This window comes from Salvelinus namaycush, unplaced genomic scaffold (genome assembly GCF_016432855.1).
Source record: "Salvelinus namaycush isolate Seneca unplaced genomic scaffold, SaNama_1.0 Scaffold1556, whole genome shotgun sequence".
NCBI classification, from domain to species: domain Eukaryota; kingdom Metazoa; phylum Chordata; class Actinopteri; order Salmoniformes; family Salmonidae; genus Salvelinus; species Salvelinus namaycush.
The window spans coordinates 1-60,233 of record NW_024058293.1 but is presented as its reverse complement, the minus strand read 5'-3'; the positions used below and the strand labels follow the sequence as shown (position 1 = coordinate 60,233).

The window sequence follows — 60,233 nt, the reverse complement described above, 5'->3', positions numbered from 1 at the left end:
ACTGGTAGCTACCTTAACATACTTTACCTTCTAGACAATAGTACTGGTAGCTACCTTAACAATACTTTACATTCTAGACATACAGTACTGGTAGCTACCTTAACAATACTTTACCTTCTAGACGACAGTACTGGTAGCTACCTTAACAATACTTTACCTTCTAGACAGACAGTACTGGTAGCTACCTTAACAATACTTTACCTTCTAGACAGACAGTACTGGTAGCTACCTTAACAATACTTTACCTTAGACATACAGTACTGGTAGCTACCTTAACAATACTTTACCTTCTAGACATACAGTACTGGTAGCTACCTTAACAATACTTTACCTTCTAGACAGTACTGGTAGCTACCTTAACAATACTTTTACTTCTAGACAGACAGTACTGGTAGCTACCTTAACAATACTTTACTTCTAGACAGACAGTACTGGTAGCTACCTTAACAATACTCTACCTTCTAGACTGTACTGGTAGTTACCTTAACAATACTTTACCTTCTAGACAGACAGTACTGGTAGTTACCTTAACAATACTTTACATTCTAGACATACAGTACTGGTAGCTACCTTAACACTACTTTACCTTCTAGACAGACAGTACTGGTAGCTACCTTAACAATACTTAACCTTCTAGACAGTACTGGTTGCTACCTTAACAATACTTTACCTTCTAGACAGACAGTACTGGTAGCTACCTTAACAATACTTTACCTTCTAGACAGTACTGGTAGTTACCTTAACAAATACTTTACCTTCTAGACAGACAGTACTGGTAGCTACCTTAACAGTACTTTACCTTCTAGACAGACAGTACTGGTAGCTACCTTAACAGTACTTTACCTTCTAGAAAGTACTGGTAGCTACCTTAACAATACTTTACCTTCTAGACATACAGTACTGGTAGCTACCTTAACAGTACTTTACCTTCTAGAAAGTACTGGTAGCTACCTTAACAATACTTTACATTCTAGACATACAGTACTGGTAGCTACCTTAACAATACTTTACCTTCTAGACAGATAGTACTGGTAGCTACCTTAACAATACTTTACATTCTAGACATACAGTACTGGTAGCTACCTTAACAATACTTTACCTTCTAGACAGACAGTACTGGTAGCTACCTTAACAATACTTTACCTTCTAGACAGACAGTACTGGTAGCTACCTTAACAACACTTTACCTTCTAGACATACAGTACTGGTAGCTACCTTAACAATACTTTACCTTCTAGACATACAGTACTGGTAGCTACCTTAACAATACTTTACCTTCTAGACAGACAGTACTGGTAGCTACCTTAACACTACTTTACCTTCTAGACAGTACTGGTAGCTACCTTAACAATACTTTACCTTCTAGACAGACAGTACTGGTAGCTACCTTAACAATACTTTGCCTTCTAGACAGACAGTACTGGTAGCTACCTTAACACTACTTTACCTTCTAGACAGACAGTACTGGTAGCTACCTTAACAATACTTAACCTTCTAGACAGTACTGGTTGCTACCTTAACAATACTTTACCTTCTAGACAGACAGTACTGGTAGCTACCTTAACAATACTTTACTTTCTAGACAGTACTGGTAGCTACCTTAACAATACTTTACCTTCTAGACAGTACTGGTAGTTACCTTAACAAATACTTTACCTTCTAGACAGACAGTACTGGTAGCTACCTTAACAATACTTTACCTTCTAGACAGACCGTACTGGTAGCTACCTTAACAGTACTTTACCTTCTAGAAAGTACTGGTAGCTACCTTAACAATACTTTACCTTCTAGACATACAGTACTGGTAGCTACCTTAACAGTACTTTACCTTCTAGAAAGTACTGGTAGCTACCTTAACAATACTTTACATTCTAGACATACAGTACTGGTAGCTACCTTAACAATACTTTACCTTCTAGACAGACAGTACTGGTAGCTACCTTAACAATACTTTACATTCTAGACATACAGTACTGGTAGCTACCTTAACAATACTTTACCTTCTAGACAGACAGTACTGGTAGCTGCCTTAACAATACTTTACCTTCTAGACAGACAGTACTGGTAGCTACCTTAACAACACTTTACCTTCTAGACATACAGTACTGGTAGCTACCTTAACAATACTTTACCTTCTAGACATACAGTACTGGTAGCTACCTTAACAATACTTTACCTTCTAGACAGACAGTACTGGTAGCTACCTTAACACTACTTTACCTTCTAGACAGTACTGGTAGCTACCTTAACAATACTTTACCTTCTAGAAAGACAGTACTGGTAGCTACCTTAACAATACTTTACCTTCTAGACAGACAGTACTGGTAGCTACCTTAACAATACTCTACCTTCTAGACTGTACTGGTAGTTACCTTAACAATACTTTACCTTCTAGACAGACAGTACTGGTAGTTACCTTAACAATACTTTACATTCTAGACATACAGTACTGGTAGCTACCTTAACACTACTTTACATTCTAGACAGACAGTACTGGTAGCTACCTTAACAATACTTTACCTTCTAGACAGTACTGGTAGCTACCTTAACAATACTTTACCTTCTAGGCAGACAGTACTGGTAGCTACCTTAACAATACTTTACCTTCTAGACAGTACTGGTAGCTGCCTTAACAATACTTTACCTTCTAGACAGTGCTGGTAGCTACCTTAACAATACTTTACCTTCTAGACAGACAGTACTGGTAGCTACCTTAACAATACTTTTACCTTCTAGACATTACTGGTTGCTACCTTAACAATACTTTACCTTCTAGACAGACAGTACTGGTAGCTACCTTAACAATACGTTACCTTCTAGACAGTACTGGTAGCTACCTTAACAATACTTTACCTTCCAGACAGACAGTACTGGTAGCTACCTTAACAATACTTTACCTTCTAGACAGACAGTACTGGTAGCTACCTTAACAATACTTTACCTTCTAGACAGTACTGGTAGCTACCTTAACAATACTTAACCTTCTAGACAGTACTGGTAGTTACCTTAACAAATACTTTACCTTCTAGACAGACAGTACTGGTAGCTACCTTAACAATACTTTACCTTCTAGACAGTACTGGTAGCTACCTTAACAATACTTTACCTTCTAGGCAGACAGTACTGGTAGCTACCTTAACAATACTTTACCTTCTAGACAGTACTGGTAGCTGCCTTAACAATACTTGACCTTCTAGACAGTGCTGGTAGCTACCTTAACAATACTTTACCTTCTAGACAGAGAGTACTGGTAGCTACCTTAACAATACTTTTACCTTCTAGACATTACTGGTTGCTACCTTAACAATACTTTACCTTCTAGACAGACAGTACTGGTAGCTACCTTAACAATACGTTACCTTCTAGACAGTACTGGTAGCTACCTTAACAATACTTTACCTTCCAGACAGACAGTACTGGTAGCTACCTTAACAATACTTTACCTTCTAGACAGACAGTACTGGTAGCTACCTTAACAATACTTTACCTTCTAGACAGTACTGGTAGCTACCTTAACAATACTTTACCTTCTAGACAGACAGTACTGGTAGCTACCTTAACAATACTTTACCTTCTAGACAGACAGTACTGGTAGCTACCTTAACAATACTCTACCTTCTAGACTGTACTGGTAGTTACCTTAACAATACTTTACCTTCTAGACAGACAGTACTGGTAGTTACCTTAACAATACTTTACATTCTAGACATACAGTACTGGTAGCTACCTTAACACTACTTTACCTTCTAGACAGACAGTACTGGTAGCTACCTTAACAATACTTTACCTTCTAGACAGTACTGGTAGCTACCTTAACAATACTTTACCTTCTAGGCAGACAGTACTGGTAGCTACCTTAACAATACTTTACCTTCTAGACAGTACTGGTAGTTACCTTAACAATACTTGACCTTCTAGACAGTGCTGGTAGCTACCTTAACAATACTTTACCTTCTAGACAGACAGTACTGGTAGCTACCTTAACAATACTTTTACCTTCTAGACATTACTGGTTGCTACCTTAACAATACTTTACCTTCTAGACAGACAGTACTGGTAGCTACCTTAACAATACGTTACCTTCTAGACAGTACTGGTAGCTACCTTAACAATACTTTACCTTCCAGACAGACAGTACTGGTAGCTACCTTAACAATACTTTACCTTCTAGACAGACAGTACTGGTAGCTACCTTAACAATACTTTACCTTCTAGACAGTACTGGTAGCTACCTTAACAATACTTAACCTTCTAGACATACAGTACTGGTAGCTACCTTAACAATACTTTACCTTCTAGACAGACAGTACTGGTAGCTACCTTAACAATACTTTACCTTCTAGACAGTACTGGTAGCTACCTTAACAATACGTTACCTTCTAGACAGTACTGGTTGTTACCTTAACAATACTTTACCTTCTAGACAGACAGTTTTGGTAGCTACCTTAACAATACTTTACCTTCTAGACAGACCGTTTTGGTAGCTACCTTAACAATACTTTACCTTCTAGACAGTACTGGTAGTTACCTTAACAATACTTGACCTTCTAGACAGTACTGGTAGTTACCTTAACAATACTTGACCTTCTAGACAGTACTGGTAGTTACCTTAACAATACTTTACCTTCTAGACAGACAGTACTGGTAGCTACCTTAACAATACTTTACCTTCTAGACAGACAGTACTGGTAGCTACCTTAACAATACTTTACCTTCTAGACAGTACTGGTAGCTACCTTAACAATACGTTACCTTCTAGACAGTACTGGTTGTTACCTTAACAATACTTTACCTTCTAGACAGACAGTTCTGGTAACTACCTTAACAATACTTTACCTTCTAGACAGACCGTTTTGGTAGCTACCTTAACAATACTTTACCTTCTAGACAGTACTGGTAGTTACTTTAACAATACTTGACCTTCTAGACAGTACTGGTAGTTACCTTAACAATACTTGACCTTCTAGACAGTACTGGTAGTTACCTTAACAATACTTTACCTTCTAGACAGTACTGGTAGCTACCTTAACAATACTTTACCTTCTAGGCAGACAGTACTGGTAGCTACCTTAACAATACTTTACCTTCTAGACAGTACTGGTAGCTGCCTTAACAATACTTTACCTTCTAGACAGTGCTGGTAGCTACCTTAACAATACTTTACCTTCTAGACAGACAGTACTGGTAGCTACCTTAACAATACTTTTACCTTCTAGACATTACTGGTTGCTACCTTAACAATACTTTACCTTCTAGACAGACAGTACTGGTAGCTACCTTAACAATACGTTACCTTCTAGACAGTACTGGTAGCTACCTTAACAATACTTTACCTTCCAGACAGACAGTACTGGTAGCTACCTTAACAATACTTTACCTTCTAGACAGACAGTACTGGTAGCTACCTTAACAATACTTTACCTTCTAGACAGTACTGGTAGCTACCTTAACAATACTTAACCTTCTAGACAGTACTGGTAGTTACCTTAACAAATACTTTACCTTCTAGACAGACAGTACTGGTAGCTACCTTAACAATACTTTACCTTCTAGACAGTACTGGTAGCTACCTTAACAATACTTTACCTTCTAGGCAGACAGTACTGGTAGCTACCTTAACAATACTTTACCTTCTAGACAGTACTGGTAGCTACCTTAACAATACTTGACCTTCTAGACAGTGCTGGTAGCTACCTTAACAATACTTTACCTTCTAGACAGAGAGTACTGGTAGCTACCTTAACAATACTTTTACCTTCTAGACATTACTGGTTGCTACCTTAACAATACTTTACCTTCTAGACAGACAGTACTGGTAGCTACCTTAACAATACGTTACCTTCTAGACAGTACTGGTAGCTACCTTAACAATACTTTACCTTCCAGACAGACAGTACTGGTAGCTACCTTAACAATACTTTACCTTCTAGACAGACAGTACTGGTAGCTACCTTAACAATACTTTACCTTCTAGACAGTACTGGTAGCTACCTTAACAATACTTTACCTTCTAGACAGACAGTACTGGTAGCTACCTTAACAATACTTTACCTTCTAGACAGACAGTACTGGTAGCTACCTTAACAATACTCTACCTTCTAGACTGTACTGGTAGTTACCTTAACAATACTTTACCTTCTAGACAGACAGTACTGGTAGTTACCTTAACAATACTTTACATTCTAGACATACAGTACTGGTAGCTACCTTAACACTACTTTACCTTCTAGACAGACAGTACTGGTAGCTACCTTAACAATACTTTACCTTCTAGACAGTACTGGTAGCTACCTTAACAATACTTTACCTTCTAGGCAGACAGTACTGGTAGCTACCTTAACAATACTTTACCTTCTAGACAGTACTGGTAGTTACCTTAACAATACTTGACCTTCTAGACAGTGCTGGTAGCTACCTTAACAATACTTTACCTTCTAGACAGACAGTACTGGTAGCTACCTTAACAATACTTTTACCTTCTAGACAGTACTGGTTGCTACCTTAACAATACTTTACCTTCTAGACAGACAGTACTGGTAGCTACCTTAACAATACGTTACCTTCTAGACAGTACTGGTAGCTACCTTAACAATACTTTACCTTCCAGACAGACAGTACTGGTAGCTACCTTAACAATACTTTACCTTCTAGACAGTACTGGTAGCTACCTTAACAATACTTAACCTTCTAGACATACAGTACTGGTAGCTACCTTAACAATACTTTACCTTCTAGACAGACAGTACTGGTAGCTACCTTAACAATACTTTACCTTCTAGACAGACAGTACTGGTAGCTACCTTAACAATACTTTACCTTCTAGACAGTACTGGTAGCTACCTTAACAATACGTTACCTTCTAGACAGTACTGGTTGTTACCTTAACAATACTTTACCTTCTAGACAGACAGTTCTGGTAACTACCTTAACAATACTTTACCTTCTAGACAGACCGTTTTGGTAGCTACCTTAACAATACTTTACCTTCTAGACAGTACTGGTAGTTACCTTAACAATACTTGACCTTCTAGACAGTACTGGTAGTTACCTTAACAATACTTGACCTTCTAGACAGTACTGGTAGTTACCTTAACAATACTTTACCTTCTAGACAGACAGTACTGGTAGCTACCTTAACAATACTTTACCTTCTAGACAGACAGTACTGGTAGCTACCTTAACAATACTTTACCTTCTAGACAGTACTGGTAGCTACCTTAACAATACGTTACCTTCTAGACAGTACTGGTTGTTACCTTAACAATACTTTACCTTCTAGACAGACAGTTTTGTTAGCTACCTTAACAATACTTTACCTTCTAGACAGTACTGGTAGTTACCTTAACAATACTTTACCTTCTAGACAGTACTGGTAGTTACTTTAACAATACTTGACCTTCTAGACAGTACTGGTAGTTACCTTAACAATACTTGACCTTCTAGACAGTACTGGTAGTTACCTTAACAATACTTTACCTTCTAGACAGTACTGGTAGCTACCTTAACAATACTTTACCTTCTAGACAGACAGTACTGGTAGCTACCTTAACAATACTTTACCTTCTAGACATACAGTACTGGTAGCTACCTTAACAATACTTTACCTTCTAGACATACAGTACTGGTAGCTACCTTAACAATACTTTACCTTCTAGACAGACAGTACTGGTAGTTACCTTAACAATACTTTACCTTCTAGACAGAACTGGTAGCTACCTTAACAATACTTGACCTTCTAGACAGTACTGGTTGCTACCTTAACAATACCTTACCTTCTAGACAGACAGTACTGGTAGCTACCTTAACAATACTTTACCTTCTAGACAGTACTGGTAGCTACCTTAACAATACTTTACCTTCCAGACAGACAGTACTGGTAGCTACCTTAACAATACTTTACCTTCTAGACAGAACTGGTAGCTACCTTAACAATACTTTACCTTCTAGACAGTACTGGTTGCTACCTTAACAATACCTTACCTTCTAGACAGACAGTACTGGTAGCTACCTTAACAATACTTTACCTTCTAGACAGTACTGGTAGCTACCTTAACAATACTTTACCTTCCAGACAGACAGTACTGGTAGCTACCTTAACAATACTTTACCTTCTAGACAGACAGTACTGGTAGCTACTTTAACAATACTTTACCTTCTAGACAGTACTGGTAGCTACCTTAACAATACTTAACCTTCTAGACAGTACTGGTAGCTACCTTAACAATACTTTACCTTCCAGACAGACAGTACTGGTAGCTACCTTAACAATACTTTACCTTCTAGACATACAGTACTGGTAGCTACCTTAACAATACTTTACCTTTTAGACAGTACTGGTTGCTACCTTAACAATACTTTACCTTCTAGACAGACAGTACTGGTAGCTACCTTAACAATACTTTACCTTCTAGTCAAGCAGTACTGGTAGTTACCTTAACAGATGAAACTAATAACTAGGATAGATTTGTATATTTTTTTATATCAGCATCGAAAACTTAAAAACAAATTATTTTTGCCTGTTGTCACTACTTTGATACACTCCTCTTAACTTTCCTGTCAACTCTCAACTATCTCCGTCTGTTCTTATCAGTTTAATATCAGTTCAATAAAATGCAGAAAAGTTTTATCTCCCACTATCCTTTGTTAATTAACCTCTAGTGATGACATGTGTTCCTCAGAACGTCAAGAACACTCCCATTGAGCTGAACAATCCTGCCAAGCATTTCTGTAGAGGCCTGACTGAAGGTGAGTTACATTACTGCCGATTGTCTACCTTTAATGATCTGTACTACAACATGTTATGATGTGTTTTCTGTGATTGTCAGACTGGACAGCAGACAGTGTTGTGGTGGCTGCCCTCGGTCGTCCTTTAGACCTGTATCACAACATGTTATGATGTGTTTTCTGTGATTGTCAGACTGGACAGCAGACAGTGTTGTGGTGGCTGCCCTCGGTCGTCCTTTAGACCTGTATCACAACATGTTGTCATGTGTATCACAACATGTTATGATGTGTTTCCTGTGATTGTCAGACTGGACAGCAGACAGTGTTGTGGTGGCTGCCCTCGGTCGTCCTTTAGACCTGTATCACAACATGTTATGATGTGTTTTCTGTGATTGTCAGACTGGACAGCAGACAGTGTTGTGGTGGCTGCCCTCGGTCGTCCTTTAGACCTGTATCACAACATGTTATCATGTGTTTCCTGTGATTGTCAGACTGGACAGCAGACAGTGTTGTGGTGGCTGCCCTCGGTCGTCCTTTAGATCTTGGGATGCTGTATGACTGCCACAGTGACTCATTTTGTTCAGGTACCGTATGCTTTTCCAGTTTTAAAGACTTCAAAGTATTTTCGATGTAGTTATTGTTTTGCTCAGGTATGTGTGAAGAGTGCATAGTTTAAAGACAGCTGTTTTATCTAATGTTTAAAAGCATGGACTGCATCAGCGCTGGGCTAGCAAAGGTATCAATTTGTTGAGTGCTGGACTTTATAGTTTATCTTGTGAATAGTTCATATTGTGAAATATGTATTATGATATATTGGGAAGTTCTGCAGGGAATGTAATATCGTTTTATCTCCTTAGATGTCAGTCTTTGGGATAACAGTACAATAGCTTCCATGCGTCAGTCTCTACCTCGGCCTCTAACAGAGGTGAAGTGTATTGAAGGAGACTCCTTACAGGACAGATTCAGGGCTCTGGATGTGACCACTCCTCTCAGAGCCAGTGTCCTGTCTGGACTGGTGGAGGTTGGTTGTGCTGCGGGATACCTGAACCATCCTGTTCAGTCCACACTGCAGGACCGGGTCACTCTACAGTACAGAACCACTACCAGACTGGACATGCTCAGTCACAGCGTTCTTCAGGAGGAGACAGACAGAACACAGCGAAAGGCAACTCATGTGGTCATGGCTGTTCTCTATGGAGCTCAAGCGTTCTTTATCTTTGATTACAAACACATCAGCGGACAACACAGTGGTGCAGGAGAGGCAGATATGCACAGTGTTGTGAAGAAGATGATGCACACCTTCAGTGCAGATCAGATCTTTTCCAGCTTGAGTGACACTGAGAAACTGAACAGTTCGTTGTATCAGTGTACTCTCTACAGTGATGTAGACCATGTCAATGGCTCCATGACGTGTGACAGAGCTTTGCAAGTGTATGAAACTCTCCCGAAGCACCTTGGACAGCAAGGAGAGAAAGCAGTGCCTCTGTACGCTTGGCTCTATCCTCTGAAGAATCTGAACAATTCAGTTGAAATTCTATATTTCACAAAGGCAGAGGGTGTGCTGGACTATCTGAGGCAGGCCACCATGAGATGCCAGGAGATGACAGACTTCACCAATGGTTGTGTGATGAAATGGTTTCCTGATCTGAAGTATAAACTGTCTAGATTATCAGAGCTTCTGCAGAAGTACCAGTCAGAGTTTAAGAGAGAGCTGTCCATGGCAGTAAAGACCATGAGAGAGAGTGAAGGGGTGGATGAAAACAGACTGAGAGACATTCTCCAGAACCATGACCAGTCTCCGTTCTGTCCTCAGTCCATACAACTGTGGCTAAACAACAAGGCAGCAGAGGTGAAGGCTCTGAATGTCTGTAAAACAAGAAACATCCCCATAATGAAATCTCAGGAAGAGCTGGGCGGTGTCCTCAGATCCTCAAAGGACAGGCTGCTGTGTTTCACTCTGACCTCTCTGGAGGATGAAGATCCATTCCTCTCGACCATGGAGCAGCACAAACACTCTGTTCCAATGAACACCGTGAACCAGTCTGATCTCACTGGACAGCAGGAGACACACTCTGTTCCAATGAACACCGTGAACCAGTCTGATCTCACTGGACAGCAGGAGACACAGCAACCATTCAAACCTCCAGATTTAACTCAGAAAATACAGTCTGACCTTCGCTTGTTCACCAAATCCTATGAAGTCAGAAGAGATGGAGAGAACATCAAGTTCATAGCAGCAGTTATACCAGATATCAGTGTTCCTGGATCCTCCATTCGTCTGTATCAACAAGGCAGTCTCATCACCACCAACTTCCAGCTGGGATTAAAACCTGATCCAGTCCAGGTAGCAGAGATAAAACAGAGCTGTGTCCTCCTGAAGTTTCCACAGTCAACCATCAGAAGACCTGAAAGGTACAGAGTAGAGTACAGAGTAGAGTACAGAGTCATGACTACTGGTGTTAGCAAGGTTAGCAAACGGCCATGGAATGTAGTAGACACTCTGGCTCCTGCAGAAACCTGTCTGGTGCCAGGTTTGAAACCGTTCACACTGTACCAGATCAGGTACTCTGTTATAGAACACTCTGGTATGAGTGACTTCAGCAAGGTCATCGAGGTCAAGACCCTGAGATCCCCACCTGAACAGCTGTTTGTGAATCATCTAGACAAGGAAACCGTCAAAGTGACTTGGCTCCAGCCTGAGTGTGAAGACGGTGCCTCTGTACTCCACTACAAAGTAGACTATAAAGAGGCAGGACTGGAGGGCTGGTCTACCATGGTAACAGAGGGACCTGAATGTAAATGCATCATAACTCTGAACCTCAGTACCTGCTACAGAGTCAGAGTGTCAGCTGTCTATGGAGAAGGAGACACCAGTGAACCCAGCAGAGAGACAGATGTCCCAGTCAATGGTGAGCTACATCAAGTCAATCTAACTTGATATGCATGTGAATAACATTTTAATTCATAACTTTTGAACAAAGGTCTAGCTATGAAAAATATTTGGTCCAATTCTCACTACAAAGTTTGGAAACCTCTGCCACATAGTCCAAACCCATTGTTAGTTTTTGTTGTAGAAGACATTTTGCGGTAGCCTATAGGTTAAGAGCGTTGGACCAGTGAGCATTAGACCAGTAACCGAAAGGTTGCTGGTTCGAATCCCCGAGCTGATTAGGTGAAAAATATATCAATGTGCCCTTGAGCAAGGCATTTAGCCCTTATTGCTCCTGTAAGTCTGCTATGACTATATGTATCTTCATACTGCTTTATTATGTAAGCATTAACACAGGACAAACTGTGAAATACCTCAGCAGTGTGAAGTGTGATAATGCGCTTCTAAAATGGATCACACATTCCCTCTGAAAACTACTATTTTCCGCTAAAAAATAATTTAAATATATTAATATAACATCATTACTGTTGTTACATAGGGACATGTGTCACGATCGTCTTGAGGCGAAAGAGAGGACCAAGGCGCAGCGTGTGAAAAATACATCTTCTTTTTATTTAGAAGAAGCACAAACGAAACAACAAACGTGAAGCTATACAGACTACGTGCCCACATGCAACACAGACATAGACAATTACCCACAAATGCATAATGCCTATGGCTGCCTTAAATATGGCTCCCAATCAGAGACAAATGAATGACAGCTGTCTCTGATTGAGAACCATTCAGGCAACCATAGACTTACCTAGACACCTACACTAAAACACAAACCCATCTACTCTACCTAAACCCCCTATACCATACAACCACCCAAGACGAGACAAAAACACACAAACATTCCCCATGTCATACCCTGACCTAACCAAAATAATAAAGAACACAAAGAATACTAAGGCCAGGGTGTGACAACATGTCTATCATTAAATATAACATCATTACTGTTGTTACATAGGGACATGTCTATCATTAATATAACATTACTGTTGTTACATAGAGACATGTCTATCATTAATATAACATCATTACTGTTGTTACATAGGGACATGTCTATCATTAAATATAACATCATTACTGTTGTTACATAGGGACATGTCTATCATTAAATATAACATCATTACTGTTGTTACATAGGGACATGTCTATCATTAATATAACATCATTACTGTTGTTACATAGAGACATGTCTATCATTAATATAACATCATTACTGTTGTTACATAGAGACATGTCTATCATTAATATAACATTACTGTTGTTACATAGGGACATGTCTATCATTAATATAACATCATTACTGTTGTTACATAGAGACATGTCTATCATTAATATAACATCATTACTGTTGTTACATAGAGACATGTCTATCATTAATATAACGTCATTACTGTTGTTACATAGAGACATGTCTATCATTAATATAACATTACTGTTGTTACATAGGGACATGTCTATCATTAATATAACATTACTGTTGTTACATAGAGACATGTCTATCATTAATATAACGTCATTACTGTTGTTACATAGAGACATGTCTATCATTAATATAACATCATTACTGTTGTTACATAGAGACATGTCTATCATTAATATAACATCATTACTGTTGTTACATAGAGACATGTCTATCATTAATATAACATTACTGTTGTTACATAGGGACATGTCTATCATTAATATAACATTACTGTTGTTACATAGAGACATGTCTATCATTAATATAACATCATTACTGTTGTTACATAGAGACATGTCTATCATTAATATAACGTCATTACTGTTGTTACATAGAGACATGTCTATCATTAATATAACATCATTACTGTTGTTACATAGAGACATGTCTATCATTAATATAACATCACATCATTACTGTTGTTACATAGTGACATGTCTATCATTAATATAACATCATTACTGTTGTTACATAGGGACATGTCTATCATTAATATAACATTACTGTTGTTACATAGAGACATGTCTATCATTAATATAACATCACATCATTACTGTTGTTACATAGTGACATGTCTATCATTAATATAACATCATTACTGTTGTTACATAGGGACATGTCTATCATTAATATAACATTACTGTTGTTACATAGAGACATGTCTATCATTAATATAACATCACATCATTACTGTTGTTACATAGGGACATGTCTATCATTAATATAACATCATTACTGTTGTTACATAGTGACATGTCTATCATTATATAACATCATTACTGTTGTTACATAGAGACATGTCTATCATTATATAACATCATTACTGTTGTTACATAGTGACATGTCTATCATTAATATAACGTCATTACTGTTGTTACATAGAGACATGTCTATCATTAATATAACATTACTGTTGTTACATAGGGACATGTCTATCATTAATATAACATTACTGTTGTTACATAGGGACATGTCTATCATTAATATAACATCATTACTGTTGTTACATAGAGACATATCTATCATTAATATAACATCATTACTGTTGTTACATAGGGACATGTCTATCATTAATATAACATTACTGTTGTTACATAGGGACATGTCTATCATTAATATAACATCACATCATTACTGTTGTTACATAGAGACATGTCTATCATTAATATAACGTCATTACTGTTGTTACATAGGGACATGTCTATCATTAATATAACATTACTGTTGTTACATAGAGACATGTCTATCATTAATATAACATCACATCATTACTGTTGTTACATAGAGACATGTCTATCATTAATATAACGTCATTACTGTTGTTACATAGAGACATGTCTATCATTAATATAACATTACTGTTGTTACATAGGGACATGTCTATCATTAATATAACATCATTACTGTTGTTACATAGAGACATGTCTATCATTAATATAACATCATTACTGTTGTTACATAGAGACATGTCTATCATTAATATAACATTACTGTTGTTACATAGGGACATGTCTATCATTAATATAACATCATTACTGTTGTTACATAGAGACATGTCTATCATTGAAACTTGCTACATACTGTAGTGATTTTAATCTACAATTTACTTTGCAGTGTGGTCTATAGACCTCAGAAAGAGAAAGGCCTCCCTCCTCCTAGAAGTGCTGAAACTCCAACCAGAGAAGAAACCAGTAGAGCTGAAGGGCTGGTCAGATGAAGAGAGTGAAGTGAGGAGTTTCCTTCAGTGTCTGTCCTACATCTCACAGCTGAGGTGAGTTGGATCAGTACATTTCAGGGATTGTAGTTGTCTGTCCCTGTATTTCCCTTTAGAGAGGAAGTTTGTAGCTTTCTGCAGTAACTTAATGTAAACTCAGCAAAAAAGAAACGTCCTCACTGGCAACTGTGTTTATTTTCAGCAAACTTAACATGTGTATATATTTGTATGAACATAACAAGATTCAACAACTGAGACATAAAATTAGTCACAGACATGTGACTACCAGAAATGGAATAATGTGTCCCTGAACAAAAGGGGGGTCAAAATCAAAAGTAACAGTCAGTATCTGGTGTGGCCACCATCTGGTCCTAGCCCTCACCCCCCTATACAACAGGTCCCAGACGTGCTCAATGGGATTTTGAGATCCGGGCTCTTCGCTGGCCATGGCAGAACACTGACATTCCTGTCTTGCAGGAAATCACACACAGTACGAGCAGTATGGCTGGTGGCATTGTCATGCTGGAGGGTCATGTCAGGATGAGCCTGCAGGAAGGGTACCACACGAGGGAGGAGAATGTCTTCCCTGTAACGCACAGTGTTGAGATTGCCTGCAATGACAACAAGCTCAGTCCGATGATGCTGTGACACACCGCCCCAGACCATGACGGACCCTCCACCTCCAAATCGATCCCGCTTCAGAGTACAGGCTTCAGTGTAACGCTCATTCCTTCGACGATAAACGCGAATCCGACCATCACCCCTGGTGAGACAAAACCGGGACTCGTTAGTGAAGAGCACTTTTTGCCAGTCCTGTCTGGTCCAGTAACAGTGGGTTTGTGCCCATAGGCAACGTTGTTGCCGGTGATGTCTGGTGAGGACCTGCCTTACAACAGGCCTACAAGCCCTCAGTCCAGCCTCTCTCAGCCTATTGCGGACAGTCTGAGCACTGATGGAGGGATTGTGCGTTCCTGGTGTAACTCGGGCAGTTGTTATTGCCATCCTGTACCTGTCCCGCAGGTGTGATGTTGGGATGTACCGATCCTGTGCAGGTGGTGTTACACGTGGTCTGCCACTGCGAGGACGATCAGCTGTCCGTCCTGTCTCCCTGTAGCGCTGTCTTAGTACGGACATTGCAATTTATTGCCCTGGCCACATCTGCAGTCCTCATGCGTCCTTGCAGCATGCCTAAGGCACGTTCACGCAGATGAGCAGGGACCCTGGGCATCTTTGTTTTGGTGTTTTTCAGAGTCAGTAGAAAGGCCTCTTTAGTGTCCTAAGTTTTCATAACTGTGACCATAATTGCCTACCGTCTGTAAGCTGTTAGTGTCTTAACGACCGTTCCACAGGTGTATGTTCATTAATTGTTTATGGTTCATTGAACAAGCATGGGAAAGTGTTTAAACCCTTTACAATGAAGATCTGTGAAGTTATTTGAATTTTTACAAATTATCTTTGAAAGACAGGGTCCTGAAAAAGGGACGTTTCTTTTTTTGCTGAGTTTACTAAACATACACATACTGTTTAAAAATATGCAATCTTACTTTGTGGTCAGGATTTTAAGGAACAATTTAAGTGGATGATGAGTTTAGAAAGATAGTCATTGTATTTTACCCACCATAATGTGACCATCAGAAATGCATATCATAACTCTCACATATTCATCTATTTGTTGTTAAACTGTTCTTGCAGTTTTACTCCTCCTCAGGATCAGAGAAGATCCCCTGAAGAGAGGAGAAAGAGAGAGAAGACATTCCTACTGAATCTGTGTCTTCAAGCAGCTCTCCATGAGAGAGGAACCATACAAACAACTGTAGAGAAAGTGTTGTCACTGTCTAAAGTATATCACAACCAGAAATGTGATTTCCTGCTGGATCTGTACTCACATGTGAAGGACTATGAGACTCAAACAGGCAGGAGTGTCCTTCCAGCATTACAGCCAGTTTACCAGTCAGCTCCTGCAGTCTGGTCCATAGACCTCTCAGAGAGAAAGGCCTCCCTCCTCCTAGAAGTGCTGAAACTCCAACCAGAGAAGAAACCAGTAGAGCTGACGGGCTGGTCAGATGAAGAGAGTGAAGTGAGGAGTTTCCTTCAGTGTCTGCCCTACATCTCACAGCTGAGGTGAGTCTGAACATGTGTGGTGGTTAGTGATTATGTGATGCTAGTGGTTATTATCTTGTAGAAACATTTGACATATAAAACTTCAAGTGTTGGTAAATCTTGTAGCGGTCTTGTTAGAGAGGGGTATAGGTAAAGATTTTGTTGGGGCGCCAGGCAGGTATTAACCCTGCAGAAAGGAAAAGAGTAGGATAGAGAGAGACCCACTACCAGACACACACACATCAGCAGAAGAGACTGTCTAGAGTGTAGCCTGTTAGCCAGATAGCCAGTGGAGAGAAAAGATAAGACACATCATATAAAACACCCATCACAGCACAGGGGTAACCCCACCAATAATACCTCATACAATAATGATGGCAGAGCAATTTAACGGCAACTTTATAGAAACAATTTACAAGAAAGAACCCAGTCATCAACATGAGAGGATTTGCAGTAATCTGTATTACCTCCCAGTGGAGGAGTGCAGAGGGTATGAATGGTGGGGGGTCATAGACAAACAAAGGCCTTAAAATGTCCACAATCTTCTGGGCCACATGTCGTTAGTACCACATCAATACAGTTCAAATAACAAGACACAATAAACTGGCAAGAAACCTCCCTTTAACTAAAATATCAACCCAAATACGTCTGGCAGGACAATAATAGTCCAGCGATGCTGTACCTCAAAGGGAAGAGCATTGAAAACAATAATAAAGTCTGCTGCAGTATAAAGCACTGGAGAGATAGAGAGGGACGAGAGAGAGAGAGAGGGGGATGAGAGAGGGACGAGAGAGAGAGAGAGATGGACGAGAGAGAGAGAGAGGGACGAGAGAGAGAGGGACGAGAGAGAGAGAGAGAGGGACGAGAGAGAGAGAGGGACGAGAGAGAGAGGGACGAGAGAGAGAGGGAAGAGAGAGAGAGTGAAGAGAGAGAGGGAAGAGAGAGAGAGGGAAGAGAGAGAGAGAGGGAAGAGAGAGAGAGAGGGAAGAGAGAGAGAGAGAGGGAAGAGAGAGAGAGAGAGGGAAGAGAGAGAGAGAGAGGGAAGAGAGAGAGAGAGAGGGAAGAGAGAGAGAGAGAGGGGGATGAGAGAGAGAGAGAGGGACGAGAGAGAGAGAAGGACGAGAGAGATAGAGGGACGAGAGAGAGAGAGAGGGGGATGAGAGAGAGAGAGGGACGAGAGAGAGAGAGAGAGGGATGAGAGAGAGAGAGAGGGACGAGAGAGAGAGAAGGACGAGAGAGAGAGGGAAGAGAGAGATAGTGAAGAGAGAGAGGGAAGAGAGAGAGAGAGGGAAGAGAGAGAGAGAGGGAAGAGAGAGAGAGAGAGGGAAGAGAGAGAGAGAGGGAAGAGAGAGAGGGACGAGAGAGAGAGGGACGAGAGAGAGAGGGAAGAGAGAGAGAGATAGAGAGGGACGAGAGAGAGATAGAGGGGGATGAGAGAGGGACGAGAGAGAGAGAAGGACGAGAGAGATAGAGGGACGAGAGAGAGAGAGGGGGGGATGAGAGAGAGAGAGAGGGACGAGAGAGAGAGAGAGAGGGACGAGAGAGAGAGAGAAGGACGAGAGAGAGAGAGAGGGACGAGAGAGAGAGAGAGGGACGAGAGAGAGAGAGAGGGACGAGAGAGAGAGAAGGACGAGAGAGAGAGGGAAGAGAGAGAGGGAAGAGAGAGAGAGAGGGAAGAGGGAAGAGAGAGAGAGAGGGAAGAGAGAGAGAGAGAGGGAAGAGAGAGAGAGAGGGAAGAGAGAGAGGGACGAGAGAGAGAGGGACGAGAGAGAGAGGGAAGAGAGAGAGAGAGAGGGACGAGAGGGTTAAAATTGGCAAAAAACACACACATTTCTTCACACAGGGTCGTGGGGTGAGACAGGGATGCAGCTTAAGCCCCACCCTCTTCAACATATATATCAACGAATTGGCGCGGGCACTAGAACAGTCTGCAGCACCCGGTCTCACCCTACTAGAATCCGAAGTCAAATGTCTACTGTTTGCTGATGATCTGGTGCTTCTGTCACCAACCAAGGAGGGCCTACAGCAGCACCTAGATCTTCTGCACAGATTCTGTCAGACCTGGGACCTGACAGTAAATCTCAGTAAGACCAAAATAATGGTGTTCCAAAAAAGGTCCAGTCACCAGGACCACAAATTCCATCTAGACACCGTTGCCCTAGAGCACACAAAAAACTATACATACCTCGGCCTAAACATCAGCACCACAGGTAACTTCCACAAAGCTGTGAACGATCTGAGAGACAAGGCAAGAAGGGCATTCTATGCCATCAAAAGGAACATAAATTTCAACATACCAATTAGGATCTGGCTAAAAATACTTGAATCAGTCATAGAGCCCATTGCCCTTTATGGTTGTGAGGTCTGGGGTCCGCTCACCAACCAAGATTTCACAAAATGGGACAAACACCAAATTGAGACTCTGCATGCAGAATTCTGCAAAAATATCCTCCGTGTACAACGTAGAACACCAAATAATGCATGCAGAGCAGAATTAGGCCGATACCCACTAATTATCGAAATCCAGAAAAGAGCCGTTAAATTCTACAACCACCTAAAAGGAAGCGATTCCCAAACCTTCCATAACAAAGCCATCACCTACAGAGAGATGAACCTGGAGAAGAGTCCCCTAAGCAAGCTGGTCCTAGGGCTCTGTTCACAAACACAAACACACCCCACAGAGCCCCAGGACAACAGCACAATTAGACCCAACCAAATCATGAGAAAACAAAAAGATAATTACTTGACACATTGGAAAGAATTAACAAAAAAACAGAGCAAACTAGAATGCTATTTGGCCCTAAACAGAGAGTACACAGTGGCAGAATACCTGACCACTGTGACTGACCCAAACTTAAGGAAAGCTTTGACTATGTACAGACTCAGTGAGCATAGCCTTGCTATTGAGAAAGGCCGCCGTAGGCAGACATGGCTCTCAAGAGAAGACAGGCTATGTGCACACTGCCCACAAAATGAGGTGGAAACTGAGCTGCACTTCCTAACCTCCTGCCCAATGTATGACCATATTAGAGAGACATATTTCCCTCAGATTACACAGATCCACAAAGAATTTGAAAACAAATCCAATTTTGATAAACTCCCATATCTACTGGGAGAAATTCCACAGTGTGCCATCACAGCAGCAAGATTTGTGACCTGTTGCCACAAGAAAAGGGCAACCAGTGAAGAACAAACACCATTGTAAATACAACCCATATTTATGCTTATTTATTTTAACTTGTGTGCTTTAACCATTTGTACATTGTTACAACACTGTATATATATAATATAACATTTGTAATGTCTTTATTGTTTTGAAACTTCTGTATGTGTAATGTTTACTGTTAATTTGTATTGTTTATTTCACTTTTGTATAATATCTACCTCACTTGCTTTGGCAATGTTAACACATGTTTCCCATGCCAATAAAGCCCCTTGAATTGAATTGAATTGAATTGAGAGATAGAGAGGGACGAGAGAGGGATGAGAGAGAGAGAGAGGGACGAGAGAGAGAGAGAGGGGGATGAGAGAGGGACGAGAGAGAGAGAAGGACGAGAGAGAGAGAGAAAGGGACGAGAGAGAGAGAGGGACGAGAGAGAGAGAGAGGGACCAGAGAGAGAGGGATGAGAGAGAGAGGGACGAGAGAGAAAGGGAAGAGAGACAGAAGGAAGAGAGACAGAGGGACGAGAGAGAGAGAGAGGGACGATAGAGAGAGAGAGGGACGAGAGAGAGAGAGGGACGAGAGAGAGAGAGAGGGACGAGTGAGAGAGAGAGGGACGAGAGAGAGAGAGAGGGACGAGAGAGAGAGAGAGGGACGAGAGAGAGAGAGGGACGAGAGAGAGAGAGGGACGAGAGAGAGAGAGGGACGAGAGAGAGAGGGACGAGAGAGAGAGAGGGAAGAGAGAGACAGAGAGAGGGAAGAGAGAGACAGAGAGAGGGAAGAGAGAGAGAGAGAGAGGGAAGAGAGAGCGAGAGGGAATAGAGAGAGAGAGGGAAGAGAGAGAGAGAGGGACGAGAGAGAGAGGGAAGAGAGAGCGAGAGATAGAGAGGGACGAGAGAGAGGGAAGAGAGACAGAGAGGGAAGAGAGAGAGGGAAGAGAGAGAGAGAGGGAAGAGAGAGAGAGAAGGAAGAGAAAGAAGAGGGAGGGAGGAGAGGGAAGAGAGGAGAGAGAGAGATGAGAGGAAAGAGAGAGAGAGGGGGAAGATAAATAGAGATGGGAAAGAGAGGATGAGAAAGGGAAGAGAGAAAGAGAGAGTGGTAAGAGAGAGAGAGGGAAGAGAAAGAGACAGTGGTATTAGACGGAGAGGGAAGAGAAAGAGAGAGTGGTAAGAGAGAGAAAGGGAAGAGAGAAAGAGAGAGAGTGGTAAGAGAGAAAATAAACCAGAGTTCTTCAGCATCACCACTATCAAACTGCCCCCCAGAGAGTCTCCTTTCTGACTGCTGATGCAAAGTGGCAGCACACGGTGAAGGCTCCGTATAAAACTACACATGTTGGTGAATCTGGGAACATTTATCAGCCCATTTCCTGACATAACTAATGTTGCATTACTAAATGTCACACATAAATAATTTGAATGTCGGTAAAATGAAATACTTTAACATATAACCAAAGCACATTATATAAATGTATAACTACTTCATATATATTTAACTATGACTGGTTTCATGTGTTCATCCATGTCTGAATCAGCTGTTACTGTCCTTGTTGCAGTTTATGTCCATGGGGGTCTTTTCCCTCAAAGCTGATCAAGATCCTGGTGGATCTCCTGTCTCAAGCAGCAGAGTGGGAGGAGCAGACAGGAGAGAAGACACTGAAGCTGGTATCATCAGTGTGTACTTACAGCACCTTCCCCTTCTGTGATGATGATGATGATGATGATGGTGAAGATAATAAGAAATATCAGAGTGATTTCCTGCTGCATCTGTACTCACATGTGAAGGACTATGAGACTCAAACAGGCAGGAGTTTCCTTCCAGCATTACAGCCAGTTTACCAGTCAGCTCCTGCAGTCTGGTTCATAGACCTCTCAGAGAGAAAGGCCTCCCTCCTCCTAGAAGTGCTGAAACTCCAACCAGAGAAGAAACCAGTAGAGCTGAAGGGCTGGTCAGATGAAGAGAGTGAAGTGAGGAGTTTCCTTCAGTGTCTGCCCTACATCTCACAGCTGAGGTGAGTCTGAACATGTGTGGTGGTTAGTGATTATGTGATGCTAGTGGTTATTATCTTGTAGAAACATTTGACATATAAAACTTCAAGTGTTGGTAATCTTGTAGCGGTATTGTTAGAGAGGGGTAAAGGTAAAGATTTTGTTTGGGCGCCAGGCAGGTATTAACCCTGCAGAAAGGAAAAGAGTAGGATAGAGAGAGACCCACTACCAGACACACACACATCAGCAGAAGAGACTGTCTAGAGTGTAGCCTGTTAGCCAGATAGCCAGTGGAGAGAAAAGATAAGACACACCATATAAAACACCCATCACAGCACAGGGGTAACCCCACCAATAATACCTCATACTATAATGATGGCAGAGCAATTTAACGGCAACTTTATAGAAACAATTTACAAGAAAGAACCCAGTCATCAACATGAGAGGATTTGCAGTAATCTGTATTACCTCCCAGTGGAGGAGTGCAGAGGGTATGAATGGTGGGGGGTCATAGACAAACAAAGGCCTTAAAATGTCCACAATCTTCTGGGCCACATGTCATTGGTACCACATCAATACAGTTCAAATAACAATACACAATAAACTGGCAAGAAACCTCCCTTTAACTAAAATGTCAACCCAAATACGTCTGGCAGGACAATAATAGTCCAGCCACGCTGAACCTCAAAGGGAAGAGCATTGAAAACAATAATAAAGTCTGCTGCAGTGTAAAGCACTGGAGAGATAGAGAGGGACGAGAGAGAGAGAGAGGGGGATGAGAGAGGGACGAGAGAGAGAGAGGGACGAGAGAGAGAGAGAGGGAAGTTAGAGAAAGGGAAGAGAGAGAGTGAGAGGAGGGAGAGAGAGAGAGAGAGGGACGAGAGAGAGAGAGAGGGGGATGAGAGAGGGACGAGAGAGAGAGAGAGGGACGAGAGAGAGCGAGAGAGGGACGAGAGAGAGAGAGAGGGACGAGAGAGAGAGAGAGAGAGGGACGAGAGAGAGAGGGACGAGAGACAGAAGGACGAGAGACAGAGGGACGAGAGAGACAGAGGGACGAGAGAGAGAGGGACGAGAGAGAGAGAGGGACGAGAGAGAGAGGGAATAGAGAGAGAGAGGGAAGAGAGAGAGAGAGGGAAGAGAGAGAGAGGGAAGAGAGAGAGAGAGGGAAGAGAGAGAGAGAGAGGGACGAGAGAGAGAGAGGGACGAGAGAGAGAGAGGGACAAGAGAGAGAGGGGATGAGAGACAGAGGGAAGAGAGACAGAGGGAAGAGAGAGGGACGAGAGAGAGAGAGAGAGAGAGAGAGAGAGAGGGACGAGAGAAAGAGAGAGTGGTAAGAGAGAGAGAGGGAAGAGAGAAAGAGAGAGTGGTAAGAGAGAGAGAGGGAAGAGAGAAAGAGAGAGTGGTAAGAGAGAGAGAGGGAAGAGGGAAAGAGAGAGTGGTAAGAGAGAGAGAGGGAAGAGGGAAATTAACCAGAGTTGTTTAGCATCACCACTATCAAACTGCCCCCCAGAGAGTCTCCTTTCTGACTGCTGATGCAAAGTGGCAGCACACGGTGAAGGCTCCGTATAAAACTACACATGTTGGTGAATCTGGGAACATTTATCAGCCCATTTCCTGACATAACTAATGTTACATTACTAAATGTAACAGATAAATCATGTGAATGTCTCTAAAATTAAATACTTTAACATATAACCAAATCACATTATGTAAATGTATAACTACTTCATACATCTTTAACTATGACTGGTTTCATGTGTTCATCCATGTCTGAATCAGCTGTTACTGTCCTTGTTGCAGTTTCTGTCCATGGTGGTATGATCCCTCAAAGCTGATCAAGATCCTGGTGGATCTCCTGTCTCAAGCAGCAGAGTGGGAGGAGCAGACAGGAGAGAAGACACTGAAGCTGGTATCATCAATGTGTACTTACAGCACCTTTCCTTTTCTCAATGGAGACAATTCTGAACAGAGTGATTTCCTGCTGGATCTGTACTCACATGTGAAGGACTATGAGACTCAAACAGGCAGGAGTGTCCTTCCAGCATTACAGCCAGTTTACCAGTCAGCTCCTGCAGTCTGGTCCATAGACCTCTCAAAGAGAAAGGCCTCCCTCCTCCTAGAAGTGCTGAAACTCCAACCAGAGAAGAAACCAGTAGAGCTGAAGGGCTGGTCAGATGAAGAGAGTGAAGTGAGGAGTTTCCTTCAGTGTCTGTCCTACTTCTCACAGCTGAGGTGAGTCTGAACATGTGTGGTGGTTAGTGATCATGTGATGCTAGTGGTTATTATCTTGTAGAAACATTTGACATATAAAACTTCAAGTGTTGGTAAATCTTGTTGCGGTATTGTTAGAGAGGGGTAAAGGTAAAGATTTTGTTTGTGCGCCAGGCAAGAAGAGAGAGGGAAGAGAGAGAGAATAGATAGAGGGAAGAGAGAGAGGGAGAGAGGGGAGAAAGAGAGAGAAGGAAGAGAGGGGAGAGAGAGAGGGAAGAGAGAGAGAGAGGGGAGAGGGAAGAGAGAGAGGGATGAGAAAAAGAGAGGGGAAGGGAGAGAGTGAGAGGGAAGAGAGAGGGCGAGAGCGAAGAGAGGGAGAGGGAAGAGAGAGAGAGACGGGAGAGAGGGAGAGGGAAGAGCGGGAGAGGGAATAGAGGCAGAGGGAAGAGAGAGAGAGAGGGGGGAGATAGAGAGAGGGAGGAAAGAGAGAGAGAGGGAGGAAAGAGAGAGAGAGGGAGGAAAGAGAGAGAGAGGGAGGAAAGAGAGAGAGAGAGATGGGGGGGAGAGAGAGAGAGAGGGAAGAGAGAGAGCGAGAGGGAGAGGGAAGAGAGAGGGGGAAGAGAGAATGAGAGCGAGAGGGAAGAGAAAGAGAGTGAGAGGGAAGGGAGAGAGTGAGAGGGAAGGGAGAGAGTGAGAGGGAAGAGAGCGAGCGAGAGGGAAGAGAAAGAGGGATGAGAAAAAGAGAGAGTGAAGGGAGAGAGTGAGAGGGAAGAGAGAGGGAATAGAGAGAGGGAAGAGAGAGAGGGATGAGAGAGGGAAGAGAGAGGGGAGAGAGAGAGAGAGATGGAAGGATGAGGGAAGAGAGAGGGAGAGGGAAGAGAGAGAGCGAGAGGGAATAGAGAGAGTGTGAGAGGGAAGAGAGAGAGAGGGGAAAGAGAGAATGAGAGAGAAGAGGGAAGAGAGAACGCGAGAGGGAAGAGAGAGAGCAAGAGGGAAGAGAGAGAGTGTGAGAGGGAAGAGAGAGAGAAAAGAGAGAGAGGGAAGAGAGAGAGTGCGAGATGGAAGAGAGAGAGTGCGAGATGGAAGAGAGAGAGAAGGAAGAGCGGGAGAGGGAATAGAGGCAGAGGGAAGAGAGAGACAGATGGGGGAGATAGAGAGAGAGAGGGAAGAGAGAGAGCGAGAGGGAAGAGAGAGAGCGAGAGGGAAGAGAGAGAGAGAGATGGAAGGATGAGGGAAGAGAGAGGGAGAGGGAAGAGAGAGACGAGAGAATGAGAGCAAGAGGGAAGAGAGAGAGAGCGAGAGGGAAGAGAGAGAGCAAGAGGGAAGAGAGAGAGTGTGAGAGGGAAGAGAGAGAAGAGAGAGAGAGGGAAGAGCGGGAGAGGGAATAGAGGCAGAGGGAAGAGAGCGAGAGAGGGGGGAGATAGAGAGAGGGAGGAAAGAGAGAGAGAGGGAAGAGAGAGAGCGAGAGGGAAGAGAGAGAGAGCGAGAGGGAAGAGAGAGAGCGAGAGGGAAGAGAAAGAGTGAGAGGGAAGAGAGAGAGCGAGCGGGAAGAGAGAGAGAAAGAGAGAGCGGAAGAGAGACTGAGAGAGAGAGAGATATAGAGAGAGAGAGGGAAGAGAGGGAGGGAAGAGAGAGAGAGGGAAGAGGGAAAAGATAAAGGGAAGAGAGAGAGAGGGATGAGATGGAGAGAGAGGGAAGAGAGAGGGAGGGTGGAGAGGGAGAGAGAGAGGGAGGAGAGCGAGAGAGGGAGTGAGGAGAGAGAGAGAAGAGGGAGAGGGAAGAGAGAGAAGGAAGGGATATGGAAGAGAGAGGGAGGAGAGAGAGAGGGAAGCGGGAGAGAGAGAGAAAAGGAGGAGAGAGAGAGAGAGAAGGAAGGGAGAGGGAAGAGAGAGGGAGAGGGAAGTAGGTGTAAGAGAGAGTGGTTAGAGAGAGAGAGGGAAGAGAGGTGGAGAGGGAAGAGAGGGAGAGGGAGAGGAGAGGGAGAGGGAAGAGGGAGAGAGGGAGAGGAGAGAGAGAAGAGAGGATGAGAGAGAGAAGCGAGAGAGAGGGAAGAGAGAAGAGAGAGGGAGGGAAGAGTGTAGAGAGAGAGATGGAAGAGAGAAGAGAGAGGGAAGAGAGGAGAGAGGGAAGAGAGAGAAGAGAGAGAAGGAAGAGAGGGAAGTGAGAAGAGGGAAGAGAGATAGTACAGAGGGAAGAGAGAGAGTTGGGAGAGAAAGAGAGAGAGAGTTGGGAGAGAGAGAGAGTTGGGAGAGAGAGAGAAACATCCTGTTACTTGTCCAACGCTCTAACCACTAGTTACCGTCTGCAGCATCACACACTATCAAACTGCCCCCCAGAGAGTCTCCTTTCTGACTGCTGATGCAAAGTGGCAGCACACGGTGAAGGCTCCGTATAAAACTACACATGTTGGTGAATCTGGGAACATTTATCAGCCCATTTCCTGACATAACTAATGTTGCATTACTAAATGTCACAGATAAATCATGTGAATGTCTCTAAAATTAAATACTTTAACATATAACCAAATCACATTATGTAAATGTATAACTACTTCATATATCTTTAACTATGACTGGTTTCATGTGTTCATCCATGTCTGAATCAGCTGTTACTGTCCTTGTTGCAGTTTCTGTCCACGGAGGTCTGATCCCTCAAAGCAGATCAAGTTCCTGGTGGATCTCCTGTCTCAAGCAGCAGAGTGGGAGGAGCAGACAGGAGAGAAGACACTGAAGCTGGTATCATCAGTGTGGACTTACAGCACCTTTCCTTTTCTCAATGGAGACAATTCTGAACAGAGTGATTTCCTGCTGGATCTGTACTCTCATGTGAAGGACTATGAGACTCAAACAGGCAGGAGTGTCCTTCCAGCATTACAGCCAGTTTACCAGTCAGCCAGTCCTGCAGTCTGGTCCATAGACCTCTCAGAGAGAAAGGCCTCCCTCCTCCTAGAAGTGCTGAAACTCCAACCAGAGAAGAAACCAGTAGAGCTGAAGGGCTGGTCAGATGAAGAGAGTGAAGTGAGGAGTTTCCTTCAGTGTCTGTCCTACATCTCACAGCTGAGGTGAGTCTGAACATGTGTGGTGGTTAGTGATCATGTGATGCTAGTGGTTATTATCTTGTAGAAACATTTGACATATAAAACTTCAAGTGTTGGTAAATCTTGTAGCGGTATTGTTAGAGAGGGGTGAAGGTAAAGATTTTGTTGGGGCGCCAGGCAGGTATTAACCCTGCAGAAAGGAAAAGAGTAGGATAGAGAGAGACCCACTACCAGACACACACACATCAGCAGAAGAGTCTGTCTAGAGTGTAGCCTGTTAGCCAGATAGCCAGTGGAGAGAAAAGATAAGACACACCATATAAAACACCCATCACAGCACAGGGGTAACCCCACCAATAATACCTCATACAATAATGATGGCAGAGCAATTTAACGGCAACTTCATAGAAACAATTTACAAGAAAGAACCCAGTCATCAACATGAGAGGATTTGCAGTAATCTGTATTACCTCCCAGTGGAGGAGTGCAGAGGGTATGAATGGTGGGGGGTCATAGACAAACAAAGGCCTTACAATGTCCACAATCTTCTGGGCCACATGTCATTAGTACCACATCAATACAGTTCAAATAACAAGACACAATAAACTGTCAAGAAACCTCCCTTTAACTAAAATGTCAACCCAAATACGTCTGGCAGGACAATAATAGTCCAGCCATGCTGAACCTCAAAGGGAAGAGCATTGAAAACAATAATAAAGTCTGCTGCAGTATAAAGCACTGGAGAGAGAGAGGGAAGAGAGAGAGAGAGAGAGAGGGGGACGAGAGAGAGAGGGGGAAGAGAGGGGGAAGAGAGAGGGAAGAGAGAGAGGGACGAGAGAGAGAGGGACGAGAGAGATAGGGAAGAGAGAGAGAGAGAGGGACGAGAGAGAGAGAGAGACGAGAGAGAGAGAGGGATGAGAGAGAGAGAGGGGGACGAGAGAGAGAGGGACGAGAGAGAGGGACGAGAGAGAGGGACGAGAGAGAGGGACGAGAGAGAGGGAAGAGAGAGAGGGAAGAGAGAGAGAGAGAGGGAAGAGCGAGAGAGAGAGGGAAGAGAGAGAACGAGAGGGACGAGAGAGAGAGGGACGAGAGAGAGAGGGACGAGAGAGAGAGGACAGAGAGACAGAGGGAAGAGAGAGAGAGAGGGAAGAGATAGAGAGAGAGGGACTAGAGAGAGAGATAGAGAGGGACGAGAGAGAGAGAGGGAAGAGAGAGAGAGGGAAGAGAGAGAGAGGGAAGAGAAACAAGAGGGAGGGAAGAGAAAGAGAGAGAGAGGGGGAAGAGAGGGAGAGATGGGGTTAGAGAGGATGAGAAAGGGAAGAGAGAAAGAGAGAGTGGTAAGGGAGAGAAAGAGAAGAGGGAAAGAGAGAGTGGTAAGGGAGAGAAAGGGAAGAGGGAAATAGAGAGTGGTAAGGGAGAGAGAGGGAAGAGGGAAAATAAACCAGAGTTGTTTAGCATCACCACTATCAAACTGCCCCCCAGAGAGTCTCCTTTCTGACTGCTGATGCAAAGTGGCAGCACACGGTGAAGGCTCCGTATTAAACTACACATGTTGGTGAATCTGGGAACATTTATCAGACCATTTCCTGACATAACTAATGGTGCATTACTAAATGCCACATATAAATAATGTGAATGTCTCTAAAATTAAATACTTTAACATATAACCAAATCACATTATGTAAATGTATAACTACTTCATATAAATTTAGCTATGACTGTTTCATGTGTTCATCCATGTCTGAATCAGCTGTTACTGTCCTTGTTGCAGTTTCTATCCACGGAGGTCTGATCCCTCAAAGCAGATCAAGTTCCTGGTGGATCTCCTGTCTCAAGCAGCAGAGTGGGAGGAGCAGACAGGAGAAAAGACACTGAAGCTGGTATCATCAATGTGTACTTACAGCACCTTCCCCTTCTATGATGATGATGATGATGATGATGGTGACGATAATAAGGAATATCAATGTGATTTCCTGCTGGATCTGTACTCACATGTGAAGGACTATGAGACTCAAACAGGCAGGAGTGTCCTTCCAGCATTACAGCCAGTTTACCAGTCAGCCAGTCCTGCAGTCTGGTCCATAGACCTCTCAGAGAGAAAGGCCTCCCTCCTCCTAGAAGTGCTGAAACTCCAACCAGAGAAGAAACCAGTAGAGCTGAAGGGCTGGTCAGATGAAGAGAGTGAAGTGAGGAGTTTCCTTCAGTGTCTGTCCTACATCTCACAGCTGAGGTGAGTCTGAACATGTGTGGTGGTTAGTGATCATGTGATGCTAGTAACATTTATACTAAGATTTCAAATGTTTCTAAATGTCATACATTTAATTTTTTTATTTATATATCTTTCAAAACAAATGTTGCTGTTTTGTTCGTAACACTGATATTTTTGTCATATTTTGTTAATTTATCTTAATTATGTGACGCTAGACATTTGTCTTTTAGAAATCTTGTGGATTTTATCTTTAAGAATCTGAACGTTTATATTTAGAATCTCTAATCTATAAACCTAATGTCTTGTGTGGAATTTTCTCTGTCACATGGTATTACTTTTCCATATGACAGGCAGGTATTCATGTACAGTGAGGTAGAAGTATTGGGACAGTGACACATTTGTTATTTTGTCTCTGTACACTTTGACATGATACAATGACTGAAGTTAAAGGTCAGACTGTCAGCTTTAATGTCAGGGCATTTTCACCATTTAGAAAGTGCTGGGGTACAGAGCCAAAACAACAAACAATGTGTCACTGTCCCAATACTTCTGGACGTCACTGTCTCCTAAATGTCCTATTTGATGTCCTCCATGTTTTGCTGTTTCAGCTGTGGTGATGACAGGTTCTTCCAGACTGTGTGTGAATCCATCCCTGTGAGGTCCAGAGAGGAGGACCAGCAGTTGGCCTCTCTTCTCCAGGCCTTGGGCTCCACCCTGTCACTGGGAGGAGAGTTACCCAGGAAAACCTGCAGGTCTGTGGGGAGAGTCCTGGGTCTCTGTGCCTCCAGAGTGGACCTCACTCTCACCCCCAGCAAGATCTCTCTCCAAGGAGCCGCACTTCTTTTGAGACATGAGTCAAAGCTCCACAAGCTCAGGTATGTTCAGTAAGACAGCTTTTACAGGTCTATTGAATAGTTGATTTTCCTTACTGATCATTTTATCTGACAAGACTTCTCTGTTTCAAGTGACTTGAGGTTTGTCTTTTCATTCCAGGCTGAATCTGGGTATGGCAGTGAAACTGTCCAGACTGGTTAGGAGGACAGGGAGAGGTGCTACTCCACTGACTGTCCCAGAACTCTCCCTGGTCCTAAAGAGCAGCCAGCCACCAGAGAGAGTGTTATCCAGGGCTCTGAGTAGTGTGGCGTCCCTGCTGAGACTCTGGAGGGTTCAGTGTCTGGACCTGACTAACTTCCGGATCCAGGGTCACTCTCTCATCACACTGCTGTGTCACCAGGGACCTCTCTCTCTCAGGTCAGTCTGAAGCTGATGTTTTTTAAAAGTAGAAATAGTAACGTCATTCATGTGTTTTTCTTCATATTTCTAACTGCCTGTATGTTCCAACATCCTAGACTGAACTCAGACACTCTGCAGCAGCTGACTGTAGTTGTGTATGAAGCTCAGGACGAGGACTTGACTCAGTGGTTCCTGGAGAAGGTTGGTGGAGACCTGACCTCCTGCAGGCTGGACTGGGAAGTGCTTCTCTCTCTGCTGCAGCATTCAACCCACAACATCACTGTGGACCTCAGGAAGAACAGGTTTCTAGAGAAGAACATCTCAGATCTTCTCCCCTTTCTGGGAAGGGTTACTCTCAAGAGGTGGGAGAACTTCTTTCTCTGTTCAGACTTTCTAGAAAGAAGAAAATACCTATTTGTATCCAGTGACATGTTGTTCTGAGTTATCCTCTGTAATATCATGAGGGTTTTATTCAAGAGGTGGGAGATCTTTATTCAATATTCATAGACTTTAATTATTAATGTCCTATCCAGCCAGTTGTTGCTATGTGAGTTATCCTTTATAAAACCTTGACATAACCACAACAATCCATTCTCCATGTTTGTTCAGGTCCAGTTCCAGCTTTGTAAAGTCCTCCATCAGACACATCTATGACAGTAGAGACAGTGACTGTGTGTCCAGTTTGTTGAGGTCTTCAGACCATTGGATCAACCTGAACAGCAGAGAGCTGGACAGAGTGGACTGTTCTGCTCTGTGTTTTACCCTGCAGCACAGCCACCAAGTCAAAGTCAACCTGCTGTGGACCTCCATACCACCGGGGGAGATAGAGAGCATCCTGCCTCTTCTGGACAGAGTCTCCCAACTCAGGTTTAGTTGGCACCCTGCTAGAATGGATAGAACTATGAGGCTTTCCACTTCCTGACTGATTTAACTTCTACTTGCACAGCATCCCGGATCTGGGAGCACCCCCCACAGTAAAAAAGCTGACTAGCATAGCCTAGCATAGCGTCACAAGTAAATACTAGCATCTAAATATCATTAAATCACAAGTCCAAGACACCAGATGAAAGATACACATCTTGTGAATCCAGCCATCATTTCTGATTTTTAAAATGTTTTACAGGGAAGACACAATATGTAAATCTATTAGCTAACCACGATAGCAAAAGACACAACTTTTTTTTCTCCACCATTTTTTTCCTGCATGGGTAGCTATCACAATTTCGACCAAATAAAGATATATATAGCCACTAACCAAGAAACAACTTCATAAGATGACAGTCTGATAACATATTTATTGTATAGCATATGTTTCTTTAGAAAAATGTGCATATTTCAGGTATAAATCACAGTTCTACATTGCAGCTGCAATCTGAAATAGTGCCGAAGCTGCCAGAATAATTACAGAGACCAACGTCAAATACCTAATTACTCATCTTAAAACATTTCTGAAAAATACACAGCGTACAGCAAATGAAAGCCCAACATCCTTTGAATCCAGCCAATATGTCAGATATTTTAAGTGTTTTACAGCGAAAACACAATATAGCCTTATATTAGCTTAGCACAATAGCCAGAAACACAAGCACTTTACCAGCAGCACAGGTTAGCGATCGTAACAATACAGCAAAAGATATATAATTTTTGACTAACCTTGATATACTTCATCAGATGACAGTCCTGTAACATCATATTACACAATGCATATAGGTTTTGTTCGAAAATGTGCATATTTAGCAGCACAAATCGTGGTTATACAATGTGATCAGTGGCAACAGGTCATGCATTCTGGCCTGCGCCATCTTGGAAAGGCACCTAAGTTTACGATTATTTATCGATTAGATTGACTAAAAAATACAGGTTGGACAGCAAATGAACGATGCATTAGTTATTAATGCAACCGCTGAGTTAGATTTTTAAAATTAACGTTACTAGACATACAGTGTGCGTTACAGCCAGACTAATGCCGCAATAATGGCGGACAAATCCGTTTACATTTTTCCACATAAATACGGAATAACATCATAAATAGCTCTTACTTTTGGACGAGATTACATCAGAATCTTGGGCAAGGTGTCCTTTGTCCAAAAGAATCGTTGCTTGGTTGTAAAACGTCGTCTTCAACTTCGGAATTAGCAGCTAACAATAGCTATGTGGCCACAACATGCCCAAATCCTCAAAAGGCAATACTAAGGAAATTCCGAAAATAGCAATATACTCGCATAAACTGATATAACTCGGTTTAAAATAACTTCGTTATGATGTTTCTAACACCTATATCAAATTAAATTACAGACGGATATATCTAAGGTTGATAACTGAGCGTTTCAAAATGCCATCCTGAGGTCTTGCTTTGCGCAATGACGAACGTCGAAAAGAGAGCTCCCTTCGTTCCTTGGCCTTTTATAAGCTCTGAGAACTACGTAGAAACTCCATTCCACTTCTCATTGGTTACTGACATCCAGGGGAAGGCGGGTGCAGTTCATGTCGACCCATAGGATACATACAGAGCTTTAAACTGATCTGAGAACAGAGCCTCGTTTTCAGACCTTCGCAGTTCCTGTCATGGATTTCGCTGCAGAAAGAGTTCTGGTTCACCCACAGACATAATTCAAACGGTTTTAGAAACTAGAGATTGTTTTCTATCCAATAGTAATAATAATATGCATATTGTACGAGCAAGAATTGAGTATGAGGCAGTTTAATTTGGAGACGATATTTTCCAAAGTGGAAACAGCACCCCCTAGATTGAGAAAAGGTTATTAACCTCTAACCCTAACCTTAGTGTAATGTACTAACCTTAACCTCAGCTAGGGGTGGATTTGAAGGGGAACGCCTGGGAGTTGACATGATAAACAGAGTTGTAGTGTGTTTATCAGTGTTTTAATGTGTGATGGTGTGTAAATAAGTCTCTCTCTGTCTCTCGCTCGCTCTCTCTCTCTGTCTCTGTCGCTCACTCTCTGTCTCTCGCTCTCTGTCTCTCGCTCTCTGTCGCTCTCTCTCTGTCTCTCTGTCTCTCTGTCTCCCTCTATCTCTCTCTCTGTAGTGTTGACAGGAAGTTACTGTTGAGTTTCCTCCAGTGCTGTGCTGCCTCTCAGGTCCAGGAAGGGGCACCATCACCACCAACAGCAGTATGGCTGCTCAGGTCTCTGCAATACAGGCTGGACTTCTCCTGCTCCGCCTCTGTGGACCTGTCAGCTCAGGACCAGGAGAAGGCTCTGTGTCTGACCACTGACCACTGCAGGGCCATCAACTCTGTTCTGAATCAGAACCAACACAGCACCCAGCTGGTCCAGAACCAGGTCCAGCTCATCCTAAGAGACTGTGAGGTGGAGGACAGAGCACTGAGGGAACTGCTTCCCATCCTGCATATCGTCAAGCTAAGGTTAGACACACAAAGACAAACATTTGACCAACTAGTTTATCAGTAGGAGTTAAACCTATTCCTTGTCATGATGTTGTCTCTGCTTCTTGTCCTCTCAGCCCCAGCAAAGCTCTGCTACTTCAGCTGCTGGACCTTGTGTGTGAGGGGATTGAAGAGGGGCTGCTGAGGCACGCAGAGTCCCTGTGCAGAGCCCTGGATGGGGAGCTGGACCTCAGTGAGACCAGGCTGGACCAGAAGGCCTGTGGATCTCTGGCCCTGGTTCTGGAACACTCAGAGGGTCTGTCAGAACTGGACCTCAGCCACTGTCAACTCACAGACCACCACCTACAGCCCCTGATCACACACCTGCATAAAGTACAAGTCCTGGAGTGAGTGGCTTTCACTGTGTGTGTGTGTGTGTGTGTGTGTGTGTGTGTGTGTGTGTGTGTGTGTGTGTGTGTGTGTGTGTGTGTGTGTGTGTGTCTGTCCATGTGACTACACGACAAAATGTGATCTCTCTCTCTCTCTCTCTCTCTCTCTCTCAGCCTGAGCCACAATGACATCACTGATGCTCTGACTGACAGTATACTCCAACTGGTTTCTGCCAACACTTCAATACACACCGTACGGTAAGGGTGTGTGTGATGGTGAGCAAAGCATATGTGTGTGTGTGAGATCATATGGGTGAGTCTGTTGCTAGGGGCAACTGTTGGAGGATGGAGATGTGTTGTCTAATGATGTAATAATGATTAATAATTATCATGTTCTATAGACTCTTCGACAACAGAATCCAGGACAGAAGACCCTTCCTGACAGACAAGAGGTTTAACATCTGGTGAAACAACATCAGGTCTTAATCCAGGAAGAGAAGGCTGAATCCAGGACAGAAGACCCTTCCTGACAGACAAGAGGTTTAACATCTGGTGAAACAACATCAGGTCTTAGTCCAGGAAGAGAAGGCTGAATCCAGGACAGAAGACCCTTCCTGACAGACAAGAGGTTTGACATCTGGTGAAACAACATCAGGTCTTAGTCCAGGAAGAGAAGGCTGAATACAGGACAGAAGACCCTTCCTGACATACAAGAGGTTTAACATCTGGTGAAACAACATCAGGTCTTAGTCCAGGAAGAGAAGGCTGAATCCAGGACAGAAGACTCTTCCTGACAGACAAGAGGTTTAACATCTGGTGAAACAACATCAGGTCTTAGTCCAGGAAGAGAAGGCTGAATCCAGGACAGAAGACCCTTCCTGACAGACAAGAGGTTTAACATCTGGTGAAACAACATCAGGTCTTAGTCCAGGAAGAGAAGGCTGAATCCAGGACAGAAGACCCTTCCTGACAGACAAGAGGTTTAACATCTGGTGAAACAACATCAGGTCTTAGTCCAGGAAGAGAAGGCTGAATCCAGGACAGAAGACTCTTCCTTACAGACAAGAGGTTTGACATCTGGTGAAACAACATCAGGTCTTAGTCCAGGAAGAGAAGGCTGAATCCAGGACAGAAGACCCTTCCTGACAGACAAGAGGTTTAACATCTGGTGAAACAACATCAGGTCTTAGTCCAGGAAGAGAAGGCTGAATCCAGGACAGAAGACCCTTCCTGACAGACAAGAGGTTTAACATCTGGTGAAACAACATCAGGTCTTAGTCCAGGAAGAGAAGGCTGAATCCAGGACAGAAGACCCTTCCTGACATACAAGAGGTTTAACATCTGGTGAAACAACATCAGGTCTTAGTCCAGGAAGAGAAGGCTGAATCCAGGACAGAAGACTCTTCCTGACAGACAAGAGGTTTAACATCTGGTGAAACAACATCATGTCTTAGTCCAGGAAGAGAAGGCTGAATCCAGGACAGAAGACCCTTCCTGACAGACAAGAGGTTTGACATCTGGTGAAACAACATCAGGTCTTAGTCCAGGAAGAGAAGGCTGAATCCAGGACAGAAGACTCTTCCTGACAGACAAGAGGTTTAACATCTGGTGAAACAACATCAGGTCTTAGTCCAGGAAGAGAAGGCTGAATCCAGGACAGAAGACCCTTCCTGACAGACAAGAGGTTTGACATCTGGTGAAACAACATCAGGTCTTAGTCCAGACAGAGGAAGAGAAGATGGATGTTGAAGATGGACATAGTAGTTTCAAGAGTAGTAGGCAAGGCCCAGTTCTGTGACATTTTAGTGACTGAGGACATGGTTAGGAAGGCCCCAATCTCCCACACACACACACACACACACACACACACACACACACACACACACACACACACACACACACACACACACACACACAGAGAAGTTTCACTCTCACCCACACCCAAGAAGAATGAACATTGAGAGAGATTTGACATTGATTAAAGAAAATAAGAAGAAATTAATTTGAATTTATGAAGATAATAATGAAAGGTTAAATATGTTAAATATTGAAAGCCAGGTGATTCAAGTAATGCAGTAAAATGGTTCAGAATGTTTTAATGTTGGTTGCTTTAAGGTACGATGCTTCTAGACTGTGTTGGTTAGGTTTAAAGGACAAGGCCTTATGGTCTGTCGGAGGTTGGTAATGACATGTTATAATGATGAAATGGTATAATTATTGAAGGGTTTAAAAATGTTGAATGTTTAGGAAGTAATGGATCGAGTGGGATTATAATTGAGTAGGGAATGTTAATGTTTAGAAATAAATGGAAATAAATGTTTTAAAAGTTAATGATAATGGAGTGTACTAAGGGTGCTATCTTGCTTTATTTACAGTTATCATTGATTGGTGATATTGATTTGTGATTGATTGATTTATGTGGGATGCCTGTTTCTGGAATGTTGAATAAACCTGCTTTATTGTTCTGAAACCCGGTGTCATCAAAAAGTCATACAAGTGCATGTCGTTTTACTTTCAGTTTCTGAAATAGACTTAAATAATTGAGGATTTTTTGCATCTGGTTAGTTAGTCTAGCGGAGACCTGAGTGGCTTGTATAAATAAAATCACATTTTATTGGTCACATACACATAGTTAGCAGATGTTATTGCAGGTGTAGCGAAATGCTTGATAGAGTCATAAGAGGGGTGATTCTGGGCTAAACCAACCCAGTTTACAGGGGGCACCCCATCATAGTTTTCTACGGAAGAAACTCTGTCCTGGATGATCCTGAAGAGGTGCAGGGTTTATAGAGTGAGGGCGAGGCAGCATAGGCATTAGGCTCTGAGGAAATCCCACTTTACTGTAAGACCTTACTGTTGAGTCTGAGCCACAGTCCCTAGCTGTCGACTAGCTCAGTGGTAAGGCATAGCGGCAGATCTGTAGGGGTTAATGACCAGGAATTACTGGACTGCTATTGGGTAAGCAGGGTGGAGTTGAATGGTTAATCCTGCAGACAATTTGGGGGCTCGTCCAGGATTAATTTGTGGGAGTCAGGAATATCCGGGGCATATTTCGGGATATAGGAAATATCCAGAGTGGTGGAGATCTCAGAATATATCTTGGAAACTTTGTGGAAGCTTTATAGGTGATCTATTTTAATAGGTCAGTGAACAGAGGGAGTTGCTACAGAGGAACAGTTCAGAAAGATCTTTAGATCATTAGAGGCAGTCGGAGGCAGTGACTATAAATCAATTGTGAAGAGGCAGTCGGAGGCAGTGACTATAAATAATTTGTGAAGAGGCAGTCGGAGGCAGTGACTATAAATAAATTGTGAAGAGGCAGTCGGAGGCAGTGACTATAAATAAATTGTGAAGAGGCCGTTGGGGGCCGTGACTATTAACAAATTGTGAAGAGGCCGTTGGAGGCCGTGACTATAAAGAAATTGTGAAGAGGCCGTTGGAGGCCGTGACTATATATAAATTGTGAAGTGGCCGATGGAGGCCGTGACTATAAAGAAATTGTGTGAAGAGGCCATTGATCATGTTTCCCAGTGTTCTATTGAACCTTTCAACTCCCCCATTCCCCATCGGATGGTAGGGAGTCGTGTGCGACTTCTGGACTCCTGCAGCACTCAACAACTCAGCAATCAATTTACTTTCAAAGTTGGCCCCTTGGTCGGAGTGGATACGCCGAGGAAAATCATTCACACAGAAGATGTTGTTCCACAGCTGAAGGGCAACTGCAGTAAAACGCAGTAAAAACAGGAAGACAAAAAAAATCCCCAAAATCCACAATAGCCAGAATCACAACCGCATTTACCAGCTGTAAATGTTAGCGATCGTAACAACCCAACAAAAGATATATTATTTTACTAACCTTGATTTACTTCATCTGATGACAGTCCTGTAACATCATATTACACAATGCATATAGCTTTTGTTCGAAAATGTGCATATTTAGCAGCATAAATCGTGGTTATACTATGTAATCACTACAAACATTGCATGTATTCTGGCCGGCGCCATTTTGGATTAGCGCCTATTCTTATAAAAATACTATTCATAAACTTGACTAAAAAATATAAGTTGGACAACAATCGAATGATAAATTAGTTCTTAATGCAATCGCTATGTTAGATTTTTAAAATTAACGTTACTAGACATATAGTGTGCGTTGCAGCCAGACCAGTGCCTGCAAAAGTGGCGAGCAAACACTATTACATTTTTCCACATAAATACGTAATAACATCATAAATAGTTCCTACTTTTGGACGAGCTTCCATCAGTATCTTGGGCAATGTGTCTTTTCTTCAAAAGAATAGTTGCTTTGTTGTAAAACGTCCTCTTCACCTTTGGAACTAGCTGCTACCAGTAGCTATGTCGCACACACATGTCCAAATCCTCAAAATAGATACAAAGGAAATACAGAAAAATAGCACTATACTCGCATAAAATGATATAAATCGGTTTCAAATAACATCGTTATGATGTTTCTAACACCTATATATTTAATTAAATTACAGACGGATACATCTCTGGTCGATAACTGAGCGTTCCAAAATTTCATCCTGAGTTCTTGCCTTGCGCCATGACGAAGGAGGAAAAGAAAGGTACTCTCGTTCCATCCGGCTTTATAACCTCGGACAGCTACGTAGAGAGCCCATTCCACTTCTCATTGGTTACTGACATCCAGGGGAAGGCGGGTGCAGTTCATTTCCAGCCATAGGATATACACAGACTTTAAAACTGAACCCAGATCAGAGTATAATTCTCAGACCTTCGCAAGTCATGTCAGGATTTTTGCCGTAGAAGGAGTTCTGGGTCACCCACAGACATAATTCAAACGGTTTTAGAAACTAGACAGTGTTTTCTATCCAATAGTAGTAATAATATGCATATTGTACGAGCAAGAATTGAGCACTAGGCAGTTTAATTTGGAGACCAATTTTCGCTAAGTCGAAACAGCACCCCCTATAGTGACAAGAAGAAGTTAAGAGTGAAACAGGGTGTTTACATCAAACAGTTTGCAATGACTTCTCTCGCCATAGGAATACATTGCCTGCTCCCCTAAATTCAACCTGAAGCCTATGTGGGTTATGAATGTCTTATGAACCTGTCTTCGATGACAATTCATCAGGCCAGTATGAGCTGTACTTGTGTTGATTCTAAGCTTCCTGGAGCAACCGGAAGTGGTTAAATTCACCCTAAAGGTGTTTTGATATACTCAACCTGCAGCTTGTGAAAACACTGCATTCAACCCTATGTAAATCAGTCAATTTGTTATGTAAAGACTGTAAAGGATTCTGTAAAAGCCTACCCCAATGAGGATATGTGTTTACTTTCAGCTTCCTGTGCCAACCGGACGTTCCTTAAATTGGGGTCATAGGGGCTGTTTTGAAGGGTTACAAAATTCAGATCTTTCCAAATCTTCAAACGTGTGATTAGGCAACCCTCATGAACTGTAAATCAATCATTTCTCCCATCAGATTTACAAGAAAAGATCACACACACAGCAAGGACAGAGTTATACAGTGTGGGGATTAGACCCACTTAGAGCCTGCAATAGTTACCTTTGTTCGAACTATCAAAGAACCGTCAGACCTAGAGCTCTGAAATGTTAGAAACCTGTTCTAGAGCTCAAGTTGATAGTGCACAGTGAGTTATGTGGCTCTAGAATGTTCTCAGACCGAGAAACAGCCGTGTACATTTGCAATAACTACAATTCATTTTGACCATCATGAAAATGATGACATTTAGAAAAGTCCCAGTCGCAAGACTATGTACATTGAAACGCCTCGGCCCATAGAGACGGACACTAACGTTTCTGTCCGATAGCTCATTCAAGGACCCCGTAGCAACGCCCTGAAAATGTGGATTTTCAGCACCAATTAAGGTCGTTGCTCGGGCTCCAAATGACCTATCGAGCTGAAACTTGGATTTCGGGGTCGCCTCAGCTAGGCCTACACATAATGTCAGAACTGGACCCGCAGCTAGAACGTAAGTACGTGTTTTATGTTTTTATTATGGATTAAACAGAAGGTGCTGTGAATTTTGGGCCTGCTCTGAAATATGTGAAAGTTGGCTTCTAAATGTGTTTGAAAAAGTGGGTGTGGTGTCAGTTTGTATCAGTTTGGTGTCAGAATGATATCTAATTGACTGATGGATGTTGACTTGCTGGATGACTTTCGTCCATTTGCAATTTGTTTAAACAGTGATGAACCATCACCAAATTGACATTCTGAAATCAACACCAATGAGCGATGGAGAGGAACCAGAATCACTGCCAAGCTATCCTGAGTTCATCGACTCAGTCAATTTCGCATTTCCTACAGGATTTTTGAGCATGTAAAATTTGTGATGTTAAATGCCCATTGAAACGTATTGCAAATGAACAGCCGTGCATCTGGTGATTGGAACAGGTTACCAGGAGCACATTTAAAAATGTATTTTATTGCCTTTTGGGTGGTGCAAGGGGTTCATGGTTGGGTAAGGAGCACCCCCCACCCGTGCCCATCCAACTGGTCCACTGGTCATTTTGGACATTTTTCATAAAATTGTCCCACTTCTCCCATGTCACCATCGAGCGATGGAGAGGAACCACTATCACTGCTTTGCCATCCCGAGTTAATCGGGCCAGTAAATTTAGCATTTCTCCAGTTTTTTTGAGCATGTCAATTTCGTGATGGTAAATGCCCATTGAAACATATTGCAAATGGACAGTACATTTGCAATAAGATTCTACATTGAAAAAACATTACCAAATGGACATGATGAAATCAACACAACGAGCGATGGACAGGAACCACTATCACTGCGCGGCCATCCCGAGTTCATCGGGCCAGTCAATTTTGAATTTCTGCAGGATTTTTGAGCATGTCAAATTCGTGATGGTACATGCCCATTAAAACATATTGCAAATGGACAACCGTGCGCCTGGTGATTGGAATGCGTTACCAGTAGTACATTTTTAAAATAGTTTTTAATGCCTTTAGGGGGGAGCAAGGGGTCTACGGTTGGGTTGGGAGCACTCCCCCCCCGTGCCAATCCAATATGGGTTGCCCCTGGTCATTTTGGACATTTTTCAAAAAATCGTTAAAAAACAACAGAGTCCCACTTCTCCCTCATCATACATGACAAATAGACCATCTAGGTTGATTCATGGCTTAACTTCTCACGAGTCACCATCCCGGATGCGGGAGCATCCTCATCAGTAAAAAAGCTGACTAGCATAGCCTAGCATAGCACCACAAGTAAATACTAACATATAAATATCATGAAATCACAAGTCTAAGACACCAAATGAAAGATACACATCTTGTGAATCCAGCCATCATTTCCGATTTTTAAAATGTTTTACAGCGAAAACACAATATGTATTTCTATTAGCTAACCACAATAGCAAAAGACTCAACCGCATATTTTCGCAATTTTTTACTGCATAGGTAGCTATCACAAATTCGACCAGATAAAGATATAATTAGTCACTAACCAAGAAACAACTTCATCAGATGACAGTCTTATAACATGTTATACAATAAATCTATGTTTTGTTCGAAAACTTCCTAAGGCTTCCACTAGATGTCAACAGTCTTTAGAACCTTGTTTGATGCTTCTACTGTGAAGTGGGGGCGAATGAGAGGGGATTGAGTAAGGTCTGCCATGAGCTGACCATACGCTGACCATGCGCGTTCATGTGAGAGTTAGCTTGAGTTCCATTGCATTTCTGAAGACAAAGAAATTCTCCGGTTGGAACATTATTGAAGATTTATGTTAATCTTATGGCTCAAAAATCAGCAGTGAGTATCAGCAGTGGAAAGAGGTGGCCATTTCAAACGGCCTCGTACTCAATTCTTGCTTGTACAATATGCATATTATTATTACCTTTGGATAGAAAACACCTTAATAACTTCTTGGGACTATAGGGGGTGCTGTTCCGCATTAGCATATTTGGGTCTCCAAATTAAACTGCCTCGTGCTAAATTCTTGATCGTACAATATGCATATTATTGTTATTATTGGATAGAAAACACCTTCTAGTTTCTATAGAAGTTGGAATTTTGTCTCTGAGTGGTACAGAACAATATCTACAGCACTTTTCATGACAGGGGTCAGATTTCAGAAATTTTTACCCCTGATCTGGAGTCTGTTTTTAAGGCGACAGTGAATGCTATGAAGAAACCGACACTGCCTACGTCTTCCTCTGGGTGTCTGTACGTCATCACGTTTTGAATGGAATCGATTGCACAATCCCAGCCCATATAAAACCACAAAACGTGGGAGTACACTTTCTTTTGTTCGCGCGTCACAAGCAGGATGGTCATCGGACTTGCCTCATTCCAAATCGAAGTTTAAACAGTAATATTTCTCTGGTCATGTTTTTACTCGTTATAGTTGTTAAAAACATCATAATGTAGTTAATTTGAACCGTTTTATAGCAATTTATATCCGTTTAGTGCGATTCTGAGGAATTTATTTGTCGTGCACTTTTTACCTTTGGAAACGTTTCGGGGTGTCGGTCGTTGGTGGTGGACATTTCGAAGGACAGAGGACATCTATCGACCAAAAGACGTTTATAACATAGAAAGGATACATTGCCCAAGAATCTGATGGAAGAACAGCTCAAAGTAAGCAATATTTAATATGATAAATCGTTGTTCTGTCGAAATATTTTAAACGCATATTTCGCCATTTTGTTTGGTATAGCTTCACTTGGCGAACCCTGTATTGAAAAGTAAGGATAATTTTAAAAATGTAAATCAGCGGTTGCATTAAGAACTAATTTGTCTTTCGATTCCTGTCAACCCTGTATTTTTTAGTCAAGTATATGATTAGCTTTCGATTAAACTAGATCACTCTGAAAGCTGACGTTCCTCATTTTGAGGCTTGAGTTGTGACTATTTCCATTGTATAACCACGGTTTTGTATGGCTAAATATGCACCTTTTCGAACAAACTGTATATGTATGTTGTAAAATGATGTTACAGGAGTGTCATCGGAAGAATTCTGAGAAGGTTAGTGAAAAAAATAATATATTTTGGCGGTGATTACGTTATAGCGCTCTTTGGCTGGAATCGATGCTCTGGTAACGTTTGCACATGTGGTATGCTAACTTATCGATTTATTGTGTTTTCGCTGAAAAACGCTTAGAAAATCTGAAATATTGTCTGGAATCACAAGATCTGGGTCTTTCCATTGCTATGCTTTGTCTATTCTTATGAAATGTTTTATGATGAGTAAATTGGTCATACACGTTGCTCTATCTAGTAATTCTAGTCGATTTGTGATGGTCGGTGCAATTGTAAACTGTGATTTCTACCTGAAATATGCACTTTTTTCTAACAACACCTATCCTATACCATAAATATGTTATCAGACTGTCATCTGATGAGTTTTTTTCTTGGTTTGTGGCTATCAATATCTTAGTTTAGCCGAATTGGTGATAGCTAGAGGTGGAGAGAGAACATGGTGGACAAACAAAGATGGTGTATTCTGCTAACGTGGTTAGCTAATAGATTTACATATTGTGTCTTCCCTGTAAAACATTTTAAAAAACAGAAATGATGGGTTTATTCACAAGATCTGTATCTTTCATCTGGTGTCTTGGACTTGTGATTTAATGATATTTAGATGCTACTATCTACTTGTGAAGCTATGCTAGCTATGCTAATCAGTGTGGGGGGGGTGGGGGGTGCTCCCGGATCCGGGTTTCTGAGGCAGTAGAAGTTAAAGTTTCTAAAACAGGTTTAATTATTTCTCTAAGTGAAACATAACTCTTTTTACAGCCCATTTTCTGTAAAAAGTGACATTTCCAAGAAGCTATGTCTCTCTTCAAGATACTCTCTATAAAAGGCCTTGGCACTTAGGACTGTAGAAACACGTCACACATCTTCCCCTGGTTGTCATGCGGAAGTGAGAGAAAAAATGACTTGATTATCTCTGTCAGGGACTGAAAATAACATTTTTGAGTGAAAAGTGCGCACTTAATTTTTTTTTCTGGGCGCGAAGTAGGAACTGGACTGCGCTCCTGGAAAACACTCGTTATAGGTGAATATGACCTCCAGCTTCGATTTTCTTTGATACATGTCACAATATCATCCTAAAGTATGTTTTTTCAATATACTTTAATTATATTATTGAAATTTATTCTGGACTTTAGACGTGATGCGACGCAAGAATTTTGTCAAGACGGAGAGGTTAGCACGGCATGGCCAGTGTGCCATGCTAATTCAAGAGGGACATCGTTCGTTCTAGGTCCAAATGAACACGGTTCTGAACAAAGGACCCTTTGGAGAACATTCTGATGGAAAATCAACAAAGATAAGGACCCAATTTGGGATGCTTTTTCATATATCTGTCGAACTGTGCTATCGCTAGCGTTTGACTAGAATCAATGCTCCTGTGTGTTAGCTATTGTAATAAGCTAATATAACGATATATTGTGTTTTCGCTGTAAAACACTTCAGAAATCGGAAATATTGTCTGTATTCACAAGATCTTTCTCTTTCATTAGCTATCCACCATATATTTCTCTGAAATCTTTTCTGATGTGAAATTAGTAGTTGACGTTGGTGTCTGTTTTCTCTGGCTACTGCCGTGCGATTTCTGACTGTAGCTATGATGGTGGCTAAGATGGTAGCAGTAATGTAAAACTGATTTATAGCTAAAATATTCAACTTTTTCGAACAAAACATAGATTTATTGTGTAACATGTTATAGGACTGTCATCTGAGGGAGTTTTTTCTAGGTTATTTAGGTTAGTTCTAGGTTAGTTAGGTTGGCTTTGCATGCTAGCTGCATGCTAGCTGCATGCTACCGGTGCTGTGAAAAATATCTGTCTCTCTTTTTGTATTTGGTGGTGAGCTAACATGAATATATGTGGTGTTTTCGCTGTAAAACATTTAAAGAATCTGAAATATTGTCTGTATTCACAAGATCTTTCTCTTTCATTAGCTATCCACCATATATTTCTCTGAAATGTTTTCTGATGTGTAATTTAGTAGTTGACGTTGGTGTCTGTATTTTCTCTGGCTACTCCCGTGCTATTTCTGACTGTAGCTTTGATGGTAGCATGAATGTAAAACTGATTTATAGCTAAAATATGCAATTTTTTTGAACAAAACATAGATTTATTGTGTAACATGTTATAGGACTGTCATCTGAGGTAGTTTTTTCTAGGTTATTTAGGTTGGTTTTAGGTTAGTTAGGTTGGCTTGTGCATGCTACTTCATCCTACTTGTGCTGTGAAAAATGTCTGTCCTCTTTTTTATTTGGTGGTGAGCTAACATAAATATATGTGGTGTTTTCTCTGTAAAACATTTAAAAAATCGGACATGTTGGCTGGATTGACAAGATGTTTATCTTTCAAATGCTGTATTGGACTTGTTAATGTGTGAAAGTTAAATATTTAAAAAAAATAGATTTTGAATTTCGCGCCCTGCACTTGAGCTGGATGTTGTCATAAGTGTACCGACGTCGGGCTTGCAGCCTGAAGAAGTTAAAAACATCCTAAAGATTGATTCTATACTTCGTTTGACATGTTTCTACAGACTGTAATATAACTTTTTTGACTTTTCGTCCGTACTTTCCGCAGGACTTGCACGCGCGTCGTGAGTTTAGATTGTGTACTGAACGCGCAAACAACAAGGAGGAATTTGGACATAAATGATGGACATTATCGAACAAAAATGATGAACTTTATCGAACAAAACAAACATTTATTGTGGAACTGGGATTCCTGGGAGTTTATTCTGATGAAGATCATCAAAGGTAAGTGAATATTTATAATGCTAATTCTGACTTCTGTTGACTCCAACATGGCGGATATCTCTTTGGGTTGATTTGTTGTCTCAGAATAATGCATGGTGCGCTTTTTCCGTGAAGTTTATTTGAAATCTGACACCGCGGTTGCATTCAGGAGAAGTGGATCTAAAATTCCATACACGTGTATCTTCATCAACATTTTTGATGACTATTTCTGTAAGTTGATGTGGCTCTCTGCAAAATCACCGGATGTTTTGGAAGCAAAACATTACTGCACGTAACGTAACTGAGATTTTTGGATGTAAACATGAACTTTACCAAACAAAACATACATTTATTGTGTAACATGAAGTACTATGAGTGTCATCTGATGAAGATCATCAAAGGTTAGTGATTAATACTATCTTTATTTCTGATTTTTGTGACTCCTCTGTTTGGCTGGAAAAATTGCTTTTTTTTCTGTGACTTGGCTCTGACATAACATAATCGTTTGTGGTGCTTTCGCTGTAAAACCTATTTGAAATTGGACACTGTGGTGGGATTAACAAGAAGTGTATCTTTAAAATGCTGTGAAATAGTTGTATGTTTGAGGAATTTTAATTATGGGATTTCTGTTGTTTTGAATTTGGCGCCCTGCACTTTTACTGGCTGTTGTCATACCGATCCCGTTAATAGGATCGCAGCCATAAGATGTTAAGGGTTAATGCCACACGGTTAAGGTTGGGCTTGTACAGATCGGGAGGACCTTAGGAACATTCTTGAAGTTGAATTGTCCTTCTAACCCTAATGGTTCCATCGCTGTGCCCCAAAAGCACCTGAAATTTAGGGACAGGCTTCTTTTTGGGCCTGATTGATTTACAGTTCCTGAGGGTTGCATAATCACACATATGACGTTTTGGAAAGATCAGACTTTTTTAACCCTTCGAAACAGCCGCTATGACCCCAATTTAAGGGACTTCCGGTTGGCACAGGAAGCTGAAAGTAAACGCATATCCTCCTTGGGATAGGCTTTTACAGAATCCTGAATTTAAAGTTGTTATTTTAAGAATTGACTGAATAACATAGGGTTGAATGCAGTGTTTTCACAATCTGCAGGTTGGGTACATCAAAAGACATTTAGGGTGAATTTAACCACTTCCGGTTGCTCCAGGAAGCTTAGAATCAACACAGGTAGAGCTCATAGTGGCCTGATGAATTGTCATCGAAGACAGTTTGATATGGCATTCATAACCCACATAGGCTTCAGGTTGAATTTAGGGGAGCAGGCAATGTATTCCTATGGTGAGAGATGTCATTGTATTCTGTGAGATTAAAAAACCTTGTTTTCACTGTTAAGGGTTAATGCCACGCGGTCAAGGTTAGGCTTGTACAGATCGGGAGGACCTTAGGAACATTCCTGTGGTGGAATTGTCCTTCTAACCCTAACGGTTCCGCCGCTGTGCCACAAAAGCACCTGAAATTTAGGGACAGGCTTCATTTTGGGCCTACATTTTTTCACATTTGCTGCGCTCAGAGCGAGCTACGGTCAAGCGGGGTGTCTTGTTGATCTCGGCACGGCCTAGAGACTATGGTGTTGCCATTTTTAGTGTTGATTTCAGAATGTCAATTTGGTGATGGGTCATCACTGTTTAAACATATTGCAAATGGACAAAAGTCAGCCAGCAAGTCACCGTCCATCAGTCAATTAGATATCATTCTGACACCAAACTGATACAAAATGACACCACAACCACTTTTTCAAAATCGTTTAGAATCCAACTATCACAAATTTCAGAGCAGGCCCGAAATTCACAGCACCTTCTGTTTAAACCATAATAAAACATAAAACAAGTAGTTACGTTCTAGCTGCGGGTCCAGTTCTGACATTATGTGTAGGCCTAGCTGAGGCAACCCCGAAATCCAAGTTTCGGCTCGATAGGTCATTTGGAGCCCGAGCAGCGACCTTAATTGGTGCTGAAAATCCACATTTTCAGGGCGTGCTACGGGGTCCTTGAATGAGCTATCGGACAGAAACTTCAGGGTCCATCTCTATGAGCCGAGACGGTTTCAGTGCACGTAGTCTTGCGACTCTGGGACTTTTCTAAATGTCGTCATTTTCGTGATGGTCAAAATGAATTGAAGTTATTGCAAATGTACGAGGCTGTTTCTCGGTCTGAGAACCTTCTAGAGCCACATAACTCGCCGTGCACTATCAACTTGAGCTCTAGAACAGGTTTCTAAAGTTTCAGAGCTCTAGGTCTGACGGTTCTTTAATAGTTCGAACAAAGGTAACTATTGCAGGCTCTAAGTGTCTCTAAGCCCCACACTGTGTCACTCCTTCCTTGCTGTGTGTGTGAGCTTTTCTTGGAAATCTGATGGGAGAAATGATTGATTTACAGTTCATGAAGGTTGCCTAATCACACGTATGACGTTCTGGAAAGATCAGACTTTTTAACCCTTCGAAACAGCCCCTATGACCCCAATTTAAGGGACTTCCGGTTGGCACAGGAAGCTGAAAGTAAACGCATATCCTCATTGAGGTAGGCTTTTACAGAATCCTGAGTTTAAAGTTGTTACGTTAAGAATTGACTGAATAACATAGGGTTGAATGCAGTGTTTTCACAATCTGCAGGTTGGGTATATCAAAAGACATTTAGGGTGAATTTAACCACTTCCGGTTGCTTCAGGAAGCTTATAATCAACACAGGTAGAGCACATAGTGGCCTGATGAATTGTCATCGAAGACAGTTTGATATGGCATTCATAACCCACATAGGCTTCAGGTTGAATTTAGGGGAGTAGGCAATGTATTCCTATGGTGAGAGATGTCATTGTATTCTGTGAGATTAAAAAACCCTGTTTTCACTGTTAAGGGTTAATGCCACATGTCAAGTTTAGGCTTGTACAGATCGGGGGGACCTTAGGAACATTCCTGTGGTTGAATTGTCCTTCTAACCCTAACGGTTCCGCCGCTGTGCCACAAAAGCACCTGACATTTAGGGACAGGCTTAATTTTGGGCCTACTTTTTTTCACAGTCGCTGCGCTCAGAGCGATCTACGGTCAAGCGGGGTGTATGGTTGATCTCGGAATGGCCTAGAGACTATGGTGTTGCCATTTTAAGTGTTTTTTTTCAGAATGTCAATTTGGTGATGGTTCATCACTGTTTAAACATATTGCAAATGGACAAAAGTCAGCCAGCAAGTCACCGTCCATCAGTCAATTAGATATCATTCTGACACCAAACTGATACAAACTGACACCACACCCACTTTTTCAAACTCGTTTAGAAGCCAACGTATAAAGGCTACATTCTCTAGAGAAACCCTGGTGTGGGCTGTATTAAGGCTACATTCTCTAGAGAAACCCTGGTGTGGGCTGTATATAGGCTACATTCTCTGGAGAAACCCTGGTGTGGGCTGTATAAAGGCTACATTCTCTAGAGAAACCCTGGTGTGGGCTGTATAAAGGCTACATTCTCTAGAGAAACCCTGGTGTGGGCTGTATAAAGAATGCATTCTCTAGAGAAACCCTGGTGTGGGCTGTATAAAGGCTACATTCTCTAGATAAACCTTGGTGTGGGCTGTATAAAGGCTACATTCTCTAGAGAAACCCTGGTGTGGGCTGTATAAAGGCTACATTCTCTGGAGAAACCCTGGTGTAGGCTGTATAAAGGCTACATTCTCTAGAGAAACCCTGGTGCTGGCTGTAAAAAGGCTACATTCTCTAGAGAAACCCTGGACTAGGATGTATAAAGGCTATATTCTCTAGAGAAACCCTGGTGTAGGCTGTATATAGGCTACATTCTCTAGAGAAACCCTGGTGTAGGCTGTATAAAGGCTACATTCTCTAGAGAAACCCTGGTGTGGGCTGTATATAGGCAACATTCTCTAGAGAAACCCTGGTGTAGGCTGTATATAGGCTACATTCTCTAGAGAAACCCTGGTGTGGGCTGTATATAGGCAACATTCTCTAGAGAAACCCTGGTGTAGGCTGTATATAGGCTACATTCTCTAGAGAAACCGTGGTGTGGGCTGTATAAAGGCTACATTCTCTGGAGAAACCCTGGTGTGGGCTGTATAAAGGCTACATTCTCTAGAGAAACCCTGGTGTAGGCTGTATAAAGGCTACATTCTCTAGAGAAACACTGGCGTGGGCTGTAAATAGGCTACATTCTCTAGAGAAACCCTGGTGTGGGCTGTACAAAGGCTGCATTCTCTAGAGAAACCCTGGTGTGGGCTGTATAAAGGCTACATTCTCTAGAGAAACCCTGGTGTGGGCGGTATAAAGGCTACATTCTCTAGAGAAACCCTGGTGTGGGCTGTATAAAGAATGCATTCTCTAGAGAAACCCTGGTGTGGGCTGTATAAAGGCTACATTCTCTAGATAAACCTTGGTGTGGGCTGTATAAAGGCTACATTCTCTAGAGAAACCCTGGTGTGGGCTGTATAAAGGCTACATTCTCTGGAGAAACCCTGGTGTAGGCTGTATAAAGGCTACATTCTCTAGAGAAACCCTGGTGCTGGCTGTAAAAAGGCTACATTCTCTAGAGAAACCCTGGACTAGGATGTATAAAGGCTATATTCTCTAGAGAAACCCTGGTGTAGGCTGTATATAGGCTACATTCTCTAGAGAAACCCTGGTGTAGGCTGTATAAAGGCTACATTCTCTAGAGAAACCCTGGTGTGGGCTGTATATAGGCAACATTCTCTAGAGAAACCCTGGTGTAGGCTGTATATAGGCTACATTCTCTAGAGAAACCCTGGTGTGGGCTGTATATAGGCAACATTCTCTAGAGAAACCCTGGTGTAGGCTGTATATAGGCTACATTCTCTAGAGAAACCGTGGTGTGGGCTGTATAAAGGCTACATTCTCTGGAGAAACCCTGGTGTGGGCTGTATAAAGGCTACATTCTCTAGAGAAACCCTGGTGTAGGCTGTATAAAGGCTACATTCTCTAGAGAAACACTGGCGTGGGCTGTAAATAGGCTACATTCTCTAGAGAAACCCTGGTGTGGGCTGTATAAAGGCTGCATTCTCTAGAGAAACCCTGGTGTGGGCTGTATAAAGGCTACATTCTCTAGAGAAACCTTGGTTTGGGCTGTATAAAGGCTACATTCTCTAGAGAAACCCTGGTGTGGGCTGTATAAAGGCTACATTCTCTAGAGAAACCCTGGTGTAGGCTGTATAAAGGCTACATTCTCTAGAGAAACCCTGGTGCTGGCTGTAAAAAGGCTACATTCTCTAGAGAAACCCTGGACTAGGATGTATAAAGGCTATATTCTCTAGAGAAACCCTGGTGTAGGCTCTATATAGGCTACATTCTCTAGAGAAACCCTGGTGTAGGCTGTATAAAGGCTACATTCTCTAGAGAAACCCTGGTGTGGGCTGTATATAGGCAACATTCTCTAGAGAAACCCTGGTGTAGGCTGTATATAGGCTACATTCTCTAGAGAAACACTGGTGTGGGCTGTATATAGGCAACATTCTCTAGAGAAACCCTGGTGTAGGCTGTATATAGGCTACATTCTCTAGAGAAACCGTGGTGTGGGCTGTATAAAGGCTACATTCTCTGGAGAAACCCTGGTGTGGGCTGTATAAAGGCTACATTCTCTAGAGAAACCCTGGTGTAGGCTGTATAAAGGCTACATTCTCTAGAGAAACCCTGGCGTGGGCTGTAAATAGGCTACATTCTCTAGAGAAACCCTGGTGTGGGCTGTATAAAGGCTACATTCTCTAGAGAAACCCTGGTGTGGGCTGTAAATAAGCTACATTCTCTAGAGAAACCCTGGTGTGGGCTGTATAAAAGCTACATTCTCTAGAGAAACCCTGGTGTGGGCTGTATAAAGGCTACATTCTCTAGAGAAACCCTGGTGTAGGCTGTATATAGGCTACATTCTCTAGAGAAACCCTGGTGTAGGCTGTATAAAGGCTACATTCTCTAGAGAAACCCTGGCGCTGGCTGTAAAAAGGCTACATTCTCTAGAGAAACCCTGGCGTAGGATGTATAAAGGCTATATTCTCTAGAGCACATATGTCAGAGTCAAGGCCCGCGGGCCACATCCGGCCCGCGAGAAGGTTTTTTACGGCCCCTGGGATGATCTTGATTTATTATTAGAACCGGCCCGCAGACCGCAGCAAGCCGGCAGCCCGCAGATCTTTTACACGCACCAATACTACATTTCCCACAATGCAACGGTGACGCACCGAGCAGTAGGCTGCTTCATTTCAATATTTATTGGCACAGCAGTCGTCAGCATCACAGTAAAATTAACTTTCAGATACCCATCAAAAATGGCAAAACGGAAGGTGGACACTGAGAACCGGGGGTTTCAAACAAGGTGGGAGTCGGAGTATATGTTCACGGAGGTAGCTGGAAAACCTGTGTGTCTTCTGTGTGGAGAAAGTGTGGCGGTACTGAAAGAGTATAATCTGAGACGACATTATGAAACGAAACACGCGGACAAAAACAAGAATATGGACATGGAACAAAGGCTACAAAAGGCAGAGGAATTAAAACGAGGCCTCAAATCTCGACAGGCTCTGTTCAAAAAAGCCAAATCACAAGGCCAGGCTGCTGTCAAGGCCAGTTTTATTTTGGCAGAAGAGATCGCTAAATCAGCCCGGCCATTTACGGAGGGGGATTTCATCAAAAACTGCATGATTAAAGTTTGTGACGAAGTTTGCCCAGAAAAAAGGCAACTCTTTTTAAATGTGAGTATGAGCAGAAACACCATTGCCGAGAGAGTAGACCAGTTGTCCATCAATCTAAAAGAGCAGCTTGTGAAAAAGGGAAAAGATTTCATTGCATATTCCTTGGCTGTGGATGAGAGCACCGACATTTCTGACATTGCCCAGTTGTCAATTTTCATCCGCGGAGTGGACTCCAGCCTAAGCGTGACAGAGGAGTTTTTGGCTTTACGTCCTATGCATGGCACAACTACGGGGCATGATTTGTATGAAGAGGTGTCAAGATGTGTAAATGAGATGGAGCTGCCTTGGGAAAAACTCGTGGGTTTGACAACCGACGGAGCACCTGCGATGTGTGGACACAGGAGCGGACTGGTGGCGAAGATACGGGAAAAGATGCAAGAGGAAAACGTGACAGGTGAGCTGACAGCTTATCATTGTATCATACACCAGGAAGCGTTGTGCGGTAAAGCCTTGAAAATGGAGCATGTAATGAGCATCATCACGCGCACAGTTAACTTTATCAGAGCCAAAGGTTTGAATCACCGCCAGTTCAAGGCATTTCTGACGGAGTTAGAAACGGAGCATGGTGATTTGCCTTATCACACAGAGGTGCGATGGCTAAGCCAGGGAAAGGTGCTTCAAAGATGTTTCGAGCTTCGTGAGGAGATTTGTCTGTTCTTGGACAGCAAAGGGAAAGACACAACACAACTCCGAGACGAAATGTTTCTGTGTGAAATGGCTTTTCTGTGTGACATTACGAGTCATCTGAATGCAATGAACTTGCAGCTGCAGGGTCGGGATCATGTCATCTCTGATATGTACAGTACAGTGAAGGCATTTAAAACCAAACTGACTCTGTGGGAGACGCAGATGCGGAAAGAAAATTTGAGCCACTTTCCCAGCTGCCAGACCATGAAAGAGAAGCTCTCTACCAGTGCGTTCCCGAGCGCACAGTTGGCTGATAAAATAGGTATGCTTGCCGCTGACTTTCGACGCCGATTTGCTGACTTTGAAGCACAAAAAAGCAGGTTGGAACTGCTCGGTAACCCATTTGCTGTTGACGTGGAAAGCTCACCACCAAACCTCCAAATGGAGTTGATTGACCTCCAATGCAATGATGCACTGAGGGCAAAATATGCGGCAGTGGGTGCTGCGGAGTTCGCCCGTTTCCTCCCCGACACAATGCCCCAGCTGCGCATCCAGGCTGCTCAAACGTTGTCTATGTTTGGCAGCACATACCTGTGTGAACAACTGTTTTCTTTGATGAACCTGAACAAAACATCACACAGAAGTCGACTTACTGCTGAACACCTCCACTCAATTCTGAGGATTTCCTCAGCTCAGAGCCTTACCCCGAACATTGATGAACTTGTGGAAAAGATGGGACACCACCAAGTATCACCCTCAACCTCAAACAAGTGAACATTACTGTGCAATCACATATTTAGAGTTTTTACTCAGTTCAAGTTTAAAAGTTAAAGTTTAATATTTGTTTTCACTGCATGTTACTTCTCCTTAAACAAAGTGTTGTTTTTGATTAATAGATTTTTGCACTTTATTTTATTGTATTTCAATCCAATTATATTTTAAAAATATTTCAGTTGAGTGGATGATAGAAAATTGCTATTATTGTTTTTTTCTTTGAAGTAAATTTAGCCCACTTTTGCTAAAATAGAAAATATAGGCTACTGATGGTGCCTTGAATACCGGTTTCTTTCATTTAATGTTCATGTTATGGGGATTTTTATATAAAGGAAATTTGTCTTTTGTGTCTGTTGAAAATTAAAGATTACTGACAGAGCCATAAGAAAATATTGCTTTATTTATCTGATCATATTGGAATATATTTGTTAGGTTTTCAGTAGGTTCAATTAGGTTCACTAGACTATATGCGTCATTTAAAAATTTTTCAATGAACATTCGAACAGTCCGGCCCTCGGCTTGTAGCTAAATTTTTTATTTGGCCCTCCGTCCATTTGACTTTGACACCCCTGCTCTAGAGAAACCCTGGTGTAGGCTGTATATAGTCTACATTCTCTAGAGAAACCCTGGTGTAGGCTGTATATAGGCTACATTCTCTAGAGAAACCCTGGTGTAGGCTGTATATAGGCTACATTCTCTAGAGAAACCCAGGTGTAGGCTGTATATAGGCTACATTCTCTAGAGAAACCCAGGTGTGGGCTGTATATAGGCTACATTCTCTAGAGAAACCCAGGTGTAGGCTGTATATAGGCTACATTCTCTAGAGAAACCCTGGTGTAGGCTGTATAAAGTCTAAATTCTCTAGAGAAACCCTGGTGTGGGCTGTATAAAGGCTACATTCTCTGGAGAAACCCTGGTGTGGGCTGTATATAGGCTACATTCTCTAGAGCAACCCTGGTGTGGGCTGTATATAGGCTACATTCTCTAGAGAAACCCTGGTGTAGGCTGCATAAAGGATACATTCTCTAGAGAAACCCTGGTGTGGGCTGTATAAAGGCTACATTCTCTAGAGAAACACTGGTGTGGGCTGTATAAAGGCTACATTCTCTAGAGAAACCCTGGTGTGGGCTGTATAAAGGCTACATTCTCTAGAGAAACCCTGGACTAGGATGTATAAAGGCTATATTCTCTAGAGAAACCCTGGTGTAGGCTCTATATAGGCTACATTCTCTAGAGAAACCCTGGTGTAGGCTGTATAAAGGCTACATTCTCTAGAGAAACCCTGGTGTGGGCTGTATATAGGCAACATTCTCTAGAGAAACCCTGGTGTAGGCTGTATATAGGCTACATTCTCTAGAGAAACCCTGGTGTGGGCTGTATATAGGCAACATTCTCTAGAGAAACCCTGGTGTAGGCTGTATATAGGCTACATTCTCTAGAGAAACCGTGGTGTGGGCTGTATAAAGGCTACATTCTCTGGAGAAACCCTGGTGTGGGCTGTATAAAGGCTACATTCTCTAGAGAAACCCTGGTGTAGGCTGTATAAAGGCTACATTCTCTAGAGAAACCCTGGCGTGGGCTGTAAATAGGCTACATTCTCTAGAGAAACCCTGGTGTAGGCTGTATAAAGGATACATTCTCTAGAGAAACCCTGGTGTGGGCTGTATAAAGGCTACATTCTCTAGAGAAACACTGGTGTGGGCTGTATAAAGGCTACATTCTCTAGAGAAACCCTGGTGTGGGCTGTATAAAGGCTACATTCTCTAGAGAAACCCTGGTGTGGGCTGTATAAAGTCTACATTCTCTGGAGAAATATTGGTGTGGGCTGTATATAGGCTACATTCTCTAGAGAAACCCTGGTGTAGGCTGTATATAGGCTACATTCTCTAGAGAAACCCTGGTGTTGGCTGTATAAAGTCTAAATTCTCTAGAGAAACCCTGGTGTGGGCTGTATAAAGTTTACATTCTCTAGAGAAACCCTGGTGTGGGCTGTATAAAGGCTACATTCTCTAGAGAAACCCTGGTGTGGGCTGTATATAGGCTACCTTCTCTAGAGAAACCCTGGTGTGGGCTGTATTTAGGCTACATTCTCTAGAGAAACCCTGGTGTGGGCTGTATATAGGCTACATTCTCTAGAGAAACCCTGGTGTAGGCTGTATTTAGGCTACATTCTCTAGAGAAACCATGAAATGGGCTGTATATAGGCTACATTCTCTAGAGAAACCCCGGTGTGGGCTGTATAAAGGCTACATTCTCTAGAGAAACCCTGGTGTGGGCTGTATAAAGGCTACATTCTCTATATAAACCCTGGTGTGGGCTGTATAAAGGCTACATTCTCTAGAGAAACCCTGGTGTGGGCTGTATAAAGGCTACATTCTGTAGAGAAACCCTGGTGTGGGCTGTATAAAGGCTACATTCTCTAGAGAAACCCTGGTGTGGGGTGTATAAAGGCTACATTCTCTAGAGAAACCCTGGTGTGGGCTGTATAAAGGCTACATTCTCTAGAGAAACCCTGGTGTTGGGTGTATAAAGGCTACATTCTCTAGAGAAACCCTGGTGTAGGCTGTATATAGACTACATTCTCTAGAGAAACCCTGGTGTAGGCTGTATATAGGCTACATTCTCTAGAGAAACCCTGGTGTTGGCTGTATAAAGTCTAAATTCTCTAGAGAAACCCTGGTGTGGGCTGTATATAGGCTACATTCTCTAGAGAAACCCCGGTGTAGGCTGTATATAGGCTACATTCTCTAGAGACACCCTGGTGTAGGCTGTATATAGGCTACATTCTCTAGAGAAACCGTGGTGTGGGCTGTATAAAGGCTACATTCTCTGGAGAAACCCTGGTGTGGGCTGTATAAAGGCTACATTCTCTAGAGAAACCCTGGTGTAGGCTGTATAAAGGCTACATTCTCTAGAGAAACCCTGGCGTGGGCTGTAAATAGGCTACATTCTCTAGAGAAACCCTGGTGTGGGCTGTATAAAGGCTACATTCTCTAGAGAAACCCTGGTGTGGGCTGTATAAAGGCTACATTCTCTAGAGAAACCCTGGTGTAGGCTGTATATAGGCTACATTCTCTAGAGAAACCCTGGTGTAGGCTGTATATAGGCTACATTCTCTAGAGAAACCCTGGCGCTGGCTGTAAAAAGGCTACATTCTCTAGAGAAACCCTGGCGTAGGATGTATAAAGGCTATATTCTCTAGAGAAACCCTGGTGTAGGCTGTATATAGGCTACATTCTCTAGAGAAACCCTGGTGTAGGCTGTATAAAGGCTACATTCTCTAGAGAAACCCTGGTGTAGGCTGTATATAGGCTACATTCTCTAGAGAAACCCTGGTGTAGGCTGTATATAGGCTACATTCTCTAGAGAAACCCTGGTGTGGGCTGTATATAGGCTACATTCTCTAGAGAAACCCTGGTGTAGGCTGTATATAGGCTACATTCTCTAGAGAAACCCTGGTGTGGGCTGTATAAAGTCTAAATTCTCTAGAGAAACCCTGGTGTGGGCTGTATAAAGGCTACATTCTCTGGAGAAACCCTGGTGTGGGCTGTATATAGGCTACATTCTCTAGAGCAACCCTGGTGTGGGCTGTATATAGGCTACATTCTCTAGAGAAACCCTGGCGCTGGCTGTAAAAAGGCTACATTCTCTAGAGAAACCCTGGCGTAGGATGTATAAAGGCTATATTCTCTAGAGCACATATGTCAGAGTCAAGGCCCGCGGGCCACATCCGGCCCGCGAGAAGGTTTTTTACGGCCCCTGGGATGATCTTGATTTATTATTAGAACCGGCCCGCAGACCGCAGCAAGCCGGCAGCCCGCAGATCTTTTACACGCACCAATACTACATTTCCCACAATGCAACGGTGACGCACCGAGCAGTAGGCTGCTTCATTTCAATATTTATTGGCACAGCAGTCGTCAGCATCACAGTAAAATTAACTTTCAGATACCCATCAAAAATGGCAAAACGGAAGGTGGACACTGAGAACCGGGGGTTTCAAACAAGGTGGGAGTCGGAGTATATGTTCACGGAGGTAGCTGGAAAACCTGTGTGTCTTCTGTGTGGAGAAAGTGTGGCGGTACTGAAAGAGTATAATCTGAGACGACATTATGAAACGAAACACGCGGACAAAAACAAGAATATGGACATGGAACAAAGGCTACAAAAGGCAGAGGAATTAAAACGAGGCCTCAAATCTCGACAGGCTCTGTTCAAAAAAGCCAAATCACAAGGCCAGGCTGCTGTCAAGGCCAGTTTTATTTTGGCAGAAGAGATCGCTAAATCAGCCCGGCCATTTACGGAGGGGGATTTCATCAAAAACTGCATGATTAAAGTTTGTGACGAAGTTTGCCCAGAAAAAAGGCAACTCTTTTTAAATGTGAGTATGAGCAGAAACACCATTGCCGAGAGAGTAGACCAGTTGTCCATCAATCTAAAAGAGCAGCTTGTGAAAAAGGGAAAAGATTTCATTGCATATTCCTTGGCTGTGGATGAGAGCACCGACATTTCTGACATTGCCCAGTTGTCAATTTTCATCCGCGGAGTGGACTCCAGCCTAAGCGTGACAGAGGAGTTTTTGGCTTTACGTCCTATGCATGGCACAACTACGGGGCATGATTTGTATGAAGAGGTGTCAAGATGTGTAAATGAGATGGAGCTGCCTTGGGAAAAACTCGTGGGTTTGACAACCGACGGAGCACCTGCGATGTGTGGACACAGGAGCGGACTGGTGGCGAAGATACGGGAAAAGATGCAAGAGGAAAACGTGACAGGTGAGCTGACAGCTTATCATTGTATCATACACCAGGAAGCGTTGTGCGGTAAAGCCTTGAAAATGGAGCATGTAATGAGCATCATCACGCGCACAGTTAACTTTATCAGAGCCAAAGGTTTGAATCACCGCCAGTTCAAGGCATTTCTGACGGAGTTAGAAACGGAGCATGGTGATTTGCCTTATCACACAGAGGTGCGATGGCTAAGCCAGGGAAAGGTGCTTCAAAGATGTTTCGAGCTTCGTGAGGAGATTTGTCTGTTCTTGGACAGCAAAGGGAAAGACACAACACAACTCCGAGACGAAATGTTTCTGTGTGAAATGGCTTTTCTGTGTGACATTACGAGTCATCTGAATGCAATGAACTTGCAGCTGCAGGGTCGGGATCATGTCATCTCTGATATGTACAGTACAGTGAAGGCATTTAAAACCAAACTGACTCTGTGGGAGACGCAGATGCGGAAAGAAAATTTGAGCCACTTTCCCAGCTGCCAGACCATGAAAGAGAAGCTCTCTACCAGTGCGTTCCCGAGCGCACAGTTGGCTGATAAAATAGGTATGCTTGCCGCTGACTTTCGACGCCGATTTGCTGACTTTGAAGCACAAAAAAGCAGGTTGGAACTGCTCGGTAACCCATTTGCTGTTGACGTGGAAAGCTCACCACCAAACCTCCAAATGGAGTTGATTGACCTCCAATGCAATGATGCACTGAGGGCAAAATATGCGGCAGTGGGTGCTGCGGAGTTCGCCCGTTTCCTCCCCGACACAATGCCCCAGCTGCGCATCCAGGCTGCTCAAACGTTGTCTATGTTTGGCAGCACATACCTGTGTGAACAACTGTTTTCTTTGATGAACCTGAACAAAACATCACACAGAAGTCGACTTACTGCTGAACACCTCCACTCAATTCTGAGGATTTCCTCAGCTCAGAGCCTTACCCCGAACATTGATGAACTTGTGGAAAAGATGGGACACCACCAAGTATCACCCTCAACCTCAAACAAGTGAACATTACTGTGCAATCACATATTTAGAGTTTTTACTCAGTTCAAGTTTAAAAGTTAAAGTTTAATATTTGTTTTCACTGCATGTTACTTCTCCTTAAACAAAGTGTTGTT

The 60,233-nt window shown here is 42.6% G+C and overlaps 2 protein-coding genes across 3 annotated transcripts; both read left to right on the top strand.

Moving 5' to 3' along the window:
* The first annotated feature begins 11,236 nt into the window (after positions 1-11,236).
* Positions 11,237-24,507, top strand: LOC120037051 (titin-like). 2 transcript variants are annotated; one of them, XM_038983268.1, is made up of 3 exons: positions 11,237-11,633; positions 14,742-14,898; positions 24,319-24,507. In XM_038983268.1, exons 1-3 carry the CDS (start codon positions 11,312-11,314, stop codon positions 24,320-24,322), a joined length of 483 nt encoding a protein of 160 aa, XP_038839196.1. In that variant the 5' UTR covers positions 11,237-11,311; the 3' UTR covers positions 24,323-24,507. The 2 variants fall into 2 exon arrangements, with proteins under 2 accessions (XP_038839196.1, XP_038839195.1); XM_038983267.1 differs by lacking the exon at positions 24,319-24,507 and adding an exon at positions 16,963-17,064.
* A 2,148-nt stretch (positions 24,508-26,655) lies between these two features.
* LOC120037050 lies at positions 26,656-36,346 on the top strand. Its single transcript, XM_038983266.1, has 9 exons — positions 26,656-26,675; positions 26,924-27,358; positions 29,106-29,564; positions 30,152-30,418; positions 30,537-30,794; positions 30,893-31,138; positions 34,260-34,529; positions 34,686-34,769; positions 34,913-36,346. Exons 1-9 carry the CDS (start codon positions 26,656-26,658, stop codon positions 34,977-34,979), a joined length of 2,106 nt encoding a protein of 701 aa, XP_038839194.1. The 3' UTR covers positions 34,980-36,346.
* Positions 36,347-60,233: the final 23,887 nt, after the last annotated feature.

Coding starts and splice junctions, on each gene's coding strand:
- LOC120037051 (XM_038983268.1), top strand. CDS start 11,312: ATGAGTGACTTCAGCAAGGTCATCGAGGTCAAGACCCTGAGATCCCCA. Junction 11,634..14,741: donor GACAGATGTCCCAGTCAATG/GTGAGCTACATC, acceptor TTTACTTTGCAG/TGTGGTCTATAGACCTCAGA.
- LOC120037050 (XM_038983266.1), top strand. CDS start 26,656: ATGCAAAGTGGCAGCACACG. Junction 26,676..26,923: donor ATGCAAAGTGGCAGCACACG/GTGAAGGCTCCG, acceptor TCCTTGTTGCAG/TTTCTGTCCACGGAGGTCTG. Junction 29,565..30,151: donor TCCTACATCTCACAGCTGAG/GTGAGTCTGAAC, acceptor TTGCTGTTTCAG/CTGTGGTGATGACAGGTTCT.